The sequence below is a fragment of the Acomys minous genome (assembly GCF_964271855.1).
Source record: "Acomys minous genome assembly, chromosome: 16".
Classification (NCBI taxonomy): domain Eukaryota; kingdom Metazoa; phylum Chordata; class Mammalia; order Rodentia; family Muridae; genus Acomys; species Acomys minous.
In genome coordinates this window covers 15,823,538-15,895,626 of record NC_140498.1, presented here as the reverse complement: position 1 = coordinate 15,895,626, position 72,089 = coordinate 15,823,538, and the positions used below count along the sequence as shown (strand labels likewise).

The 72,089-nt window shown below is 44.7% G+C and overlaps 2 long non-coding RNA genes across 2 annotated transcripts; one reads left to right on the top strand and one right to left on the bottom strand.

Annotated features, from left to right (window-relative positions):
• The first annotated feature begins 29,042 nt into the window (after positions 1 to 29,042).
• Positions 29,043 to 68,008, top strand: LOC311585707. The gene is made up of 3 exons (XR_014775313.1): positions 29,043 to 29,110; positions 50,836 to 51,018; positions 67,922 to 68,008. It is a non-coding gene; the product is annotated as an uncharacterized lncRNA (long non-coding RNA).
• Positions 50,865 to 52,182, bottom strand: LOC311585706. Its single transcript, XR_014775312.1, has 3 exons — positions 52,114 to 52,182; positions 51,337 to 51,384; positions 50,865 to 50,994 (listed from the first exon to the last, which is right to left on the bottom strand). It is a non-coding gene; the product is annotated as an uncharacterized lncRNA (long non-coding RNA).
• Positions 68,009 to 72,089: the final 4,081 nt, after the last annotated feature.

Sequence of the window (72,089 nt, the reverse complement as noted above, 5' to 3'; positions counted from 1 at the left end):
AATGTATGAGCCACCAACACACACTTCCCAGTTCCTTTTGAAGCCACTGCTTTACTCACATCTATTATCCTAATTTTTTCTGTCAGGCAAAATAATTTATTAGATCAACTCTTTCTCATCCCTCTTTTTAGGGTGAATTAACGTCAATATTTTTAGACAAGAAAAACCTTTTCACATTGATCCCACCCGTTCTTGGCTATTCACTATCCTTTCCTCTTTGCTAATGTGATTTGATGCTTAAAATAGATGTTAGAAACCAAAGTTGTTCCTTAGTGAGACACAGTTTCCCACAGACTTGTTTGAGTTCATCACCACCATTGAGGACCCTGTCATTTAATTTGCTACACTGGTTCAGCTTGTAAGGATGTTTGATCACTATTTTTTTCAAGGTGGGTCTGCAAAGGAGTTAAGTAATGTGCTCAGGGCCAAAGAGAAGCCAGTACTCCATCTTTGGATATAATTTTTTTCTTGCTGTTCCTGGGGCCCCTGTGGGGTTTGGTGTGATGGGTTGGCACAGGGGCAAAACCATTGCATTTGGCTACCTGAGGAGCCTGGGAATTCCATTCGCTGTTGGCTGGCATCTTTCGCTATTAGCTTTAGGTTTCCTTTTACTGTTTGAGGAGATCTGAGTTCAGCAAGCCAACCACAGTGCCGTACATTTGCTTTCATTTATTTATTTAGTTTTTAAAAGTATGGACTACGTGCATGAACATACATGAAAATACATAAATACAAAATAAAAATAAACTTTTACAAAATTGTGTGTGTGTGTGTGTGTGTGTGTGTGTGTGTGTGTGATATTGTGTATGTGGGAATCAGAGGATGACTTTGTGCATTAGTCTTCACCTTCTTCTCTGTTTGAGACAGGGTCATATGCTATTTCTAATTCACACACAGGCCTGCTGGGCTGCAAGCTTCAGGGCCTTTTTCTGTCTTCATCTCCCATCTCCCCATAGGAGTGCTAGGATTGCAGTTGTCCATGTTTTTCAGGTGGGTCAAAGCTAGTGCGCCATCTCTGGGTATAATTTTTGCCTCTCTGTTCTCGGGGACCTGTATGGGATTTGGTGTGAGTTTTCCATGATTGAATTGTTATGGGGCAAAACCAGTGCATAGACTCCACATCAGGCTTTTTATCTGTAGATTCAGACTCAGGTCCTCACAGCAAGTGCTTTATCCACTGAACCGTATCTCTAGCCAGTCTTTCCCTTTCAGATAATATCAGCACTGGGGCTCAGCTATTCACAACACACCAATAATTTCTAATTGTGCACTCTGAGTCTCAGCTCTGTGCCTGCATTGGTCCAACTAGCCTTTCTTCTTGGGCACTCGGAATGCACAGAGATCCTATACGTCTAAGGTGGAATGCACTGTTGGTGCCTAGGTCTTCAGGTTTCTCTATCCCAGTGAAACGATCCTCTGATTGGTCACTCTAGGAGGAAAAGCCTGGGGCTGTCCTTCACACAGGCTCTCAGATCACAGTCACACCACTTTTTCCTTGTGACCATCACTAGGGCTTTCCATTTCTTGCTACATCCACCTTCCTGGCCAAACCTCACATCTCTTCCTGCTTAGACTTCTGCAGCTGACTCTAAGCTATCTATATATCTACTCTAGCCCTTTTCCATTCCTCCAGAGTGAATTCTGGGATATTCATGATCCTGTGTTCACACTCCCACTTCAGAGACACCCTTGCTCACCTCTTCATTTTTTTCCCCATTGGCTTTAGGGACAAGTCTATGAGGCCCATCATGATCTGGCCCCTGACTCTCAGGCACATTGTTTACCATGCTTTCTCTGCATGTTTTTTGCTCAAACTTTCTTTTCAGTTAGCAATCTGTGACAAATGATCCAATCCAGCTATATATATATATATATTAAAAAAAAAAAAAGGAATGGCTTATGTTGGTTCATGATTTCAGCGGTTTTAGCCCATGGTTGCTTGGCTGGGCCTGTGTCCCATGGAACACACAATGCTACCTTAACGTGGCTGTGAATCAATGGAAAGAGCAAGAAGCTGAGGTGCAGTGTCTCTCTCAAGGGCATATCCTTAATCATCTAACTCCTCCATAGGCCCCACCTCAAAAACAGGTCCATGAGCTGGTGACCTCATTTACCATATGGGTCTTTAAGGGACTGTAATAATCCTACCTTCTTGCTCTAGGCGTCATTCCACTCTTTTTACTGCAGACATTTTGTCTGTAACAGTTAAGAGTGTCTCTGTCTAGAATTATCTCCTACCCATGCCTAGTATTCCTTTGGGTCTTGAGTAACATGTTCCGTAGAGGGGGGCTGGAGGAGGCACGCCTCAGTGGCTGAGAGCACACATTTCTCTTGCACAGGAAAATTTAATTTCCCCCCTGAGTTCATGAATGACTCAGAGCCCATTAAAAATATATTGTTCAATATCCATCTTTGTATTATTTCTGCATTTCTTATGCCGTTAATTTCTAGTTTTATTCAATCATGATCTGACAAAATGCAAGAGATAATTTCAGTGTGGGTTTTTTTTTTTGCTAATGTATGCTTGGTTTATGGCACAAAATGTGATCTGTTTTAGATAGATTCAGTGAGTTGCTGAAAATAATGTGCATTATGCAGGGGCTGGATGCATTATTCTGTAGATGCCTGTTTACTTCAACTCTGACATTTATTTTCTAGTTTTTGTCTGGATGACTTATATTTCACGACTGTGGTGTATTAAAGTGTTGCACTGATAGTGTCCTGGGGCCTATTTATCTCTTTGTGTCCAGTTGAAAATGAAATTCAGTGTACCGGCCTTTGTTACACATGTGTGTATAACCATTGTATTATCTTGGCAAAGATAACCTTTATCATTGTAGCATTAGGAGATGGAGTGGGGAAGATTGTGGGTTCCAGGTAAGGTTTGGCATATAGCATATAGCAACACTCTGTCTCAACAAAACAAAACAAAACAAAACAGAAGTACAGATCGTGTTTGCCCATCTCATCTCCTCTAATTTTGGCTTTATGCCTATCGGCTTGGGTACCATTACTCCTACTTCCTTTTCTTCCCTTCAGTTACAATTTGTATACATATTTGCTAGCAAAGTGTGTTTCTTGCAGCCAGCAATTATTGGATCTTATTTAATCTAGCAGCCACTTTGTGTCTTTCTATTTATTAGTGCATATCAATTCTACAAAATAAATGGGTTTTATTATACTTTCATGCACGTATATAGAGGACTTACCAGCTTTACTCCCCATATTACCCATACTTATGCCCTCATCCTCTTGCTGATTTTCCCTTCTCATCATCACCTTTCTAATGTCATCTCTTTAAACTTTAAAAAATTCCACAGAGGATAGGAGCTAGGTGCTACTTGCCTCTGCCTGGCTCATTTTGCTTAACAAAATGACCCAAAGTTCTTTCAAATAATGTTTCATTTTATTTCTTCATGGCTGTTAGTATTCTATTGTGCGTACATTTATCCACTGATGGGCACCTATGAGGATTCCATACCTCAACTCTTGGGAATAGTGCTTCAGTAAGCATGCGTATAGAGTGGAGTGCCTTTGATTTTTAGGTTAAATATCCAGAAATGATATAGCTGGATCAGAGGGTATTTCTGTTTTTGTAATGGTAGTACTAATATATGTTTTCAATAATGGTGTGTGAAGTTTCCCTTTCCGGTAGCTGTTAGTTTCTTCTCTCTTGACCTCAGGTTCCTTACTTGAGATCTACTTCTAAAACTCTCTCTCTCTCTCTCTCTCTCTCTCTCTCTCTCTCTCTCTCTCTCTCTCTCTCTCTCCCCTTCCCTCCTCCTCCCTCCCTCCCTCTCTCTCCCCTTCCCTCCCCTCCCTCTCCCCTCTCTCTGTGTGTCTGTCCATGTGTTCATGTGCAGAGAGCCAGAGGTCAGCATCAGGTTTCATTCTGTATCACTGTCCACCTTACTGTTTTAAGAGCATCTCTTCCTAGACCCAGAGCTCTGTTTCAGATAGACTGGCTATCAGCAAGCTCCAGGGAACTGGTTGTCTCTCTCTCTCTCTCTCTCAGTGCTGGGGTTACAAACACATGTGGCCACATCAAACTTTTACATTGTGTTCTGGGGATCTGAATTCAGGATCTGAACTCATGCGTGCGCGGTAAGCACTTTAGCCTTTGAGCAGTCTTCATGTTCTCAGTCTCCGATAACCACTCTTAATAGCTGGAGCGTGTCATGTCCTATGCTGGGGATGATGTGTGCCTCAGGTGGACCGGGGCTCACAGGCTTCTTTGGATGAGTGAAGAGGACACACACACAGGCAAGTCAAACCCATGATGAATACAATGCAGAGAGGTTTCCTATCTGGAGAGAGAGAGAGAGAGGGGCGGGGAATAATGGGACTAATGCACAGGACTGGGTATGGGCGTGAGAGACAGAACAGGATTGCTAAGCGTCAGTCTTCACCCTAACAGCGTACACTGTTGGTTCTTTTGTTCAGAGACTGCATAGCACCTAACTCTTTGGCTTCAGACTCATGCTCAAACTGCTTGTCAGAGCCATTTCCCCCCCCTAAGACAGCAGCATCTCCCTCAACACAACCTAAGGGGACCTGGCTCTTGGGAGAGTCTGCCCCCCTCTTCCCCCTCTCATTCATCCTATTAATTAAGTAATTGTTTATTTGGCATCTCATTCTGCTTGTAGGCCAGAAGGACATGGATTACATTTGTCTTCTTCATTGTCTGATATCTGCCCTGAATATAGTAGCTACTCAATACCTATCTACTGAGTAAATCAATAAAGTCATTAGAGATTGCACTGACTTCTAGTATGCATTTGGAAAAACCATTGAATTCTGAAGATTTGTGAAAAGACTTATTTAGAACTTTAGAGGCCAGAATCGACCTCCTCCTATGAAAGAGGAAGACTCAGCCCAGGGATGGGGGGGAGCTTGGCTAGGCTACTTGAGCAAGACACTGATAGGTCCAGACCAGGGTTCTCTTAGAGCACAGGGTTCCTTTTGTAGTAGCTCTGGCTGTTTGAGCTGAAATGAAGTAAGTTCTTGGAGGCTGTATCTCTTATAGTGTGGTCTTTGCCTCTGTAGTACAACTCCGGGTAAGGGGTAAGCTGGGGAGCGCCCTGGGGTACCACCTCTCCGCTGCCTGCCCTGTGTTCGGTATCCTAGTGATCCTACAAAGTACCCTTGTGTTGTGTTTTAGCCAGTCTGGCTGCTGTTATTGCCAATTTGAAAGAGCCACACGACTGGCAGATCTAGCCAAGACCGTATTTGGCAAAATGATCTAAGAGATCTTCTGCGTGGAATGCAGAAGTGATGTTAATGCGAATGTTTGCTGAGAGACATACAATCTGTGAAGAGAGCAGCAGGCAGAAGCTGTAACTGAGGGGCCTGTGAACTCAGTGGAAATAGAAGATTCCAGATAGACGGTGATGATTTGAATATGGAATGCCTCTTAGAGGCTCATGTGTTTTGGAAGGCTGCGGGTCCTCATTGAGGAAGTGAGGGTAGATCTTGAGATTTATAGCTAGGATTTATTTTCCTGTTCTGTGTCACTTTCTGGGATTAGTGAGGCTTGGGAAAAGCAGGAGGGTCAAAAGAACAGTGCTCTGTAGGTTAGAAGGCAGCAGAGTGGCCCCTCTCCCAAGGAACCTGGGCTTTGAAACGGCATCTTCTCCACTGCCGGACCCCATCTCCTGAGCTGTGAGCAAACAGCCTCATGCTCCTGTCATTCTGCTTCTACTGTCATGACGGACTCTTGTTTTGAAAACATGAAGGTGTTGCCAGAGTACAGAGGATCCTAAATTCCCCTAGAAAGGCAGCTCCTTATTGACTCTATAAGCTCAGGGGGATGGGGGTGGGGGTGGGGGTGGGGGTGGGGTGGGAGGGGCGTTCCCGGGATGGGATTGAAATCAAGTGACGTTTCAGTTTAGCAATGGCCCTTGGCAGGGCTCTAGGCCTCTTTATATCCCTTCATCTGCCTTTCCTAGTGTGGCCAGAACTTCCTGGGGTAGGAGGAGAACAGAGAGCTCAGGAGATGGGGTCCGGCGATGGAGAAGACGGCGCTTCAAAAAAACCCAGGCTCCTTTGGAGTGGAGGCACATTGCTGTCTTCTAACCTACAAAAGCTCTGTTCTTTTGACCCTCCTGTTTTGTTCCAAGCCTCCCTTGGCTGTGTTTAGCAGGGAAAGTTAACAGGAAAAGAGGTAGGCATGGGTGGGTGATAGCCTGAGCAAGGGGGGCCTGGCCTGATTCAACCTCTGGAGGACTCTAGGAGACCTGAATCTCTGCATCTGCCTCTGAGAAGCACAGGTATTTAGGCTCCTGCAGCATCCAAAATAGCTTATTTGTCCACTAACCCCATCTCGGTTGTAAATCAAGTTCCTTTTGGTCATAGTCACCACGTAACAGTTGGGAAACCATTTCAGTACTCTACTGTCCCCGATCCCAGACCATGAAGGCAAAGCAGAGGAGGCTGACAGAACCACAGGGTGTCCCCAGAAGGGAGGGATTGAGCCCCTGGGAGGAGTTGACTTCCCTGCCCACAGTGCATTTCCTCCTACAGGGATTGACAACCATTTTATTGTGCATTATTGTACCATAAGGCAAGCTTTTTATCTAGACAAGGCAAATCTCAGCACACTCGTCACCTGCCTTCTCTCTATAGGTCACATGACACGCCAACCCCACGTTCTATGCAGCTTCTGAGCCTGTCTCAATACGCCACTCCCAGGAGAAACTGTCAATAAACTGTTAATAAAGAGTGTGTGTACTGCAAGGGGGCTCTGTATAGGTTCCTTAGGTGTTCTGTAACAAAATGCCAGGAGCTGAGCAGCCAAAACCAATAGGTTATTTCATATCATAGTGCTGGAAAGAGTCTCAATGCGCCAGCAAGACCATGCTCTTCTTAAAGGCTCCTGGGAAAGCTAATCTTCTTTCTCTGAGTAGTCAGTGATGCTGTGTGGCTTGGTGATACTCTGTCCAGTTTCTGTCCTCACCTTCCCCCAGCCCTCCCTCACATGCATCTGTGCCCATAGTTTCTTCTTTTTAATTAGGATCCCAGTCCCAGGCTACCCTAGTATAGACTCACAGAAACTTGGCTGTAGCCTTTTCCACATAAGGTTACGGCTACAGGTTTCAGGTGGACATACATCTTGGCATGGTATGCCTCGACCCAGCATAAGACCTACTCCTGCTCAGGACCTTTATGCTGGCCTCTATGTGACAGATGAAAAACCTGAGGCCCAGAGGCAAGAAGTGATTTGATGACTGTCAGGATGCAACCAGCAGGCACAAAGCACAGCTCAGAATTCCAGACTGTTTTCTGTGCTGTATCTGAATGAAGCATTCAAATCAAGATTTCTCCTCTTTCCCGATGCACACGATTGAGGTTCCTGGGTTAGTTCTGCAAGTCCGTGCCCTCCAGGGTAGCAAGGCTGAACACACAGAAATGATGTGTCTTAGTTAGGGTTATTGTTGCTGTGATGAAACATCATGAGCAGAAGAAAATTGGGGAGGAAAGGGTTTATTTGCTTTAACTTTTACATCACTGTTCATCACTGGAGGAAGTCAGGACAGGAACTCAAGCAGGACAGGATCCTGGAGGCAGGAGCTGATGCAGAGGCCATGGAAGGATGCTGCTTACTGACTTGCTCCCCGTGGCTTGCTCAGCCTGTTTTCTTATAGAACTCAGGACCACCAGCCCAGGAGTAGCTCTACCCATGGCAGGCCTGCCTCATCAATTACTAATTAAGAAAATGCTCTACAGGCTTGCCTGCAGCCTCATCATATGGGGATATTTTCTCAGTTGAGGCTCCCTTCTCTCACAACTCTAGCTTGTGTCAAGTTGACATAAAACTGTCCAGGCAGATGGTGATTCTTGCTTGTTTTTAATTATTGTTATTGTTATTGTTATTATTATTATTACTACTATTATTGTATGTATGATGTGTATGTGTGGTTGTGTGCATACCACAGAGCACATATGGAAGTCAGAGGAGAGGTCTGCTCTCTCCTTCCACTTTTGCATGAATTCTGGGGCTTGAACTCAAATCATCAATTTTTGTTGCAAGTCCCTTCACCTGTTGAGCCAGAGCACTAACTAGCCCATTACTTTCTAGTTACAATGCCTTCAGCAAAACAAGTATTTGTTGTTGTTTATTTTATTTTGTGTTTTGAGACAGGTACTCATTATGTAGACAAGACTGTCTTTAAACTTGAGATTGTCTTACCTTAGCCTCCTGAGTGCTGGATTTGCAGCTGTGCACTACTACTTCTGTGTGGAACTGGGTTTTAAAAAGTGTCACTGTCTTGCAGAGTCCTGACATGTCATATGATAATTGTCCCTTACTTTGTTCCCACATCACCCTGAACTCATGGGACATTAGATGAATTTGATATGTAATAAGAAATGATAAATGAGAACCCATTGAGTCTTTTTCTGATTTGATAGGAAAGACTTTGGAATACTAACAGCAGCCTGGGAAAGGTGGGAGCAGCTGGAAGTCTCTAAGCAGCCAGTGTTAAAGATACAGATTAGAGCGGGATCAGAAGTGGGGACGCTAGAGGCTGCCTATCCTTGTTTCATTTACTTTGTGTTCATTAAGCTCATTTCCAGGGATAGCAGAGTCTGTGTGTGGTGTTTCTGGGCTCTGCACCAGACATTCTACTGAGTGCTGTGGTTGTCATTGTAAATTGTAAACTTGATGGAATCTAGGATTACCCCAGAGATAGTGGGTTTTTGGGTTAGCCTATGATTGTCTGGATTGTGTTAACTCATGTGGGAAAAGCCTGTTTTTACCATCCCCCTGTGTGTGTGTGTGTGTGTGTGTGTGTGTGTGTGTGTGTGAAAGAGAGAGAGAGAGAGAGAGTGTGTGTGTGTGTGTGTGTGAGAGAGAGAGAGAGAGAGAGAGAGAGAGAGAGAGAGAGAGAGAGAGAGAGGGAGAGAGAGACTGTTTCCTGGGCAGGCATCCTGAACTGTACAACACAGAGAAAGAAAGCTGAGCACTAGGAAGCATCCAGAATTCTTTCTCGAGTGTAAACCCAATGTGACCATCTATTTTGGGCTCCTGTTGCTTTCACCGTGGCAAACTGTACCTTTGAACTGTGAGCCAGAATAAACCCTTCCTCTCTCAATGGTTTGTACACTGAAATACGCATGAGCCGCCCAGAGGGATGGGAAGGGTAGTTTTAGGCATCAGTGGCATGCGTGGAAGTGTAGCTATAGAGGCAGTAGAGATAGTGTGTGGAGGGGTGTTGTATTGGGTATAAAATAAGAAGAGATAAATGATACCAAGGGTTAGATAAGGGAACGAACACATCAGCTCTAGAGGGTAGGTGTGGTGTGGAAACCACCGAGTACCTGTTGCCTAATAGTATGCTGATAGGGATGGAAGTAGAAAGAGGTTAGGATGATTCTCCACTCCGTGTTGCAGAAAGGACCCCATAGGACTTTGAAGTCAGGTGGCCGGGAGCCAGTGTGCTGAACTGGAGGATGCCTTTACTCTCCAAGAGTATTCTGTCTTGGTTAGCTTGTGCTTCATATGTGAGCAAGCGGCTTTCTCCTGGGGGACCCTGTTATTTTTAAATTTAAAAATTTTTGTCACTTATGTCCTATTTTAACTTCCAATTTTTTTGGTCATACATGTCCCCACTATTTTCTGCCCCTCTAGCTATTTCTGCTGCCCTGACTCTGAAGATACTGTGGCAGTGGCCAGTTTGCTTAGGACAGACATTGGTATTTGTCTGACAGTTCTGTATGGATCGGTCCTTTAGTGAATTGATTTTTTTTTTTTGAGACACTGACTTTTGCTCCTAGCGTTTGGGTCCACACAGTCTGTTTCCATAGATCCTTGACTTTTCTCTGATTTCTACACTGACCTCCCAGGCTTCTCTTTTCCTGCACATCACAAAAAAAAAAAAAAAAAAAAAGAGGCTCACAGCCACCCTCAGCAGGGCACAGGCCCCTAGGAGAAGGGTGAATTTTAATAACAATTGTGAGCATTTTAGCCTCCTCAAAGGCAAGGCTGAGGTAATGGAAGACATTGCTACAGTTATTATTTGATACCACATATATTGGTTTTTTTCCCCCTTTAAATCATTGCCTGGGGCTCGATGTGAAATTGGTTTTTACCCTCCTTGCTCTTATTGCAGCCTTCAACGCTCTCATTCCATATTTAACTTTTCTGCAATTCAGCACCTGCTCAGTTAGTGTACTTCTCTTCCAGGCTTTTACTGTGGGACACCTGCATTTTGATCTATCTGAGCTATGGGAGATCAGAGCGTCCTCACTGCCTAGCCTTCTAGAACTTCTCAGCCCGTGTGAGGGCCGAGGAACCTGAACCCAGCTAAGGCTGCTCCTGCACTCTACCAAATATCGGGGTCAAGAGTGGCCTCTGAGTCCACACTCCTGCTTTGAAACAAGGCTCTTGTACTTACCTGCTTTAGGCAACGTTAGGCCTAAAGCTCCCTGCCTCAGGCTCCTCCTCTCTAAAAATGGAATTCTACTCTTCCAGGACTTTAAAACAATGGGGCTAGTCTATGTTACACACCTAGCAGGATGCCTGCACACACTAAATTCTACACAGCCTTAATTAACATTTTTTTTTTTTAGTTATGTAGCCCTGTTCCCCTTTCAGCATATTTGGACAGCAGCAGGAGGCTTGGACTCTGTCCCAAGCTCGGTTGCTCAGTTTCTGTGCGACTTGGGTCTGTCGCTGCTCGGAAATTCAGCTCCCTCCTCAATTAAATGAGACTAATAGTCTCAGAGCAGCCTCGCTCACTGCCTCTGGTTACACAGTGACATGATGGGTGTGAGTGGGCTCTGTAAATGTTAAAGAGCTCCCTGCGGGGAACAGCGGCAGGAATCTCTGTTCTGTGAAGGAATGAATTAGGGAAGATGGTTCTTGGGTGAGGCATCTTGCTTTCAGGGAATGAATAACCTCTGTGGAAATCATCCTCCTGTCCCTCCTGATAGTCTTTCTGGGGTACCACTCATCAGCACCAGGGTTCTTAGTCGCAAGCAGCAAAGAGTAAATGCTGATTACTTACATAGTAAAGACTTTATTGAGTAGACTTGAGCAGCACATAGAGGGTTCTGGAACATCAGAGAATGAGGAGACTATGGATCAGTAAGGAAAGCCACCTAATCAAGAAGGGGTTGGGTGGGACCCACTGATGGCAATCCAACACAGATGAGATGTAGTGTGAGACCAAAATGAGGAAAAGGAAGTGGAGAAAACTTCTAAGGCTCAGGTGGTAAACAAAATGTACAAGTCTCAGAAAGTCCATGAAATTTACGAGACTCACAAACCTCTCTCTTTCTTAAATTGCCTTTGTCAGGTATTTTGTCACAGAAACAAGAAAATAAGTAGCACATTATTGACTTCATATTGTTAACTTGATAAAGCTGAAAGTTTTCTGGGAGGAGAAGTGTTGGTTGAGCAATTGACCAGATCAGATTAGCCTGATGACATGTCTGCGGGTGTTAGTCTTGATTGGCAGTTGCTGTAGGAGGGCCTAGATCACTATGAGCAGCACCATTCTCTGGGAAGGTGGTCCTGAGCTATATAAGAAAGCTAGCTAAGTATGAACCATCAAGCAGCATCCTGCATGGGTCCTGCCTCCAGGTTCTGGCCTGGAGTTCCTTCCAGGCTGGATTGTGACCTGGAAGCCTAAGCCAAAAAAACTGTCTCCTCCCTAAGGAAGTCAGAGTGTTTTATCACAGCAATAGAAAAATCAAACAAGATCGTTGTTATATACTCTGCCTTCTTACTCTGCAGATTGTTTTATTTGCTTTATCCCTTTATGGCTTGTTTTGAATTTTTTCTTAAAAAAACACATTTTAGTGTTGGGGCGATAGCTCAGACAAAAGTACTCACCTTAGAAGCACGAGTTTGATCTCCAGAGTGCATATAAAAAAAGATCCAGGTGTCGGTACCAGGTATGCATTGGGTTTTTTGTTTGTTTGTTTTGCTTTGTTTTCTTTCATTTGAGTTGTGGGCTAGTAAAATCCCTTTAATCTCCAACCATTGCAGGGCGTTGACCATGCTCTTTGTTACACTCCAGAACTTGATTGTAAGACCCTATTGTTAAAGATGCCATATACTTGAGTTATAATGACCTGGAGTATTCAAGATGGTGCTTGCCTGAAAGCTTCATCCCTATTGGCTAACTTTTTTTATAGTGCTGGAAGGTTCTACACATGGTACCAGGAGAGAAAAGTAAGCCATAGCCTTACCCAGCTATGCACCTTGTGGTCTATAATAACGACGGGTCTGGCAAGATAGGGCCCCTGGTAATAATACTAGCATGAATGTGATGGGGTGACCAACGGGTTCCGGGTTGGATTTAATGACCATTCCACAAGAAGGAACTCACACTTGGTACTACTCACGAGGCCAACACTTCATGGCTGACTAGATCATAGGACCTAGGGGAGAACATAATGCGATTATTCAGCTAAATGGACACAGCAGTAAGCTGCATCCTAAGTTCTTATCTTTACACACATATATTAATATACCTACAAACCTTCATCCATAAAGTTTTTTTTATACAGTAGTAAGTAATTAATACAACTGGGCAATGTGCAGAGAATATGAGCCTGTGGAGGAGAGGGCATCTGTAGGAGGCAGAGGTAGTCGGCATCTGTAGTAAGACAGTGTTTGCCAAAATGACAGGGCTGTTGCACACACAAGGCCATAGATGTTGACTGCGTTCACAAAATCTACTCACGATCAAGCCAAACAAAATTACAGCCTGGGTGGGGAAGGGATGAGGAAGTCCTAGCCCTATTTGAGGAGGGTCTTGGCAACTGATGGACACTGAGGAGAAAGAGTTAGTTTTATTCTGGGGTGTGGGCCCTGAGACTTTTCCCATGCCACATTAGATTCCCCCGTCACGTGCTCATCCAGATAGCACTAAGTGGACTCAGTGGGCTTTAAAAAAAAATACACATGAAGCTGGGGGAGGAAATTGGAAGAGAAGAAGTTCGAGATGGATTTGATCAAAACACATTATACGCATGTATGGAATTCTCAAAATAAGAAAGTTAAACATGCGGTGGGTCATGTATATAATCCCAGCTCTGGGGGATAGAGTCAGACAGGAGCCTTCTAGATGCTCCTATCTGGCAATTTGTGCTATTATTTCTGGAGGAAGCTGTTGCCCATGCCCATATCTCAAAGCGTGTCCTCTAGGTTTTCCTGGTTTCACAGACTGAGTTTAAAAACGTTCTTTCCTTTCTTTAAGGATTTGTTTTCACCTCTAATTGTGTGTGTATGTGCACATGAGTGAAGTGCCTGTAGAGGCCAGAAGAGGGCACTGGATCCCCTGGAGCTGGAGTTACAAGAGGTTGTGAGCTGCCTGGTACTGATGCTGGGAACTGAACTTGAGCAGCAAGTGGTCTTAACCACTGAGCATCTCTTCAGTCTCTCTTCCTGCTGTTAGTTTATGAAATAGCTTAAGAAATAGTTTTGTTCTTTAAAGTTCTGGTAAAAATCCATCTGTACATCTATCTTGTCCTGAGGTTTTCTTTGCTGGGTGAAATTTTATTACTGCCTTGATTACTTATTGATCTGTCTAGCATTTAAAAAAAATCCTCTTGGTTCAGTTTTGGTTGTGTGTGTGTGTGTGTGTGTGTGTGTGTGTGTGTGTGTGTGTGTGTGTTTATTTGTGTTATACATAACATACATATGTAAAAAAAATAATCCTAGATAATCCTCTAGATTTCAGAGGTGTTTGTTATGATATCCATAAGTATGTTAATTTGTATTTCCTCTCTCTTTTCTTGGCCAGGGCTTTTGCCAGTCCTGTTAACCTATTAAAAAGACCCAGCTGTGTCTCATTCCTTTGTCTTGTTCTTTTAGATTCTATTTCATTATTTTCTGCTCTAATTTATTCTTTCTTTCTTTCTATTATCTTTGGGTTTGGTTTCACTTTATTTTTACTTTTTTTTTTGAGACAAGGTCTCACTCTTAGGAGCAGGCTGATCTCAAATTCACAGTAATCCTCCTGCCTCAGCCTTTCATGTGCTGATACTCTATAACCTGATCTACCATGCCTGGATTATTTTTGCGTTTTTCATGACTTTAATGTGTTTGTTCTTTAAAAGGTTGGCTCCTTTTCCCACAGCTATAAGAGCCCACAGTTTTGTTTTGGCAGTGGAATGAAATGGCATTTAACCACTGTACTGAGAAGCAGCCTTCTTTACATCACATGTCCTGAGATACTGGATTATTGTGAAATGTTGAATATTTTTCCAGTTGGATTTATAGTTTATTTTCTTGCTACTTCTTTGGTGTGGATAAATGTGTTTTGATCTACTTTATATTGTTTCACTGGGCAGGGACATGTTTTCTCTGTAGAGCATGAGTGAAGTATTTCCATATGGCATGGGGAATGTAGGCTATGCCTCTGGTTTTGTCAGCATTGGGTGGGCTGCTAGGCTTAGGAACTGATCTGTTCTCTGGTCCCATTTGGTATAGTGCCCCACAGTCCTTTTGCTGTTTTTCCATGCTAAAGCTGCTGGGGTGGATGACTGAGAGTGGGTGATCAACGCTCTCTACTTTCTGTAGCCACTTGAATTCTTAGTCATTGGCTAGGATCATTGGGGTGTGGCCTGTCCTCTGGTCTTTGAGTCAAATATTTGTTAAAGCTCATGTATGGTTAGGTTGTGTGTGGAAAAAGATGCAGCTCAATGTTGGAGCATCTATAGACACTGGGTCATTATCATTTGCATTGAACTCACAGAGATCTGTCTTCCTCAATTTCCTGAGTGCTGGGTTTAAAGGTGTATACCACTGCACCCATCTACTCTACCTTGCTTTTTGAGACAAGATCTTTCAGTGGAACCTGGATTTGTAGAGTCTAGGCTGGCCTGCCAGCTCCAGGCATCTGTCTGCTTCTGCTTCCTCAGTTCTGGGATTATAATTGTGTGTTACCACATCTGGCCTTTTACCTGAGTACTGGGGTTGCTACTCAGGTCCCCATGCTTACATGGCAAGCACTGTACCAACAGAGACATCTCCCCAGTCCCTGTCTAACAATGTTTTTATGCTTGAGTTTGCTCACTCCCCAGGAGGAGGCAATAGAAATGCTGAGCCTCTATGTCTTAGCTGTGAAAAATAAGTGCTGTGTTGCACATAGGACAGCAGAAATGCCTGACACACAGGAAATGCTCAGCATGGCAGCCGTTATCACACTCTTTAGAGAGTCTAACTTTTAGTATGTGTATACATATGAGAGTATGGGTGTATATGCCATGAACTCATGTTACAGTTATATGACTTTATTTCTTCCAACTGCACTTACTTTCATCTAGAAGGCAGAATACAGAACATATATTCTAGACATTTCTAGAATGGCTCGCTCAGATCCTTCAGTTTAGTGGACTTAAATTTCAGCATGTTTAAAGTTCTGCTTATCTTTCTTTCCTCTCCTGGAGCTGATGGTTGAAAGTGGTCACAGTTGGGGTATGCTTACTGTGGTGTTTGAATGAGAATGTCCCCCATAGGCTCATATATTTGAATACATGGTTCCCATTTGCAGGAACTGTTGGGGAAGGATTAGGAGGTGTGGCCTCATTGGAGACAGGCTTTGACATTTCAACAGCCTATGCCATTCTTAATTAGCTCTCACTGCCTACCTGCTGATAAGGATGTAAGCTCTTGGCTACTCGTCCAGCACCATGCCTGCCTGTCTGCTGCCATGATTCCTCACCATGACAGTTATGGACTCTAAAACCATAAGCCCCGAAATAAATGCTTCTTTTTAATACTTAGCCTTAGTTGTGGTGTTTTGTCCTGACAATAGAAAAGTAACCAAGATACACACCCAGTCCAGAGTTTCAGTTATCAGTATGTGTTGGATGGTGGTGGTGTCATCTTGAGCTATCCGTGGATGCTCTCTGTCTTTCATCCCATGTAGTCCCCACGTCTTCTGTCTTCAGAATAGTAGAAGGTTAATATTACAGGTCTGCCAGAGAGAAACCAAGAATCTGGGAGAGGGTTAATGATTATGTCCAAGCTTCTCATCTTCCTTTCACCACTTTTTCCCCTTTCAGCATGAGGAATTTTCTAGTAGTGGGAGGGCCTGTGTGTTGATGGGCATTCTTTCCAGTATTTCCTTGTTATACTTGAGATCAGGCTGAATGGAAGAAATATTTTTCTGATTTTCTAGTGAGTTTTTTCCCCCCCATACTTTCTCATTCAGGGGATGGCTTAGACTTTGAATGTCCTGACCTAGTTAATGAGTGGAGGAGGATTTTGATCTTGGGATCAAGGTGAACTAGTGCCTTCATTCTATGCCAAGCCTGTTCAGTAAGTCCTGTTGCTGCATGTCCAATATTCCATATAAGGAAACAAATGCAGAAAACTCGAGTCTCCCACGTAGACAGGCATCAACCTAGATCCAGTTCCCTGCTTTGTGGCCAGTGCATGCAGCAAGCCTTCTGCAGCCTCAGCAGGACCACTCTGCTGGCTATGCACAATGATAACCCCCTGGGCCTTCCTTAGCCACCACCTTCCAGGTGGCCTATTTCTCTCCCCCTCCAGGGACTGGCCAAGCGATCTATGCCCAAAAGTGTATGATGCACCAATCTGTGAATGTTGGATTATCTAACTACCTAGATTGGCATCAACAATGATGAGTTTTCTTGTCTTTGATCCCATTCCTCACCAGATCTTTTCATTTCTGGATGGACCAGGAAGTCTTACCCTGCAGACACACAGACAGATACTGTGGTGATTCATCATCATGAAAATATCTCTTATATTCTAAGAGAATGGAACTTTTGCTGGACCTCACAGCTGAGTTAATACTCTACCCTAAGGTCATTCACCCTGAGGCCACTTAAAATTGAAAACTGCTATCCTACTGTGTACCCTGCCTGTTTGTTTAACCTTCAGAGGGAAAAAATAATAGCCAGTGTCACTTGCTTTGGATTTCCCATGCAATCAGCTTTTACAATCTCAGCTAATGCATGGCTGTAATCTTAGGTTATGCCCTCTTCCATGTTCCTCATCCATGGATGGTGCATGCTTGGTTTGTATGTTATGGTTATAAATTCTGGAAATAGCAGATAGGTTGAGAGCAACTTTATACAATAAATACCCACCATAAACATTGGAGGTGACAAGGGTACAGGTTTACAAGTTTGTGTGCAGTGATGTTTGCAGTCCTGCTTGTCCTTGGGGTGAATAGAGTTTTACCTCTTGTTAAATTATTATTTTTTAACTTCTTGTTAAATTCTATTGAAGACTTCGGTAAAGCATTCCCCATTCCTTCCCCAATGTGATGCTTTCTGTGATGTTCAATAAATATAGAGCAAATGCCCTTTATTGGGGACACAGACACAGGGACAGACAGATACACATGGCAGCATCCAGGAAAGCACAGTTCCAGATTTAAAAGATGTTGGAAGACACAGGAAGTGACAAGCAGAGATTTTAAAATCTATGTCACACTGGTGAAACTACTCCAGAAGGAAGTCTTTTAGCTTCTTTTCTGTAACGTGATGCCAACACATTTTGGGTACCCTGATGTTGTCACTGATGTGTTTACACACTGAGCAAATGGCATATATAACCATATGGAATGATGCAGGCAGCCGGGCCTGGGTTCTGGGATGGGACCCTAAACTCCTTTCATCCCAGCCATCAGCCTTGTGGCAGGGGATGGCTAAGGCCACATCCTGTTGCTCCATTGGCATGACCCAGAACAGAGCTCAGTGGGAGGGGGTATTGATTTCATGAGAAGCCAAGACGGCATTTTCTTTCTCTTTGGAGTTTTTGGCTGCGGCCCCTGAGATGGCTAAAGGCCATCATTTTTTAAGTGGAGGATTAATTAGAATAGATTTCTTTAACTCAGGATGCCAGTAAACCTCATGGCCCTCAGCTATTGATTCGTTGCTGAACAGGAAACTATGGGTCCCAAAAGTTGTGAAGATGGGCTTTCAGTGTGTGTGTGTGTGTGTAGGCCAAAAGTTTACACACAGTGTCTTCTTTAATCTCTACACATTATTATTATTATTATATTATTATTATTATTATTATTATTATTATTATTATTATTATTATTATTATTATTATTACTATATTGAGACTAGGTCTCTCAGTAAACCTGGAGCTAGTCAGTTAGCCTAGAATGACTGGCTAGCAAGCCCTGGGAATCCTCCTGTTACAGAAGACATTTGCCTCCGTACCAGACTTTTACATGGATTCTGAAGAACCAAATTCATGTCTTCACGCTCACACAAGCAAATACTTTACCCAGTGAGCTCAGGGGTTTAATTCTAACAAAGCAGAAAAGCAGAACCCAAGACGGCATCAGGAGGTGTGAGGAGTGTGGTTGGAGGGAGGTGGCCCGAGGGCCTTTGTGAGTCTATGAATGCAGAGACTGTCATTTCCTATGAACACTGTGGCTGAGAAATTGAAATGGACATTTGTGAACCTTGGAGGCTGAGATGATTGCGAGCAAATTACTACTTAGATATCGGAGACATCGGTTCTTATGCAGATAATTGAGTTCTGAGGAGAGAGGTCATGGTTCCTTCAACTTCCCCATCATCTGAGAGTCTACATTATGATAAGTTTCAACTTTTGTCCTCTAGGTAACATCTCCATTTAATTCAATTCAACACACATTTATTAGTACCACTGTGTCGGCTGGGGACAGGCATAAAGAAGCCAATGGTAGAATCCACTCTCTTGAGGATTTGATGGTACCTGATGCTACCATGGTGCATTAATTAATTTTCTTGCTATTGAAACAACATATCTCCTGAAGGTAACTTCAGGAAGAAAGTGCTTATTTTGGTTTACATTTGGTGATGCGGTCTAGCATGGTAGGGCACACAGAGGGAGATGAACGCAGGTGTTCAGCTCTCTTTCCTTTTTATTCAGACTATGATCCTGACCTCTGCAGTGGTGCAGCCCGCACACTGGGTGGGTCTTCCCTTCTCAGTTAGCCCTTTCTTGAAACATCCTTACAGATGTTCCCAGAGGTGCATTTCCAGGATGATTCTTAATCTAGTCAAGTTGACAGTGAAGGTCAAGCATTGTATGGTGTCAGAGCATCCCCTCTGACATGGTACTCCTATGGGATGGGGGTGGCAAATTCTGAGAGTGGAGGCAGGGAAGTTTTCATGATTGGTAACCTTAAAACATGCTTTAATTTCTATTTATGTATGTCTCTCTGTGTGTCTTTCATGTGTATGTGTGGGTACACATAGAGACAAGAGAAGGGCATCAGATCTTCTGGAGGTGTAATTACAGGCAGTCGTGAACTGCCTGATGTGGGTGCTGGGAACCAAACTCCAGTCCTCTGGGTAATAGAATGAGCTCTTAGCAGCTATTTTTTTTTATTACAAATTAAAATTTTTCACTATGCTTTTTTCCCTACACTCAACTCTTCCCACATTACCCCTACCTCCTTACCCACTCAACTTTATGTGCACACACTCTCTCTTTTTCTCCCTCTCAGAAAAAAAAAAAGCAAAACAAAAATACTAGGGGCTGGAGAGATGCCTCAGCAGTTAAGAGCACTGGCTGCTTTTCCAGAGGACCTGGGTTCAATTCCCAGCACCCACACATCAGCTCACATCTGCCTGAAGTTCCAGTTCCGGGGGATCAGACACTCTCACCCAGACATATATGCAGGAAAAAAATGTCAATTCATATAAAATAAAAATAAAAAGAAAACGTAACCAAAAATCAAACAAAACTCATAAACCCACAAAAGATATACTTAGTGATGGACCAGGGAGGAGGAGAGGATCTCCTAGGAAAGATATTGAATATAGTGTTATGGGGAGATAAAGGGGAAATTAGAATAGCAGGAATAAATAGGAGGAGAGATAGGAGACAAGGATAATGGAAGGACTGTGGGGGAGGGATAACTAACTAACTAACTAACTAACTAACTAACTAACTAACTAACTAGCTAGCTAGCTAACTAACTCACACTAAAGCCAATATGGAAACTTACTGTCCTAAAATATATACATAGCCGACAGCAGCCATGTTTGCATGTGGTGATGTTTGGCACAGGGTTTCAGAGAGAGCAGTTATCATGAAGAGGTCACGTGTAGCGTGTCCTTGGCCTCTTTCTCTGGGTTCCTCTGTGACTGAAGCTTGTCGAAAAGAAGACTCAAAGAATAGAGAGTCCCCAAGTTGCAGAGGGACTGGATGGGGAGCTGGACTCAGATTCCGTTAGTAGCTAGGGGCTACAACAAGCTTTGAGGAGGAGGGGGGCTGTGATGAAACAGTGACGTGGCATGGGTAGATGGGGTTTGAGGTATAAAATAAAAATGAAAAAATGACAGTAGTTAGGAGGGAAAAATACATGAGCTGGAGTTGGGGTGACTTGGCCAATGGAAAGACAATGTGTATACACTCTCTGACCTAAAATAGGGTTTACTGTCATTGCCACTTGGGTCTGAGGCTCATAAAATTTGGGGGTGGAAAGAAGGAATACATTAAAAGTGTCTTTTAGGTTTGTGCCCCAAATAGGATTGATATTTTTCTCCAAATTGTCTTTTCCATGTCTCTTGCCCCCCACCACCCAGAGTTGGATGCTGTAAGTAATGAATTTAGGACCTTGGATTATTGTGGCTCAGAGGCCAGCTTGCAAACAGAAGGTTGACCAGATGGACTAGTAGCAGCTTTAATAGAGCTGGGCAGTTGGGTAGTAGGACAGCATGTGGATGTAGTACAAGAGACCCTGCCTCTGACTGAGAGAAGAGGACACACAAGTCACTGTCTCCATGACTTCTCTGCTCCTATCTTGTCCTTTAACGAAAGCTTCCTGGCCTCAGGAGTCTGTGGTGATAAACAAGGAATGTGCCCTCTTTTTAACGTACAACCCCTGGCTTTCAATGCAGGGGACTATTATAAGCTCTGTCAGAGGCATCAGGAAGGGAGTCAGCTCAGAGCTCTGGGGCTGTAGCTCAGTCAGAAGGTTGCTCGCCTAGCATGCATGAATCCTTGACTTCCGAGCTCCAGAGCCACACAAAATGAGGCATGGTGATTCATGTGCCTGCAATCCTCAGGAGACGGAAGCAAGAGGATCATAAGCTGAAGGCTGTTCACTCCTACGCAGTAAATTTGAGGCCAGCTAAGGCTACATGAGACTGTCTAAGAACATGCAAACAAAAGGGAAGAATGGCCAGTCTGCAGTGCAGCAGCCCTCTCTGGAGTCTCATGTCCCCTCCTTATTAGATTTGTAACAGTCAGAATGTCCTGTGTCTCAGTTGACAATGTCCTCCATGCTAGCATGTTCTGAGTGGGCCGATGTGACACATACAGTACCTGGCACATTTTTAGGTGTTGAATACATGCTTGCGTAATGCCTCCACACATTGTTGATGATGGGCTCTTGGCAAACTCCCAGAGGGCCACTGGGTTCCAAGCAAGCCACTTTTTGGTCATCCTATTCATTTTTCAAACTAAGAGTTACTGCAGCACAGCAAGTCATAACAACTCAGCAAGATCCCTCTAGTCTAACATTTGTTCCTTGGTCACAGGCTGACAAGCTCATGCTTATAGAAAGGCTTAATGGCTGAAAGCTAAATGCTTTTTAATAGTCACTGTATTATCATCTATCTACCTATCTATCTGTCTGTCTGTCTGTCTATCTATCTATCTATCATCTGTGTGTCTATCTCCCTCTCTCTGCACGGATGTGTTAAACACACATAAAGAAATCCTTTCCAGTCTTGGTGTTCCTGTGACTATGAAAGTTAGTCCTCAGTAAAACATTGACCGCTGAGGAAGGAATAGAGATGGAAGAAATGAAATTAAGCAAACTCAGGATTTGGATATGAAAAGGAGTAAGTAAATCAGTTGGAAACCAGGGCCACGTCCAGAGTGTGATCATTTTCTCCTATGAACAGAGGGCACTTACAAAATATGGAGAGTCAGGCAGAGTCCTGGGTTATGGCTTCTCCTGATGCCTTGCTTGTTGATTGGTGGCAGCATCCTTTGAGTTGGACTGTTCCCTCTAGGAGGGAGGTAGAGACTCCTAAGCCTCAGGAGGTAAACAAATGTCACATGTTTGGGAAAAAGGAAACTTTCAGGATTCTCCAAGGTCTCTCCCCATCTTACAGACGCAGTTAACAATTCCTTGGGGAGGAGATTCTGAGCAGTCAAGCTGCTGAGAGGAGATTCTTAGGCCTCAGGGGCTGCCTGCAGACTTTTCAGAGAGCTCTGGGGTTGCAGCTTCCATGAGCTGCCACCTGTGTTGGGGTGCACTTTATGATGATGCAGCTCCTTTTGAGTCATCCCTGCTCCCGTTAGTAACCCATGCAAACCCACTGGTTCACTGCGTTGAACTCCGGTGCTAATGTAACTTTGGCCTGTCATTGGTTCCCTTTCTGGGATGAGTGCACATGTGTTGCATCTCCCCAGGGAATGACTCTCAAGCAGCTGTCTTCCCTGTGCACACCTGGAGCTCTCAAGCCTGGAGATAGAGAGACACGAAGGAAATCTGCAAAGTCCTCACATCCTGGGAATTCAAGCATCACAGGAAGGGAAGAAGGACAGGTGAGTCTAGTTTGTCTATTTTAAATCCACTCCACCAAGGAGATCTTCAACAAAGGCCAGCGTCTCCGAGTGACTCAGACCCAGCCTGATGTAACAGGCAGAGGTGTTTTTGTAGCCTGGGTTTCCCCACTCCACAGAGGCACTCACAAGAAGCCTTATAAGGCTTCAAGACTGGACCAATCAGCACCAGCCCCATCCACTGTGTTGCAAGGACTCTGGTAATAAGAACAATAGCATTACAGTAGAAGTCTGGGGCTGTCCAAAATGCCTTTTGAAGTGGAGCATTTTGGATAGTGGAATTTTCCATGAAGCTGAGGATTTTTCCATTTGAATAGAGACTCTAGTCTTTGTGCTTTAGACAGATGGGATCAATATCACATTCCTTATTTGCCTGGAGAGAAGAAGGAGATGATAGTTATTATTCTGTACCATGGATATACTGTTCCCAGAGGGTTAGTGAACCACACTGCCTTGCCCTAGACTAAGTGTGGGAAGCTTCCAGATTAAGTAAGCTCTGCTGCCTGCTCTTTGGTTTTTCTGACTGTTCAGAGGCCAGGTGTCTCTGCCTCTAATTTCTTTCTCTTTCTCTTCCTTTTTGTTCTCTCTTTCTCTCTTTTATCTTTCTCTCTGTGTCTCTGTGTCTCTGTGTCTCTGTGTCTCTGTCTCTTTCTGTGTCTCTGTCTCTCTCTGTCTCTGTCTCTCTCTCTGTTTCTCTCTTTGTGTGTACGTGTGTGTGGGGGTTGGTTTGAATAAGTAAGCCCCCCACCCAATAGATTCGTGTGTTTGAATGCTTGGCTTATAGGGAGTGACATTATTAGGAGGTGTGGCCTTGTTGGAATAGGTGTGGCCTTATTGGAGGAAGTGTGTCAACATAGACATAGGCTTTGAGGTCTCCTATGCTCAGTCTCTGCCCAGTACGAGACAGCCCCTTTCTGCTGCCTTTGGATCCTAATGTAGAACTCTCTGCTCTTTCAGTCCCATGTCTGCCTGCCCACTGCCATGCTTCCTGACATGACAATGGACTAAGCCTCTGAAACTGTAAGCCAGCTGCAACTAAATGTCTTCCTTTAGAAGAGTTGCCACAGTCATGGTGTCTCTTCACAGCAATGACACCCTAATATGGCAGTGTGTTTGTGTACATGTGTGCATTTGTTTATGGAAGTGCGCACACATGTGTGGAGACCAGTGGTTAACAGGAATTTTCCTCAATCCATACCTTTTTCTTTAATTATTATTTTTACGTGCATCTATACATATAAATACATAAATAGAACCCACTGAGCCAATTAGTGCTTCTTGTATCTGTGTATAGTATAGGGATAACTATGTGGTATTGGATAATCAACCAAGGGGCTGATTCCTGGGGAGGACTAGTTCTTCCTCTCTTAGAAGGCATCTTAATTGCCTTTAGCTCTTCATCTAGTGGGAGGCCTTATGAGTTTCCCCCATACTCATTGCCTTGTCACCTGGTATTATCTTCTTTAGGCAGCCATATTGTTGAGATTTCGTGCATGCAGCTTTCCTGTCATATACAGAGCCCCACAGCGGGCTCTGGCTCTTATAATCTTCCCACCCTATCTTCACTAATGTTCCCTGTGTGGTAGTTGCATCCACTGGTCCTGGGCATCCCAAAGTAAGCTGTTCTCTGCATTTTGATCAGTTGTATGTTTCTGTTTTTTTTCTTTTAAGTTGTTTTTCTTTTTGAGATTATAACATAATCACATCATTTCTCATTCCCTCTCTTCCTTCCAGCCACCTCCTGCATCTACTGCTCCTTGTTCTCGTTCAAATTCACGGCCCTTTCACTGATTGTTGTTGGGTAGCCCCAAGATATACGTGTCACAATGCGCCTTTGAGGATATTTTGCTGTGCTGGTCAGCTACAAAGTATTTCAACAATGTTCAGTCTTAGCAATCAGAGAAAGGAAGATTAAAACAGCTTTGAGATTTCATTTCACACCAACCAGAATGGCTAAGATTAAGAAAACAATTTACAACAAATTCTGGTGAGGATGTGGAGAAACATAGATCCTCAATCACTGTCGGTGCGATTGCAAACTGGTACAGCCATTCTGGAAATCAGCATAGAGAACTTTTCAAAAGCTAAAAATAGGTATATTATACGACCCAGCTATACCACTCCTTGGCATATGCCCAAAGGACTTGGCATCCTACTCCACAGATACTTGCTCAGCCATGTGCATTTCTGCTTTATTCACAATAGCTAAGAAATGGAAACAACCTAAATGTCCTTCAGCTGATGAACGGATAATGAAAATGTGCTTTGTATATACTATGTAATACTATTCAGCTGTAAAATGAAATCATGAAAATTTCAGGTGAATGGTAGGAGCCTGAAAAAAAAATTGAATGAGGTAACTGAGAAGGACAAATGTAAGGTATTGTCTTCTTATTTGTGGTTCCTAGTTCCAAATATTTAGATATGAAAGTAAAAAGGTATGAGGTAGGCAAAGGAACTCTAGAGAGGGGGATAGAAGGGCACAGGTAATAAGAAATGGACACTGGAAAAAATGGGGACAGAAGAGTGACCTTAAGTGGGGGAATGAGAGGGATAAATAACACTAAAGAGGCTTGAAACAAACTTCACAGACTCATATTATTTTACAACTAAAACCACATATAAGTGTATATGTATACATACACACATATACGTGTGTATTACATATAAAGTATACATATACTTTAATGAAATTACACCAAGGATGTACTCCCTTTAGGGCCACAGTCTATCCAACACAACCCTAGCACCAAGCAAGGGAAACCTCCTATTGAGTCATTAGTAATGGGGGTCCAAGAGACTCCCCCACAAACAATATAGGCCACTGTTGTTGCTCTTTACTGCCTCTAAGAATTTGAAGGTAAGTCTTTATTGTTGAAGACACCATGTACATTGGACACAGGACTTAGAGGGCTCAAACTGGGACCACCCCAATCCTAATATATTGGAGGTGAGGCCTTCAAAGCTTGAAGTTTGAAGCTCATCAAGGCTGGGAGCTTTCTTTCCTCAGTATTGGGATTACAGACATATACTGCTATGGGTGGCTTTTACATGGGTTCTGGGAGTTGAACTCAAGACCTCATGTCTGTGCAGCAAGCTCTTAACCATCTCTCCAACTACCCCCACCCACCCTTACCCCCTTCCTTGAGAAAGGGCCCTGGCTGTGTGTGTATGAGGCTGGCCTCAAAATAATGGTTTATCTATGTACTAATCCCTAGTTCTGAGACGTCATTTCTTTCTTTCCTTTTAAAATGTTGCTTACCCCTATGAGCATATACAGGGGGAAGAGGTCCCACTCAGTCACAGTCATAGGGTAGGGGAGTAAGGAGGAAAATGGGAGGGAGGGAGGAATGGGAGGATACAAGGGATGGGATAATAATTGAGATGTAATATGAATAAAGTAATAAAATATATTTAAAAACATTGCTTACTTATTATTTGATAATTTCTTATATATAATAATCGTATCCGCCGCCAATTGCCCGCCAGTCTTCTCCAGCCATCACAACTCCTCCTCTTCTCTTCCTTCTCCTCTTCTTTCTTATCATTCTACTCCTTATTGTATTTTAAAAAAAAAAACAGAATAAGTGTAATGAATGCTTCCTTTTTTGCCTGCATGTAGTATCTGCAGTGCCTGAATGCTTGGCGCCTGTAGAGGTCAGAAAAGGGTGTCGGAGCCCCTGGGACTGGAGTTACAGATGATTGGGAGGTGCAATGTGGATGCTGGGAATCAAACCCGGGTCCTCTGCAAGAGTGGCAGGGGCTCTTAATTGCTGAGCCATCTTTCTAGACGGCTCCCCCCGCCCCATAGTCCATTTTTAAAAATTGGGTTGTTTGTTTTCTTGATGTTTAGTTTTTTTGAGTTCTTAATATTCTAGACACTAATTCTTTTTCAGATGTGTAGCTGGAAAACGTATTCTTCTATCATGTGGGCTATATGTTTATTCAACTGACAATTTCCTTGGCTTTACAGAAGCTCTTTAATTGTATGAAACCAAATTTGTCAATTGTTGACCTTATTTCTCAGTAATCAGTGTCCTATTCAGAAATAAATAATTAATGAAATCCCATAAAATTAATATATTTTGTTCCATTGATATATTGTAGCTGTGACATGCTGTTTTCATTACCATGGTTTTGTAGTGTAGGTTAAACTTAGGCGTGGCCATACTTCCTGAAACACTCTTTACTCAGGTATGCTTTGGCTCACCTGTGTCTTTTGTGCTTCATATGAACTTCAAGATGGTCTTTTCAGTTTATGTGAAGAATGCCACTGAGCCTTTTTTTTTAATTGAAATTACACGGAATCTGTGGTTGTTTTGGTAGGATGGTAGGATTTTCATAGACCTGAACCTTCTGATCTATGAGCAGGGGAGACCCTTCCATTTTTAGGCATGCATGCCTCATCACTTGGTCTTATTCTTCTCTTAGACTTTTGTCTCTCTGAAATGATCTCTCTCTTGAGAGTAGGATAGGATACTAACACACCCAGGAGGAAGCCTCACACGTTTATTAATGAATTGAAAAAAATATACACACAGAGAGAAACACACACACAGAGATAGACCAGAGAGAGCAGACAGAGACAGAGACACACTTTTGTGTGTGTGTGTGTGTGTGTGTGTGTGTATGTGTGTGTGTGTATGTGAGAGAGAGAGAGGGAGAGGGAGAGGGAGAGGGAGAGGGAGAGGGAGAGGGAGAGGGAGAGGGAGAGGGAGAGAGAGACAGAGAGGAGAGAGAGAGAGAGAGAGGGAGGGAGGGAGAGAGAGAGAGAGAGAGAGAGAGAGAGAGAGAGAGAGAGAGACCTAGTCCTTGCAGGTATCTCTGTAAAAACAGGACAGAGTGGTAATTTCTTTTCCTTTGGAAGTCACTATTTTGTGACCCCATAGCTGGTTGTGTCAGTGGCTGCAGCCAGGGTCCACTATACCTTTAGAGCATCTCTGACTCCTTGATCCTGGGGCCTTTGTTCTCCCCAGAGTCTTTAGCACAGACCTGTTGGAGTGCCCATAGCTTGGTTCCCTAGGTGTATGGTCCACAGGAAGGGGCTGTATTTCACTTGCCTGAGTTTTTTTCAAATTTTGACATTTTGTGTGTCCTCCTGGCATGTCTTCACTTCATAAGTAGCTCTGTCCCCTTTGGTAGGCAAGCACTGCCAACACAGGGGAGGCAAGTCTCCTTCCCAGTGTCTGTTCAGTTCAGCATGCAGACAGGCCCATCATCAGAGGAAGGGGGCTTTACACAAGCAAGCTCCCTCTTTTGTTCTGCCAGTGGGAACCTACTTCTTGAATATAACATCATGTACTGACTTGCTCGAAAGAAACCCTGTGTAGCTCATTTCAGAGAGTTCCTGGGGCAAGAAAGACCCCAGTGAGCACAGGATGCTTTTTCCCTGTGTGTCACACAGAGTCCTGCATCCTGCTTCTCTCTCTGTCTCTGTCTCTGTCTCTCTGTCTCTGTCTCTCTGTCTCTGTCTCTCTGTCTCTGTCTCTCTCTCTCTCTCTTTGTCTCTGTCTCTCTCTCTCTCTCTTTCCTTTTATTTTCCTGCTCTCATGCTTTTTGGCTTCTGACCCATCCTCAAAAACCCATGATTGACAAAAGCCACTATAAGGTGTTGATGTTAGTTTTTAAGCTCTATTTTATTTGGTGTATTGAAGTCTTTACATCCACCAACCCCTTAACCCTCGGTATGAGGAAGAAGGTTACTGGGGAGAGGTGGCACAGACTCCTTTACTTATCCCAGCTGTTTAGGGTCAATGGATTATTTTGGGGGGCAACACCAATCTCCTTCAACAGCAAAAGCAGCAAGCAGTCTCCTTCAAGCTGCCGCATTGAAACATTTCTCTCCGTGTGCCATACTGTGTCTGGCCTCTCCAAACTGCTATATACCACATGCCACATGCCTCACTTTCTCTCTCAGGGCTCTCTTATTTATCTCTGAGTCCCAGACCACAGCTCTCTCCATGCCACTTGAGGAAGGCCATTACCAGCTGGCAAAGACCAAGCCCTGCACAAGGCAATTATCGGCTCTCAACAAACTAAAGCCTAAATTAAAACCCCACACTTGGGATTAAAACAAAAATATATGTACATAACATAACTAAATAAAGAAACCAAAACTTTCATTGCAATAGGGGGATTAGGAGTGAGTACAGGACCCCAGGCTAGGAGGAGTTTGCAACATAAAGTACAACTTTGCAATTGTGCCTGTCCCCGATACTATATGGATGTGTCAATTCCCCTCCTGTTGTGTTCTCTGTCACAATCACAGAACATTTTGAGGGAAGGCGCACACAGTGCAGGTGAGGATACTGAGTTTTAAGTTGCTCCTCTGTAGCTCTTTCTCTTCACAGAGTGTCTAGCCATACAAGATGCTTTTTGAGGGCAGGGGCCATATATTGTGGGAACACTTGTTGATTCTATTTTCTTCACAAGCTTGTTCATGGGTGGCTTACTGAGTACATTTGAAAATTCTCACAGATGTCAATATTTTTCCCTCTAGTGTCCTGTCCTCCTGTTCGTTGGTGGCCTCAGCCAGAGGAGGTTATGAATGGACTCTGGCTGCTCTTTCTTGCTTTTCTTGATGCAAGTTGACAGGTAAGTGCCTGTCTTTTGATTATTTGTTCACTTATTCAAATGCCTTTACTGAAAATTCAGTTAGCTGGCGGGCTCTGTGCCAGGCTTGGGGAAGATGACAGTGACTGTCTTGGTTGGGATTTCTATTGCTGTGTTGAAACACCACATCCATAAACAACTTGGGGAGGAAAGATTTCATTTCAGCATACAGTTCTCAGGTTGCACTTCAATGCTGAGAGAAAGCAGGATAGGAACTCAAAAAGGGCAGGAGCCTGAAGGCAGGAGGTGATACAGGGGCCATGGAGGGATGCTGCTTGCTGGCTTGCTCCTAACAACTTTCTCAGCCTGCTTTCTTATAGAACCCAGGATCACCAGGCCAGGGTGGCACCATTAACTACTAATTAAGAAACCGTACTACATACCCACCTGCAGTCTGATTTTGTGGAAGCGTATTCTCAACTGAGAGTCCCTCTTTCCAAATGATTCTAGCTTGTGTCAAATTGACATAAACTAGCCATCCTAGTGATTATGGCATTCTCCCATAACAGAAATACCCGAAGGAATGAGGTACATGGATGGTATGGTGGTTAGCTTTCATAGTTAACTTCACACATCCTAGAATCACTTGGGGAAAAAAAATCCTCAATGAGGAATTGTCTACACAGTGTTGGCCTGTGGCAATGTCTGTGGGGGACTCTTCTGATTATGTTAATTGATATGGGACTACACATCCACTGTGAGTGGCACCATTCCCTGGGTTTGGGTCCTGGACTGTGTAAAAGTGGAGAAAGCAAGCTGAGTACTAAGCATGCGTTCATCCTCTCTGCTCTTGACTGCAGCTGAGAGACGACTAGTTAGTTCCTGGTGCCTTGGTTTCCCTTTAAGGATGGACCGTAAACTGAGGTTGTAAGCTAAATCAAACACATTCTCCCCTAAGCTGCTTTGGCCAGGGTGTTTCATCAGAGACAGGAATGAGTCTAGAAAAGATGACTGCTGAGAAAGCAGGGGCTGCTGGGATGAAAGCATCTACGGAGTGACTTGAATTAGGAATAAGGATCATTTCCACAAGAAGAGATGTAGAAAGAGGAGCTTCAGCAGGGGCACTGGGAAGGACTGAGCAGGGCAGGGTCATGTTGTCCTGACTTTGAGCCCGTTTTTCTATTATTGTATCACAGGTAAATCTCCGGGACTCATTTCCTGGTCTGAGGTACTGGGATTCAGTGAAAACATACTTGCAGCAATGCTGGACATGAATCTATAGGGACTGACGACAGCCTCACAAGGCTCCATGGTCATTTTCCCGGTGTCTATTTTTTTTTTCTCTCAAGACAGGGTTTCTCTGTATAACTGTCCTGGAACTATCTCCTCAGACCAGGCTGGCCTTGAACTCACAGAGATCTCCCTGCCTTTGCCTCCTGGCACAGGGACTAATGGTGTGTGCTACCATGCCTGGCTGCCAGTCTTCCTTTTTAACTCAGTTAAAAAATTTTTTTTCAAGATTTATTTACTTATTATGTATACAGCGCTTGCCTGCATGACAGAAAAGGGTATTAGATCACATTATAGATGGTTATGAGCCACCATGCAGTTGCTGGGAATTGAACTCAGGACCTCTGGATGAGCAGTCAGTGTTCTGAACCTCTGAGCCATCTCTCCAGCCCCCTTTAACTCAGTTTTTAAGACAGCATCTCACTATGTAGCCCAGGTAGGCCCTGAACTTGCTATCTTCTTGCCTCAGCCTCTCCCAGTGTTAGCATTACAGGCATGTACCAGCATACCTGGCTATGCCTGGTAATGTTAGTTTTTGATATGCTTGCTAGATAGTCTCCTCTTAACCACAAGATGCAGGAACCAGTGCATGTGCTTAGAAAATCAGGATTCATTTGGAACAATATATTGTTTATCAAATACCTCATAAAGTTGTTCTTTTTGGAAATTTAATTTTAATTATACTAAAAATAAGGGAAAAGCTGGGCATGGTGGTATATATCTGTAATCCCAGCACTTGTGAAGCTGAGACAGGGGGATGGCAAGTTTAAGGCCTCCTTCAGCTACTTAGTGAGGGCCTGTCTTAAATCACCAAGGCTGGAGAGGTGGCTTGGTGGTTAAGGACACTTTCAGAAAACCTGAGCTGGATTCCCAGATGTGGTAGGTGGTTCACAACTGTCTGTAGCTCCAGCTGCAGGGGATCTGATGCTCTTTTCTGGCATCTGAAGGCACCACATTTCATGTGCCTATAACCATATACAGATACACATGCACTTATATGTAAATAAAATAAGACTTTAAAATATTCAACATTATTATAAATGTAGGTTAATTGATGCATGAATTTATTTCCTCAAGTGTTCCTTTATGTCTTAAAGTAGTGGCATTATACTCTCTTCTTCTGTAGTTTGTAGACATTTCATCATTTTTTGTCTTTTCATCTGTGTGTGTGTGTGTGTGTGTGTGTGTGTGTGTGTGTGTGTGTTCTTGCTGTTAATGGGGACACATGCTTTTTATTCTATAAGTTTATCTTAAACCTGACAAATGCTGAATTTGATTTTCTTTTTGGATTAGTTTGTTTCAGGATTCTGCTGGCTTTCTGACATCAATGATTGTGTCTCTGTGGTGATTTGAATGAGAAACATCACCTATAGGCACATGTGCTTGCACACTCCATCCCCAGCAGGTGGCACTGTTTGGGGAGGTTAAGAAACCTGTAAGAGGCAGAGCCTAGTGGTAGGAGTATTCCACTGGGGGTGGGATGTGAGGGTTTATAGCCTGGCTGTACTTCCTATTTTCTCTCTGCTTCTTGTGTGTAGATGAAAGTGATTGTTCACAGTCTTGTTGTCATGCCCTCCTCACTATGACGGACTTTATCCCTCTGGAACTGTGAGCTTAAATAAACTTATTTTTTCTTTTCTTTTCTTTTCTTTCCTTATTTCCTCTCTCTCTCTCTCTCTCTCTCTCTCTCTCTCTCTCTCTCTCTCTCTCTCTCTCTTTCTCTCTCTCTATGTCTGGACATACTCTATCCTATTATGTCAGGTAGTGATTTTTAAAATCGGAGCAACAACATTCTGTGCATATATATTTACAACTGTTGTGTCCTTTCACTGTTTCTTTTATTACTATATCAGGGCATTTTCTTTTTTCTTTTTTGCCAACATTTACGTGGAGTCATCTTTGTCAGGCATAAGTGTGGCCACTCCTGGTTGCACTACATTTATGTGACGTGCCACTCTTTGTCATCTCACATTCTAGCTTTACCAGTGTGGTGCATTTCTTTTTTTTTATTAATTAATTTATTCACTTTACATTTAGGTCATGGCCCCCTCCCTTCTCTTTTCTTAGTCCCACCCTTCCTTCCCCACCCTCCTCTATTCATCAGAAAAGGACAGCCCCCCAACCACCCACCCCAGCTCATTAAGAAGTCATATCAGGACTGAGGTCATCTTATTTCCCTGTGGCCTCACAAGACAGTCCCATCAGGGGGAAGTGATGAAAAAGCAGGCAACAGAGTCCATGTCAGACACAGCCCCTGCTCCCCTTATTACGGGACCCACATGAAGCCTGAGCTGCCAATCAGCTACATCTATGTAGAAGATCTAGGTTCAGCCCATGCATGGTCCTTGGTTGGTGCTTCAGACTCCACAAGCCCCTCTGGGCCCTAGTTAGTTGAATCTGTTTTCTTCTTGTAGATCTCTTGTCATCTCTAGGTCCTTTTATCCTTTCCTCTACTTTTCCATTACATTACATGTCCTATGCTTCACCCAATATTTGTCTATGAGTCTCAGCATTTGTTTTGAACTGCTGCTGGGTAGAGCCTTTCAGAGGACAACTCTGCTAGGTTCACTTCTGCAAGCACAGCACAGTATCATTAGTAATATTAGGAGTTGACTGTCTTCTATGGGGTAGGTTTTGGGTTGGGCCAGGCATTGTTTGAACATTCCCTTCTTCTCTGCTCTATCTGTTCGATCTTTATCCCTTATGTTTTGTAGGCAGGGTAAGTTTTGGATCAAAGTTTTTGTGGGTGGGTTGGTGTTCTGTCTCCGCTAGGAGTCTTGTCTAGTTAGAGGGTATCCTTTTAAGTATTCCATAGCCCTTGCTACTAGGAGTCTCAGCTAGGGTCCCCCTTATGTCCTCCCAGAGGCCTTTTCTGACCCAGGTCTCCAGCTTTTCACAGAGATGCCCTCACCCACAGTTTCTCTTTTCTCTGCAGGCCTTCTGTCCTCCTGACCCTGCTCTCCCCAGGTCTGACCTCCATCCTTATTTCTCCTACCTTGTTCCTTTTCTTCAACAACTATGTATGTCTATTCTGTTTTGCCTTTTGAGTGAGCTTTAAGTATCCTCCCTTGTGCCCTCCTTGTTACTTATCTTCTTTGGGTCTGTGCATTGTAGTATGTTTATCCCGTACTATATGGCTAAAATCCACTTATAAGTGAGTACATATACCATGTGTGTCTTTCTGGGTCTGGATTACCTCACTCAGGATGATCTTTTCCAGTTCCATCCATTTGCCTGCAAATTCTATGATTTCTTTGTTTTTAATGGCTGAGTACTATTCCATTGTGTAAATATACCATGGTTCCTTTATCTATTCTTCAGGTGAAGGACATCTAGGTTGTTTCCAGATTCTGGCTATTACAAATAAAGCTGCTATGAACATAGTTGAACAAATGTTTTTGTTGGATGGTAGATCATCTTTTGGGTGTATGACCTAGAGTAACATAGCTGGGTCTTGAGTTAGAACTAGGAAGGATAGCAGGCTACCAAGAAGAGACTTGATACCATATGAGCATATACGGGGGAGGAGGTCCCCCTCAGTCACAGTCACAGAGGAGGGGAGTAAGGGGAAAGTGGGAGGGAGGGAGGAATGGGAGGATACAAGGGATGGGATAACAATTGAGATGTAATATGAATAAATGAATAGAGTATAAATTAAAAAAGAACCATTCCTAGTTTTCTGAGAAAGTACCAGATTAACTTCCAAAGTAGTTATACAAGCTTTCACTCCTACCAGCAATGGAGGAGTGTTCCTTTTCTCCACATCCTTGCCAGTATGTGCTGTCACTTGAGTTTGTTTTTTTTTTTTAATCTTAACCTTCTGACAGTTGTAAGATGGAATCTCAGAGTCATTTTGATTTGTATTTCCTTGGAGATTAAGGACTGAGCATTTCTTTAAGTGCTTCTTGGCCATTCAAGATTCTTCTGTTGAGAATTCTCTGCTTAGCTCTGTGCCCCAATTTTAATTGGGTTATTTTGTTTTCTGGTATTTAATTTTTTGAGTCTTTATGTATTTTTGTATATTAGTTCTTTGTTGGATGTAGGATTGGTGAAATCCGTTCCCAATCTGTAGACTGCCCTTTTGTTCTGTTGATAGTGTCTTTTGCCTTACAGAAACTTTTCAGTTTCATTAAGTCCTATTTATTAATTGTTGATCTTAGTACTTGAGCTGTTGGTGTTCTGTTCAGAAAGTTGTCTTCTGTGCCAATGAGTTCAAGATTTTGCCTACTTTATCTTCTAATAGATTGAGTGTATCTGGTTTTATGTTGAGGTCTTTGATATACTTGGGCTTGAGTTTTGTGCAGGGTGATAAATATGGATGTATTTGCATTTTGCTGCATGTAGACATCCAGTTAGATCAACACTGTTTGTTGAAGTGGCTGCCTTTTTTTCATTGTATGGTTTTGGCTCCTTTGTCAAAAATCAAGTGTCCATAGGTGTGTGGATTTATCTCTGAGACTTCAATTTGATTCCATTGATCAATCAGTCTATCTCTATGTCAGTACTATGTTATTACTATTGCTGTGTAGTGTAGCTTGAAATCAGGGATGGAGATACCTCCAGAGGTTCCATTATTGCGTAGGATTGTTTTAGCCTATTGTGTTGGTATTCTGATGGAGATTGCACTGAATTTCTAGATTGCGTTTGGTAAGATGGTCATTTTTACTGTGTTAATTCTACCGATCCATGAGCATCAGAGATCTTTCCCTTCTGATATCTCCTTCAATTTCTTTTTTTTTCAGAGATTTGAAGTTCTTGTCATACAGGTTTTCGACTTGCTTTCTTAGAATTATGCCAAGATACTTTATATTATTTGTCGTTATTGTGAAGGGTGTGGTTTCCCTAGTTTTTTCCTCAGACCATTTGTCATTTGTATACAGGAGGGCTATGATTTTTTTAGAATTAGACTTGTATCCAGCCATTTTATTGAAGGTGTTTATCAGTTGTAGGAGTTCTCTGGTAGAATTTTGGGGGTCATATATTTACACTATCATATCATCTGTGAATAGCAATACTTTAACTTCTTCCTTTCTGATTTGTACCCCCTTGATCTCCTTGAGTTGTCTTATTGCTCTAGCTAGAACTTCTAGCATTAGAATTTCCAGTGTTTGTTGGGGGTTCTGGTGGCACCATACCGCCCTGGTTTTTGTTAATTATCTTCTTATATTGGCATTTAGCCATCTGGTTGTCCATGGCACTGACTGCTGCCAGAACCTGCTGGGTTTCTCTGGCCTTTGTGATCCAGTGAGGACCAGCTGCTCTCCTCAAGACCGCTAGTAGAACTGAACAGAAGGCTGGAGCTGCATGTCTCTGGAGTCTGAAATCATCTTAAAGATTCTGGGGGAAGTCTGGAGGAACATGAACTTGCACTGGTGTTTCTGAGTCAGCTGCAGAGCAGCTTGCTTTTTGAGCCGATATTGTGCTCCCAGCACTCAGGTTTGGCTGGCTTCTACTATCTTAGAATTGGCACCCTGTATACTCCTATTGTCCAGATGGTATCCTCAGGGGAACTAGTAGAACCATGGATTGGAGGTTGGGATGCTGTCCCTGGCATCCAGGTGCTATCATTGGGGAAATGGGAGGAATCAGAGGTCAGGTTGCTGGAGCAGAGTGCCCCTGAAAGTGGGGACCCAGGCTCTTGTAGGCAGAAAGTGCCAGGCTTTATGAGCCTAGGACCATGAAGAACTCTTGGACCCTGCAGAAGGTGTGGGGTGGGGGTGGGAGGCTGAAACTGTGCATCCCCAAATCCCATGATGTTCCCTCCCATCCTGGAAAGACAAACATCTGCCACTCAGATACAGTAAGCCCTGGCTGCAGCCATCTTAGAAGTCGTATTTGTTTTGAAACACGGTTTCTCTGTGTAGCCTTGGCTGTCCTGGACTCACTTTGTAGACCAGGCTGGTATCAAACTCACAGAGATCTGCCTGCCTCTGCCTCCCTAAGTGCTGGGATTATATGCTTGAGCCACTGTGTCCAGATAAATCTCTTCTTTTCTAAGTTGCTTTTGTAAGAAGTATTTTATCACAGTAACAGAAAACTAACACAACCTGATAACAATATTAATAAATATTATTTATATTTTGCTTTTACTTTTCTTGCCTTATTGCATTGGGCGGAGTATTCAGATAGTTCTGAATGGCAGTAGAGGTGGGGAAAAGAATTAGCTTATTCATGACTGGAGAAGGGGAGCATCTGAAGGACGTGTACCCAGGGGGTTTTCACTAATAGAATACTGTAGGGTTTATAGGACAAGTTAAAAATCTCACAACCCCCAGCTTTCTGAGAGAGATTTTTATAATTAGATGTTGAAGTTTTAGGAAATGTATTCTTTAATGAGATTAGTGACTTTTCTCCCTTTCTCTTATGATTGCAGGGAATCAACACTGATGTTGTTTCTGATGCTAAGCCGTGCTTCCCTCTTCAGCAATACTTGAATGTAATAAGTGTTGGAAATCACGTTAAACACAAACATTTTCCCTAGGATCCTCATGTGTATGCTTGAGTGAATATGTATGCAGTTGTTCCTAACTTGAAATGTTCTTCCTTAGCCTTCAACAAAATTTGTATAACTTACGTAATCAAAGCTGACTGGTAAACGGTCTTGCTTTTGAATAATTTGTGTGGGAATTATGATGTCTTCCCTAGAAGTTTGAGATTTTGTGTAGCAGTTAGGCTTTCTGCAGAAGGTAAAGGAGAGAGGACAATTATCATCCTAATTTCCTTAATATCTGACTAGAAGATAACTTAAGCTTTACAGTTCTCTATTATATCAGTTTGATATTTACATATACAAATATATTTAGATATTTCACTTAGATTTACCTACTTTTATTTTTTTTATCTTTTTAAAATTTTTTTTAATTTTTAATTTTTTTATTTTTTATTTTTATTTTTTTTGATTTTCCTACTTTTAAGAATGTAATACATTAAATATCTCCATTAACATTTCATTCATTTTAAGCTTTTCATTGTACTTTTAATTGTAGTTTTGAAAGTTTGCATACCTATATTTTATATTTTGTTGTTGTTGTTGTTGTTGTTTTGTTTTGTTTTTTATTTTTCAAGACAGGGTTTATCTGTGTTGCCTTTGCTGTCCTGGCCTTGAACTCACAGTGATCCACCTCCTTCTGCCTCTCAAGTACTGAGATTAAAGGCGTGCACCATCACATTCAGTTTTAGAAACCTACACACATTATTGTTGGTTTCGAGGAAGTCATATTTTAGACTTATTCATTTGTGTTATCGTTTTTTTTTATTTCTTTGTTTTATTGCTAGCTTAGGTCCCTGCAGATCCATATCCCTTTGTGGAACAGGGTTTGAAAAAACACTGGGAAAGCAAAAGTGGAGGCAGGCTACAAGGCAGAAAGCAAAAGTGGAGGCAGGCTACAAGGCAGTCCCACCACCTGTGGGTGTAGTGATTTCCCACCTTCAACCAAAATTTCCTTTCTCTTCATAAGTAAGCAGGTTAAAGCAGTCTTCCCAAAATTTTAGAAACGCAAAGTTCTGTCTTCTAAGTAACTATCGGACACCTACTAATCACTCAGTGGCTTACGGTTTTTGCTTTGTTTTGTTTTGTTTTAGCACCAATAACCTTTACATCATGTCAGTTGCTTTTTTCTATAATTTTATCTCTTAAACCAATGGTCAGAGAGAATATAGCCGAGTTGCAGTGATCTATCCCTCGCTCATTTGAAGTACTGATTAGAACAGAGACTAAAAAACCCTTAAGAGTCAAACTATAGTGTTTGGAGATTGGTCTGAAATTCCACCCTGGCAGCTTAAGAGCTGCATGTCCTAACTCCTCTGAGGACAGGATCCATCTTTTTCTGTAGGATGGTGATGATCCTGATGGGCAGGCCACACAATAGGTGGTCAGCAAGCTGGTCACAAGATGGCTCAAGTATCCATGGAACTGAGAGCCCTGGCTTTGGCTTAAATGTCCCTGCAGTCCTGGGGTCTGCAGAGGACATCTTCAGATTGTGTGTGGTTGTGTGTGTGCGTGTGCGTGTGCGCATGCACATAGCATTGCCATGTCATCTCGTTGCAGTCTCTGGGAGATGTTGGGCAGTGTGCAACCTCCTTATAATTAATGGATAGTTGGGTAATGGGTCTGGGTGACTCATCAGCCAGAGAAGAGGGATCCAGCCCTCCCACATTTAGTTTAATTGAAACTATAAAACATTTATTACTTTGGGCATAGGACAGTAACTTGGGTTTTTAAAAATATCATAGTGATGATTTCAGCCATTTCCAAACGGGAAAATGAGATTGGAAGAGACAAGGCAAGAACAAAGTCGCTGTGTCCATGTCCCTTCACCTCTCCTGGCCCTGTGAGTGTGAGGTGGGAGACACAAAAATGACCCAGTCGCAGCACCTCCCCAGGTGCTGAGGTGATAAGGGGAACAGCTGTAGATGAAGCACTTTTATGTTGCTTGGTCCACATTCATGCGCAGGCTACAGACTGTGCCAGCTGCTGGGTCACTGCTCATTGGAGGTCCCGGAGAACGGAGGGTGGAGCAGGGATGTGATTCTTAGTCCGTCTTACCGCAGGATGCTGACCTTTCTTCCACACATTGCTGTCTCCTTCAATGTTTCTTCCTGCTGTATTGTTGCATGAGATTTAAGGGAAATCTAGGAGCAGGATGAGGAGTTGCCTATAGTGAATGATTGCTTGCTCTATAACCATGAGGTCATGAGTTCGAGTCCCTACCCCCATGTAAAAAGCTGGACCTGTAACTTCAGTCCTATCAGAGATGAAGACAGGAGGGTTCCCTGGGGCTTGATAACTTCCAGACTCGCTCAAATTTTAGTGAGAGACCGTCTCAAGGCAATAAGACAGAGATTGGTAGCACAGGACGCCTGATGTCATCTTCTGGCCTCTGAATGCACACATGAGTTGCATGTACTCACATACTCCTACGCATGGGTGTGCACCAGAGACACAGGAGCTGTATTCTACTTATGTCCTGAAATGTACATGCCTTGTAATTTTCTAAAAAAGCATATTTATTTTATATGCGTAAGTGTACCACATGCATGCAGTACCTGCAGTGGCCAGAAGGTAGTGCCAGATCCCCTGGAACTGGAGTTACAGATGGGCATGAACTGGGTGCTGGGAATCAAACCCAGGGCCTCTGAAAGAGCATCCATCGAATGCTCTTAACTTCTGAGCCATCTCTCCAGACCCCATACCTCATAATTTAGGGAACCGGCTTCAAGTGCATGAGGTTTAGGGGTAGAGGGAAGATACCAGTTATCAGTTGTTTGACTTTCTGTCTCCCTATTCATTCTCCTTTGTGTGTGTGTGTGTGTGGGGGAGGGAGTCTTTGTTTTGTACTCAGTTTAGAGTATGCGTATGTGGTGTTGTGTCTCTTTATTCCTTCCTATTTTAGGACCACCAACAGTTCTGTAACTCATTCAAATTCTCCCAGTTCATCCTTTTTTTTTTTTTTTAAATTTTTTCTCTTTGTTTTTGTTTTGTGTGGAAATAGGGATTTAATATATAGCCCAAGATAGACTCAAGTCTACCACCCTCCTGCCTCAGCCTTCTGACTGCTGTGATTAAAGGCATGTACCACTACGCCTGTCTTGGATCATTATTTATTTGTTTTGAGACAAAGTCTCTAGCAGGCCTCAAAATCAGCATGTAACCCCAAGGATGACCTCGAACTTCTGACCCTCCTGCCTGAGTAAGCCATCACACCTGGTGTATGTGGTGCTGGGATCAATCCAAGGCCCTGCACACCTAGGCAAGCACTCTACCCACTGACCTACACCACCAGCTTCTTACTTTTCTGTTTTATGATATGTAAGTTGACCCCAGAGCCTTGTGCATATTAGCCAAGTGCTTTACCATTGAGCTACATCCCAGGACTTAGCTCCTGGGTTTTTAATATTTGCAGAGTTCTTGATAATACATAGACATTGCCACCTTTATAGCCATCCCTCATGATCATAAACTAAAGTGACCCCTAGTGATATTCCTTAGGTTCCTTGGGAACCTTGTGAATATTTTACTTCCAGGGAAAGAGCTGAGGTCTGCACTGTGCTCTAGCCTTCCTTGGGGCCAGAGAGCTTGCTGGAGTGTCTGTCCTTGGAAGTTCTAAGCAATGCCTTCCCTCTGATAGCAACAGACATGTACAAAAAGTCAAATTCATTTTCTTTAATTAATCCTGTCTTTGGGGGCAATTATTGCAAACTAGGCACAGTGAGCCCAGAAAGGGGAGTTGGAATTGAGGCTGCATCTCCAGGTATCTGATCCTGGTCCACATCTTCCATGCAGTATTAATTAAAAAGCTGCTGCTGGTGCTCAGAGAAAGATCTGCCGCAGAACACTTCTTGGAGATGGACTCTGAACTTGTAGTGAAGCACCAGAGCAAAAATAACCAAGCCAACATCATCCTGGCTTCAAGGAAGAATATGCTAAAACATGAAGGTCCTGGGGATGCTGGGAGGTGCAGGTCACTTCTGTTTGTTTTCCCTGTTGATTTGTGTTTAAAGCAAGGCATCCATTGCTCTGCAGCACCTGCTGCCTTTGTCCCTGTGCTCTTGTTTCGGTGTCCTTAGTTCTAGGGTTATAGGTATGTGCTCCCATGTCTGATCATTGTCTAACTTAAAGTTGCTTTTAACCCCCTTCCTCACTCCCTCCCCCCTGTGTGTGTATGTGTGTGTGTGTGTGTGTGTGTGTGTGTGTATGTGTGTGTGTGTGTGTTCATGCATCAGTGCACATACTTGCATGAGGAGACCAGGAGGCATTTCCCAGGAGTCAGTTCTTATCTTCTACGATGTGGGTCCACATGATCCAAATCCAGGTCATCAGGCTTGGCAGTAAGCATCTGTACCCACCGAGGCATCTCATCGGTCCCCCCAAAAATGTTGTTTTTGCTGAAGCTTTTTATGGAGGCTGCAGTTGATTTTAGATGTAGGTAACTAAGTACTTAATGAGGCTTAATGAAAAGAGGCATTTGAGGGCCGTGGATGCTGCTCAGTTGGAAGAAAGCTTGCCTAGTGCACGGAGTACCTCAGGCTCCATTTCTAGTCACGCGGAAGCCAGGTGTGATGGAACTCTCACGGTAGCAAGCCTCATTTGCAGTCTTGACACAGCTGAGGTTTATCTTCTACTAACCCACACCTAGACCTCGCCCACCTTCCATCGTTGGCGGTCTGTTAAAAAGACCACTGACAACAACAGAGCGAACGATTCTCACACAAAAATGAATGTGTGGTAAGTATTTTTATTTAATTAATTCAACAGGTGAGATCATAGCAGTTCACAGGAGACTCAGACAGCATGATTAACCGTGGGCTCTACTAAGAGGACACATGAGGATGGAACTAGTTGCTTGCACAAGCTAGGGGCCACTGTCTCACTTCAGAGCTCATTAGTATGTCTGTAGATGTTAATTATTTTGCACGGATATTAGAAATGTTCTAGTTAGCTTTAACTGTCAACTTGATACAATCTAGAGTCACCTGAGAAGGGAGTTTCATCAGAGGGCTTTTGCAGATCAAATTGGCCTGTGGGCATGTCTGTGTGGGGGTGCCTTGACTGCTAAGTGCTGTAGGATGGTCCATTCCACTGTGGGTGACACCATTCCCTGGGCAGATGGTGTTGGATGAGCACTTGTAAGCCAGACAGGAGCATTCTTCCATGGTTTCTGGTTCTAGTTCCTCCCTGAGTTCTGCTCTAACTTCCCCCTCCACAGTGAACTATGACCTGGAAGTAAAAGCCATGGAATTTTTTTTTCAAAAAGAAATGTTGTTTAAAAGTTTTTAACCAGATTCATGTGCCTTGAGGCCATTTATAACTATGTTCTAACTCTGTTCACGTACTGTATATTTCACCCATTCAGAATGAACTGGATTTTAAAAGAAACATTGTAACAAATCCCAATCTACCACGTTTCTTATTTTTCCTTTGTGACCCATCCTCGGCCCCCATGCAGAACAATGTATGGATGTATGTGTGTGAGATGACCTACAACCACGCGCTAGGAACAGTCAGGGGCTGAAAGCAAAATTCTTCCCCCAAATATGTTAGAAAAACCATGTGGGGATAGAGAAGTAATATGTTTGTGGTTTTGTGTGCTGTTTCAAGTCAGTAAGGCCAGAAGGAAAAAAAAAAAGACCCAATCTTCTCCTTTATGAGACTCCTGTAAAAGACTGAGACAAACTTCCTCATTCCTTGCTGTTAGCATGCTTGCTGTGCTGTTTACTATATAAAGAGGATGGCACTTGCTCAGGTACGCATTTTAGAACAGACTCTCTTAGCTTAGAACAAGGGAGACGGAAGCTTTTCTGAATACATCAGACCCACTCCTGGATAAACACCAGTAATAATTATCTTTCGTCTCTTGTGCAGCATCATCACAATAAGCCAGATAAACCTTGTCCTCCCCCTCAGCTGAATGTCTTATCAATGCAACAGTATGAGACAGGGACAAGTATCTACCATCTCACAACATTCTGAGATTGCTCCCTAGCACGCTGACTCCATGGACGATGGTGCTGCGTAGAAGGCTAGTGATGGGACCTGTCTCCTTCTGAGGCTCCTGGCCCTGAGTGCCTCTCAAACATGGCCTCCTCTTCTTTATGGTGCCCCATGGCCTTCTTCTTCCTTTGGCTTTGACTTATGGTCTACTGTTTCTAGAAAGTCTCCATTGGTTGCTGCAAATCATTCTGCCTGGGTGTAGAAGGCCCCATGGAGACATCTTGAGTGGAAGTCTTTCTCTTTGCAGTCTGTGTCTATGATTAGGTCTTGTTGACTAAATGGCCTCAGATTCTTGGCTCTGAGTCCATCTGCAAACTGATGGAGCTCCCCACACTGATTGGACCATTCTTGAGAGTGGAGAAAGGTATTTCCTTAATCCCTTTCCTCAGCATCAAGTGGCAAGGCGGGCTCTGTCCCTCATGGCTTCCCTGTTCTGGAGTGATGGGATTGGCTTTCTTGGGCTGGATTCCAGCATCCTAGGCTCCATGTGCCAAATGCAGATTGTGTTGTTCCTGAGAGGACAGACAGCAAGAACAAGGAGCCACTGTGGTGTTGGTCCCATTTCAGGGTGAAGATCCTAGTGTGGCAGATGTCAGAGGGGACTCTCTTGGCTCTGAGGGTCCTATGCAGAAGCTGCAGTGCAGCATGCCAGGCCTGAAGGAACCTCTGAGGGGCGGCCTGCCAATGTCTTTGTGTCCAGAAGTGCAGATGCCAACCTTGCTGGGACAGTTCCAGAAGCAGGTGGAAGGGTTTAGTTTGCCACCCCAGAGTGTGCCCACTCTCCCTTCCCAGCACACACAGTGACCAACCAAAGGGATATGTCAAGATACCCATCCAGCTTTTCTGATAGGGGCTCTTGGAGCTTTCCAGGCTCACATCTTTCTCTTGCTACTCTGCTTTCAGTTCTTGAGCCAAAACACTGTAGTTGCCAGAACAGCCTTTTGACCCCAAGTCGGCTTGTCTATTCCATTTCCCACCTTCAGCATGTTCGCACCTATGTGTTTTGGTAACTTAATTATCCCACCAATCGTCTAGCCTTTAATTCATCAGATAAATGCTTTTGGGGGCAGGGAGCATCTGCTTGAAATCTGGAAGAGACATGCTGCAGACCAGAGAAACTGTAGACTGGCAAGCCACAGAGGGAGAGACAGATGCCAGAGAGACTACTGCGGGCCTATGGTAGATTGTAGGAGCTGGGAGGGGATCTTGGAGGTAATAACTTTTATCTGGAGAGTTGATGGATCCTTCACGCTCTTCTGTTGTGCAATTAGGGTTTGGTCAGAGGAAGGAGAGGTTCAGGAGGATTGAAATAGAAGAGACATCTGACTCTAGAGACACAAAGGAGGGTGTGTGGCTTCTGCAAAAGAGTCTCTCTCTCTCTCTCTCTCTCTCTCTCTCTCTCTCTCTCTCTCTCTGTCTCTCTCTCTGTCTCTGTCTCTTTCTCTCACTCTCTCTTTCTCTCTCTCTCTGTGTGTGTGAGACAGAGAGGCAGAGAGACAGGCCGAGAGACAGAGAGGCAGAGAGGAAGAGACAGAGACAGAGTAGGGCACAGGATCATTGTGTGGGAACTATCTTAGATGTCTTCATTAATAGTGTGGAGGATTCTAGAAGAGCCTTAAGGGGGAACAGTGTGGAGAACAGGCTGGGAGGGGTCAGCTGAGAAAGATAGCAGTGACTTCGGGAGAAACACTCTCATACAGATGGACGTAGCAATGGCCCAGCCTTCTGGAGCCAAAGCTTCCTTTCTTTATGGGGAGTGGTAACTGATGTTCCATCTTTCGGGGTGAACTGGGGGGCATGTATCGTTCTCATCAGGAGGAGTTCATTTAGGGTAATAAAGGGAGGTTTGAGATGATCTTTCCCACCAACTCAGAGCATGAGGGTGACTACCTTGCCTCAGCGTCTTCTGAAAGCAGTGTGTGAAAATGGCACTTTCACCCTGAGATAGGGAGGGTCTCCTGTAGCCCAAACTGACTTTGAACTCACTGGGTAGTAATGGATTACCTCGAACTTCTTGATTCCCTTGCCTGTGCCTCCAGAGTGCTGGGGTTAGGGGTGTGCACTCCTCCCAGCCAGTTCTCTGGGGTGCTTCCTGTACACTAGGCAGGTCTATGACGTGAGCTATATCTTCAGCTATGTGTTGTTTTAGTAATGTCTACGTGTGTGGGTTATAAGGTACATTCGGTAAGCAATGATTTCTGGTATGAAATTTTGGGCTGATGATAGAGGTCAGTTTAGTTAAAGACGTCTGTGCCCTTGACTGTACAGGAATCTGTATCACGTGATTCCATTCAGGAAGCAGTTTCTGAGTTATTTGTGTGAGGGGTTGGCTCAGTAACGTGTCTGAGCATTTGCTCTGGGAAAGGGCCTCAGCTGGGTGCAATTCATGTTCACAGGGTATATGTCAAGGAAGACAGGGCAGATCTACAGGAAGCCATACTGGCATCTAAGTAATGTGTTCTAGGAGATATGCTGAGGGAAGCAGTGCTTTGGTGACATGTGTACTGCCCACCTGGTAGGTGAGGGACTCAGGGATAACTGACCTGGGGGACGGTTATCAATATGATTTATTTATGTTTTGTTAAATTTTATTAGTTTTATGTGTGTGTGTGTGTGTGTGTGTGTGTGTGTGTGTGTGTGTGTGTGTGTTACTTTTTGGCATGCCTATGGAGACCAGAAGACTGCATTGGATCCCCTGGAGTTGGAATCACAGGCAGTTCTGAGCCATCTGCTGTGGTAAGGGCTGAATGTAGGTGCTGGGACCCGAACCCAGGTCCTCTGGAAGAGCAGCAAATGTTCTTAACCAAGCCATTTGAGCCATTTCTCCAGCCTCAATATTTATTTTTTCAGCATGTGTGCATATACCTGTATGAATTTAAACGTACCATGTGAATCAAGTGCTCACAGAGGCCAGAATAGGGAGTGAAATCCCCTGAAACCGAGCTTACAGGTGGCTATGAGCTGCCATGTGGGTGCTGGGAACTGAACCCAAGCCATGTGCTCTGCAAGAGCAGTAGGTGCTCTTAACTGTGGAGCCGTCTCCCAGTGCCAGGTTTTAGTTGTTAAAATATTTTTATGTGTATTTGTATGTGTTTATGGGCACCGTGAGTGTGAAGGTGCCCAGAGAGACCACAAAAAAGCAGTCAGATCCTTAGATCTGGAGTTACAGGTTCTAAGATACCACATGGGTGCTGGGAACTGAACTCTAAACTCTCTGAAAGAGTAGCCAGCATTCTAAAAACCAAGCTATCTCTCCAGCCCCTGACAGTTATTATTCTGAAGATGATGTAATTATCTCATTGCGTATCTCCTTCACACTGCAGAGTTAAATTTGATTGCTGTAGAAAAAAAATCATTAAAATACCAGTAAGCAAATTAAAGAAAGTCAAAACCCCATATGACCTTCTTAGGACGCTAACTACTAACTATTGAATTGATTTATTTAAAACATTTTTTTCTGTGCAATTTATACACATAGAATTATACAAGATAGGTCGCACTATTTTGTCATACTGTTTTTCTTTATTTCAAGCACATGCAATATATTTTATTCCATGCACAGTATGATTTTAGACTTTGTAATGTTTTCATGATGTTTAGCTTTGGGAAATACTGTGGATTCGTGAAGTAAAGTCTCCCTAGGTGGAGTCTACGGTGTTTTCAGTAGGTTTATGTTTAATTTTTTTTATGAAAAATACTGGAAGAAGCATCATTGTAGCTAAGTAATGAAAGCATGTGTACGCTTTTTCCTCAGGATAATTTCTTACCAGTAGAATTTCTTGGTCAAATAGGCAAACATTCCTCTTTTGTGTGTTTGTTTAATTTATTTCTCTAAGTCCTGGAAAGGGACTGTAGATATGCAATTTTAAAAATCCATTTTTATTTATACTGGAATGAGTAGGCTTTTTCTGATTGAAAATTTTTAATAACCACGAAATATTTCAGCAGTAATAGTTTTGTACCCTCAGGAGAAGTGTGCCTTCCCCCAGAGTTTCAAAAGCCTGTTCTTATACTTTGAATCGTGAACTTGACTCTTACAAGGGCAGGCAGAGAGACACTATGATTTCTGTCTTTTTAAGTTGTGTGTATATGTATGTGTACATGTGTACATGTGTGTGTGTACATGTATGTGTATGTGAATGTCAAGGCCAGAGGTTGACACTGAGCATCTTTCTCAACCATTCTCCACTTTTTTTTTTTTTTTTTTGGGCAGACGCTCCCACTGAATCTGGAGCCTACTGATTCGCTATCCTGGCTGCCCATCAAGCACCAGGGATCCTCCCATTGTGTCTTCCCAGCACTGCCCAGCTTTTGTGTGTTGGTGCTGAGAATAGAACTTAGGTCTCTATGACGTGCGGAAAGCATGTCACAGGCATAGCCATCTTCTTAGATCGGAAGGAGAAGAAGAGGCTCAGAGCGATCGAGATTCAGAGTGATGAGCTCGGAGTCACTCAGTTTGTCAGTGATGGAGTGGGGCCCACTGCCCTTTCACGTTGTCCCCTGCAGCCTGCCCGCCTCCGCTCAGCATGGCGGGGACCATTCATCTCTTCATCATGTTCCTGTGACAACACCATTAGACCCGTGTGTTCACCACACCGGGCTTTCTGAGTTTTACACCATGTCCCCTACTGCACCACTGTTAGTTTTGAGACCTGCCACTCTAGATTTTTTGTTTCTTGCACTGTATTGCTTTTTCATGTTCCAGATGGGTAGGTTTCTGGTGGGCAGTGGGCAGTGGACATGGGGAAACAGTATACCCAGGAGAGAGAATAAAGCTATGTGGGCAGAAATCAGAGTAAAGGTTAAAAAAAAAAGAATAAAGGTTTTATCTTGGCTACTGTTGGGCTACTCTTTGACCCCAGAGACACATTGTGACCTCTAGCATCAAAGCCACTTTTCTGCTTCTGAGGGTCGAGCTGTTTCATATGCAATGTGTTACCATTAGAAATAAGCCTGGCATAATGTTTTCCTTCCACCTTGCTGACGTTGTTCCATTGCTTTGCTGTATGGGCGTTTATGTCTGGGTGTGAAAACTCTAGTCTTAGCATATACGTAGGGAGGAGGTGTCTCCTGGGTATCAGAACCTAGAGAACACACTAGAAGCATGGCAAAGAAAACTGGAGCAGAAACTGGGGGAAAGGCTTGTTACGTAAACGTGAAAGTTGGAATTCAGCTCCCTAGAACCAACATGAAAGATAAGCAGACATGGCAGCCACCTATAACCCCAGTGCAGCTGAGGCAGCCGATCCCTGGAGCAAGCCGCCCAACTAGATGAGAGCCTAATTGGTCAATTCTGGCTTGTTTCAGCAAAAGATCTTGGCTCAGTAAATAAAGTGGAGAGCACTTGAGGAGGACAGTCAGTGTCATCTTTGGGTCTTCATATACATGCATGTGGACCCATATACACACACACACACACAAACACACACACACAAACACACACACATACACACATGACATATACTCATGTACCCCTCCACCCCCACACAAACAAAGTAAAAAATCTGGAAGACTCGGCTGGGGTTACACGGAGAGCCTTGAAGGCATTTGTATAGTGTCAGACAGGCGCACAGAAGTCAGAGGGACTCGCAGTGTGTGGCTGACGTCCTGGTGCCCTGTCTTGGAGCAGCTGGCTGCTCTCTCCATCAGCTTCTTTCCTTCAATTTCCTCTTTGCTGTCTCTGCTCCCAGTGGGGAGTGTTACTGAAAGGTGAGGCAGCTGTTCACATCTTTATAATGGAGGCAGTGTGGTTCTTTTTCTTTCCTCAGAGGTTATCACACAGTGGCGTTCTGGTAGAGAGACAAGCAGCCTTGCTTCCTCTCTGCGGAGAACAGGCTGGGGACACAGCCTAGGACAACTACATCATGCTGGTGTCTGATTGGCCAAGTGGGACAGGCAGGACAAGGAAGGGTTTCATTAGCTGTTGCCAAGGGGTGCACAGTTGGTTGCTTTACAGTGATTGGTCTGTGGGAAGTCTGTTCATTCTTAGGTAAGCTCCTCAGATATAACCTGGATACGTACAGAAGAGTGGCAAGAAAGAATTATCAAAATCTAGGTCCTCACCTTTCTGTGCTGCCCATGGGCTTCTTGCCTGACCAGGCTTTACCCCGATGAGGCAGTCCTGCCCAAATTTGTGAGAGTTGCCCACCCGCTGCTCTCTCCACATCAAAGGGCCAATCTGAGGATAGCACAAGAAGAAATACAAGCATTGTGTCAAGTAGTCCATGAAATTCTTAGCGCTCTCAGCAAAGGGCAGAAGTGTTTGCCTGAGGAAGACTGCGTCTCAGCCAGTGACCACCATAGGAAGATACACAAGATTGGCTTAAGATTGGCTTATGAAAGAAATGGTGAATCCAGCGGCTGTGGTTATGGAAGCAGGCCATTTGAGGGCAGAGCAAAAACTTTCAGGGCAATATATTGCTGTGTTTAAAAGTTTTACTCTCTGGGAAGTTCTTAGAACTTATCAGAGACATTTCTTTGTGCAGTGGACGAGGGTTAGTACAAAAGCTCATACTGGTCAGAGTGCATAGGGTGAGCATCTGTGGAGTGTTCAGTTACAAATGGACCATCTAGAGCACATCCTCTACCCATAAGGCTTAGAGGCCATTGAGAAAGAAAGGTAAGAGCCAGAGAGTCAGAGAGAGCAGGAGTGAAACTGTCTGTGGACATGAGGGGACACTGCACACACAAAGATATGGCAGCTGTGGCTGCTTTTACATGCTCTGCACAGGATCAAGCCAGTTGGCATTCCAATATGGAGTAGGAGTGTGGGGCCCTTACAAGCCTCCACACCTAGCTTCTGGAGAAGAAATGGGGGAACAGGGGAGGAGGTCAGATTTCTTTAGTAGTTAGTGACTAATAGGTTCACCACACTTCCATGGATGGCTCCTGTAGGGGTTTAAATAAGAATGTCCCCCATAGGCTTATATATTCGAATACTTAATCATCAGAGAGTCACTATTTGGGAAGGATTAGGAGGTGTGGCTTGTCAGAGAAGGCGTGGCCTTGTTGGAGGGAGTGTCACTGGGGGGGGGGGCGAGCTTTGAAATTTCAAAAGCCCATACTAGCCCATTTCTCTCAGAAGCAGGATGTAGCTCTCAGCTACTGCTCCAGGACCATGTCTGCCTGCGTGATGCCATGCTCTCACCATGGTGATAACCGACTAAACTGAAACTGCAAGCATCTTCCCAATCAAATGCTTTCTCTTATAAGAGTTGCCTTGGTCTTGTTGCCTCTCCGTACCAATCGAACACTGACTAAGATAGCCTCTTACCCTTGAGCATATGGGCGGCACAAATTGGATTTGGTAGACTAAAAAAAAAAAAAAAAAAAAAGTGGGGGACTTAGAAGAGACATTTCAAATGTTAAGAGCACTGGCTGCTTTCCCAGAGGACACAGGTTTGATTCCTAGTACCCACATGGCAGCTCACAAGTGTCTATAACTTCATACCTAGGGAAACGGATGCCTTCTTCTTGCCTCTGCAGGCAGCGCATACATGTGGTGCACAGACAGGCATTCAGAGAAAACATTCACACAAATAAAATGTAAAAACAAAGAAACTTTGGAGCAGATGGGGAGGTAGGGGGTGGATCTGGGAGAGGCTGGGGGAGTAGTGGGGAAAGAAATATACTTATAATACATTGTATGCAAGTATGAAATTCTCAAATAATTAATTTTTTAAAAAAGGGAAGCTCATTGTAGGACCTTTACTAATGTGGCTCTTGGCCTTGTTAGAATATAAACCGTGGCTAGAACGCTTAAAAGCATTGGTGGTGGCCACAGGCTACATGCTTAGATGACAGTCTTATGATCTAGTTGTGACACCCAGGTCTTGATTTTCTGCCTGGCAAAGCAGGTGTCTTGTCAATAACACTGCCGCCATCAGTCTCTGATGAGGACTGAACAATTCAGTGCATGTGGTGTCCTCAGCTCTGCACCACCTATCACAGGTGTGTTAAGTAAGCCCGATATTCTGCATGCTTCTAGGCTGCCGTGGCTGACTGAGGCAGGGGCTGCCAGAGCATCGGAATGCAGAGCCTCTGCTGGGAGAAGGCACGCAAAGAGGAGGCCCTGGTCGCGAGAGAGGCTGCCGCACTTGAGAGAGATGGATGGTCGGGGATTCCATTATTCTTGTCTGTCTCCATGCTGTTGTCCGGGAAACCCATAAAGGTGACTGATTGTTTCAGTTTTATGCCCGTCCCTCCAGTCCAATCTCTGTAGGTGGGACCCACCCTGGGTGGGGGGGGGAGGTGGTGGTGGTGGGGTAAGGGACTCATTGGGTCTGGGTGGTTGGATCACCCTGTTTCCAGGGGAGCCTGTGACGCACTCTGCTGCAGAGCGGTGCAGAGCTTGCTTAGGCGGTGCGGGCTGGGAGAGTCGTGCAGAGCCGGATTCGGGTTATGGCAGGCGTGGGTGTTTTATGGCTGTGGCGGTGAGGCTTGCTGGTGGCTGTTTATGGGAAAACATCATTGCCAGCCTTTTTATTACCTGCATTCTAGGCGTTTTCTCTGCAGAGCGTGTCTCTTCCTTCCTGGTCTATCAGAAATATGCAGAGGTCAGGCAGAAGCACCAAAGGACCCAAATCAACCCACACCCACCACACACCTATACACGTGTAACCACGAGGGCCACCTCCCCTGTGCCCTGAGGATGCCCACACAGAGGACCAGGATTCAGCCCTGGTGGGGCATGAAGGCAGCTTCTTCCTGCCTTGTGATCTTACCCACTTCCCTCCAAAGATGTATTAAAAGGATGGAAAATAAAAGTGACAGTTATGTCTGATGTCCAGGTCCTCAGGCCACATATATGTGGCCTGCTTCTGCAGTCACAGGGCTCAGTGAATTTTCCCCAACAGGGACACTGCCAGAGTACATTGAGTGGGTTCATAGTGTCCGCACAGGGACAGGAGAACAGGACGTGCTAGATGATAACCACACGCCTCCTTTGCTGCTTCCTCAGCCCCGCCCCCCCTGGCTGCACTGTGACTTTGTCTGGATCTCCTGCTAGTCTTGAGTCATGCCCATTTAAGCCATGAAAAATGCCATGCTAGGAGATCCCCGTGTTCTCATCACACACTGCCTGTCATCTGTGTCTGCCAATACAGTGGCCTCGACTCCCGCAAAAGCCATGAAGCTGTTTCAGAGGGCCCTGGGGGGAGCCGCATATGCTCAAGCAAATAAATCTGGGTCAGATATTGCCCGGCAGCTGCCGTTTCTCCTTCTAGGAGACCTGTGACACTCAGAGCTTGTGCCTTGTGCATGATACCTAGTAGATCTTGCTTCTCCACGTTCTCCAGTGCCCAATAGGTGTGCCAACTTCCTGCTAGGCCTTGGAACTTGCCCCTAAGTCCTCCAAAGGAAGGAGCTCCCAGGTGTCACTGGCCAAGTATGTCCCACCAGAACCCAAGGGCCACTGCAGAGTATCGGTTCCTATTTCTGTTGGTCACAGAGTCTTCTGTTGCTGGTGCAGTGAGACACTGGGTCCAGGAAACTGTCCTTCACTCAGGGGCTCTGGAATGAGGCGGAGAGGTTGCAGCCATTTTCGTTTAGGTCTCTGTGGAGGGTGCACAGCTTTGCCTCTCGTGGCTTGTGGGATTGGCAGGGATGGTTCTTGGCGTATTTGATCCACTAGTCTGAGGAAAACCAAGTGCGAGTCAGTGTTTGATGCGAAATTACTGATGTCCAATAATAAAAGGCTCGGTAAAGGGAGGAGGGCAAACTTGGAAAGCTGTGGTGAAGAGTTTGCTAGGCACACAGGGGTATGCACCGTGTATTCGGAACCACATTCTTTAGTCCTCCTGGATCTGGAGGGGAGAGAGGGATGCTAAACAGAGAGTGGGGTGAATGTTCTTTCTATTGCCAAACAGCAGTAGGCAGTGGGAGTGCACTGTGTGAGCCTGGCTCCCCAGCAGCCTCCTCTTTCTTGTAAATCTCCATCTTAAGACAGGGCTTCCTCCAAGAAGAGACTTGATACCCTATGAACATATACAGGGGGAGGTAATCCCCCTCAGGAACAGTCATAGGGGAGGGGAATAAGGGGAAAAGGGGAGGGAGGGAAGAATGGAAGGATACAAGGGATGGGATAACCATTGAGATGTAACGAGAATAAATTAATAAAGAGGAAAAAAATTCTAAAAAAAAAAAAAGACAGGGCTTCCAGCATGGCCCCAGGCAAGGGGCCACACTGAGTACCTGGCATGGAGACGTGGATAGTTAGTTCGTGCTGAATAAGAGACCAAGTGTAGGGAGTTACAGAGAGACGGAGGTGGGGCCAGACCTAGGACAGACCAGCATTGCTGTGTGTAGCACTAGATCAGCGAGAATCTCTAGTTCTTTTACTTTACAATTTCCATATCATCCCAGAGTGTTAAAAACTGTAGATGAGCTGGGTGGGGGGGGGGAGATAGAGTGGTAATACCAGCAGTTAAGAGTCGTACTGCTCTTGCTGAGGACCTGAGTTCGGTTCCCAGCACCAATGTCAGGTAACTCACAGCTGCCTGTAACTCCAGCTCCAGGGGATATGACGCTCTCTTCTGGCCTCTGTGGTCACTACACGCATGTAAAAATCCACACACATGTACGCATGAACAACATGATAAAAATAACCAATAAGCTTTCTTACTCAGGCTGTGCAAGACTAACAGCCTGTAGGATGCAGGGGTTTCAGGAGTGCAAGCCCGATTCTGCTTCCTAAGTGTTATCACTGGGTGATGCTTTTGGCCTACGCCAAGAGTTATCAACTACACTCTGGTGATTCTGAGAGCACACACTAGTGAGACCTCTGGGCTGGAGGGAATATAGTCTTGAGCGTGACCTTCTAGACAGTTCCCTACACTGCCCCCATCCAGCCCTCATGCAAGAGCTTGTGGATAATCATCATCTGCCCCTAGGACTCCTGGTCCTAGGTGGTCTTATCCTTTACTCAGATGCTCAAGCCAGTTATACAGCTCATTTAAGATTCTTCCGTGCCATGTTTTATTCTGAATATAAATTAACCGCTATCTCTTTGCTATTCGTTTCCTTGATGTCTTGTCATTTCACATTGTATTCCTAATTTAATTCATACCCTTACTCCCTAGATTCCAATATGATGGAAGATTTCTGAGGGCCTCCTTATTTTGAAATGTGCTCCCTCCCCCCGCACCTCCACCCCAGACTGAACCACAGCATGGTTTGGATCTTGTAGCCACGTGCATCTGTCTTCACACAGATGTTAAGCTTGTGCTTACAATACAGTTTGAGCTCTGGTTTCTTTGTTTCTTGACACAACATGGGGGAATACTATGAAGCCCAGGCTAAACCCAAAGTCAGTGACACCACCAAGCCTGGCAGTTTGGCTCTTTGTTTGATGAGCAGGGCGCTTTATGATTGGACTATGGTCATCTGTGTCTTCAAAATCATCCCACTTTGCCTCCATTCCCTATGCCCACCTGCTGTCTGGCCTCCCCTACAATCATCACTCATTCTTCAGTGTTCCACATCTGGATGACATCGTTCCCTTTCAGGTATGGATTCCGCTCAGGGACCCACAAGCACAGTCCACTGCACACTGCACCTGTTGGTTTCCACAGCCAGACTGTGATGATTAGTTCAAATATCTCATTGACCTGAATTAGGAAGCACCTAGGGCATCGGTGGGACAAGCCTTTGGGTGTATTGATGAGGGTGTTTCCAGAAGAGGTTTAACAGGAAGGCCAGGCCTCACTATGATTGACATCATCCCATGGGCTGGGGTTCCAGCGAATAAGAATGAGAGAAAACAAGCTAAACCCCAGCACCACACATCTCTCTTTGCTTCCTGATTGTGGATGTCGCGTGACCTGCTGCCCCAGGCTCCTGCAACCACACCTTCTCCACCATGATGGAGCCTCTCAAGTCACATGCCTAAAAAAAAACTTCCTGACATAGCTTGCATACAGTATTTTGTCACAACAATGAGAGAAGTAGCTAACATAGGCTTGATCTCCTAAGTGCTATAAATTACAGGGAGGCTAGGGGAGGCTACAAAGGGTATCAGCTCTAGTGTGGAATTTCAACAGCGGGTCAGGTCCACCCTTCTGAGGGTGCTGAGCAGTGGGTCCAGAGAGGCAAAGCAAGCTCAGGCTACAACAAGATGGGAGCAACGCAAGCCATGGTGTTAGAAGCTCCTGGTTGCTGGAAGCTTCTTAGTGAGTTAGAGGTTAGGGAGCAATCAACCTTTGCTAGTGTCTTCTGCACCCTCCGCATCTGAACTGGCATTAAGTTTCATAACTTTCACTGCAGAACACTGGGCTGAATTTGCTAGCATCTGCATTGCCTCTCGGGGTGTCACATGGAAGAAATGAAGATGTTCCAGGTAGAGCATTTTAATTGGCCTCCTCAGGTAAAGGTGCTCAATAAGTGGAAATGCTGAGCCATTCCAAGTCTCCTCCCTCCTTCTCTGTATCCTGGGAAGTGGAAACAGTGTTCACACAGTGTTCACACGAAAAACCATCTTCCTCAGCAGTCGAGCCTTATGGGAAGATTAAAATATGCACACTGTAAGAGGTCTGATGCACCAAGAGGGAGGGCCACCTCCCTGAATGGTTCCCTGGGCTGGGTAGCTTGTAAGCCTGTGTTTAATCTTCATCAACAAAAGAAATGATCGCCTAATAAAATGCTCACTGAAGGTGGACCCATTTCTGCTCCCACACACTGGCAACATCATAGACCAGCCCATGCTGCCCACTGCTTGCTTTTTGTTGGTTCACAATCAAGCAAAGGATAAAAAGACTATTTTGTTTTTGGTACTTTGCAACTGTGTGGCTTGCTAAATCCTGCCACACAGGCCATTATCAGATGGACACTGTCCAGCCATGAGAACTGGAAGCATCCATATCCATCCTGGAAGACTTTCAGGATGGTTCTCATGCACTCTTATACACACACACACACGCACATCTCTCAAGCAAAAGACATGGCAGCTTCATCTTGGACTATTGCGTTGGTTTCTTTTCTCATCGCTTTGACAAAATATCTAATAAAAGCAACTCAAGGAAGGAAAGATTTATTTTGGCACGTACTCTGAGGGTACAGTCTGTCATGGCGAAGAAGGCATTGCATAGGTGTGGTGGCAAAGCATGAGGCAGCTGATCACTTTCTATCAATTGTCAGGAATCGGAGAGGAATATGGTGATTGGATTGCTTTCTCCTTTTAGTTAAGTCCAGGATCCCAGGCCATGGGAGAGTGCCAATCACATTCAGAGTGGGCCTTCCTTTCTCAGTTAAACATCTCTGGAAGTTCTTTCATGGATACACCCGGAGGCGTGTCTCCTAAGTGATTCAAACCCAATCAAGTTGATGATGAAGTTTGATCATCCTAAGTCCATGCCTCTTTAACACCCATGTGTGTCACTTTAATCCACATCCATATGCAACAATTTAGACCACACCTTCTACCTTCTGTCCCCCAATTACCTGTCTCATAATGTAAAATGAGCTGAGCTTTGAGTTTCCTAAGTTTTCACAGCTAACATTCCTCGAACAAAACCAATGTCTCTTCTGACAGTCAACACAGTGCCTTAGCTGTGAGGACCTCTTAAGTAATAAGTAAAAAGCAAACCACGCACCTTTAATATATGGTAGAAGGATGATAACAAAGGAAAGAGTGAGCCAAAGCATGACTGACGTCTAGCTTCTGAAACTTGAGATAGCATTTGTCAACATGCAACAGAGGGGTTGCATAGCGTCACCTCATCAGTGTTGGTGCCTGAGGCACACATAGCTTTTCTCTAGAGCCATATCCATTCTGTGCCTTCATCTTTCCTCAGAAGACATCACGTAGGCCTGGCATCTCCATCATCACAGATTCCACTTCCATTTGGGCTTCATCTTTAAAGCTTCATGCCAAGCCCTCGCAGGGGTTCTTTGCAGGCAGCCAGACCCCAGACTTCGCCACAGTTGGCTTGGTTTCAGCAGCTTTCTAGAACCTTGGTGCATGCCTCCATGACCCCTTCCTTCCATTTTTCAAGCCTGAAAAACCAACACACACACACACACACACACACACACACACACACACACACCAATGTATATTGGGGTACAGTCTGTCTCCTTTCTACCACAGCTTTAGTAGGTCCTGTGCTCATTGGTAACCAAACTTGGGAAAAGGTTTCCCTAGACAGTTTTTTTTCTAAATTCAGGAGATCCTTTTATAGGCACCCTCAACCTGATTCTCTTCTTTCAAGTAAATTTGTATTTATTTATGCAGACATCTCTCTTGACTATGTTGGTGAAGGGAACATCTCACGTCAGGTGAAAAAGGGGGTACATGTATTAGTATCTTCATGATTAAAATGGAGGGGGCGGTGGTCTCTAAGGCTTAGGGGATTTTTGATGACATCACAGCCACCTTAATGTTTGCCTTTGTTGCCCCATGTGAGTCTCAGGGTCAAGGGAAACTGAGGCCCACACAAATCAGCTGCCTGCTATGTGTGAGAATGAAGCCTTTACCTATTCTTTCCGCATCTGGGGTGCTGTGGTGGGGTTAGTTGTTTACTTCCCATCTCTCAGACCTTTCCTAGTTCTTGACATTGGCTTTTAACCATTTTTCCCCTGGGAAGAAAAATTTTTGAAGTGTTCTCGCACCTAGAGCCTGTCTTTGCTCCCCACTACAGAAATATTGCACAGCCTTAAATCAGTGGCTTGTTAGGACTCCCTGGGAGAGACAGTAAGGTAGCCTCCTGCCTGCATTCTCGCCTCCAGCCTCTGCTCACAAATCTGTGCCGTTGCCAGATTCTCGTCCCCAAAGCACAGCCTTGATTGTGCTGTTCCCTCACTCCTGAGTACTTAATGGATCTCTATTGCCAGAATGAATTATAAACTTGAAATGAAATACATGCCGTCTACAGTCAGGCCTCGATGGATATCCAGTTCCCAATTAAAAAAATATCAAAGTTTCTCTCTCTGTCTTTCTCTCTGTCTGTCTCTGTCTCTGTCTCTGTCTCTGTCTCTGTCTCTGTCTCTCTCCCTCTCTCTCCCTGCCACAGTGCACATTTGGGAGTGAGGATAACTTCAAGTGTCATTCTTAGCCCTCTATCTTGTTTAAGATAGTGTCTTTCACTCTCATGCACATTTATTTTATTATTATTATTATTATTATTATTATTATTATTATTATTATTATTATTTGAGAATTACAGACACACACACACACACACACACACACACACACACACACACACACACATCCTATTTTACATCATTTCTACTCCATTACTCTTTCCCTCCTGCTTCTTCCATCCTCCCGCCTCCCTCTCAACTTCATGATCTCTACTTCTTTATTGTTGTTATGCACACACAACACACACACACCAAACACAACACACATAACTTGTTCATTCTGTTTAATGTGGCTTGTACATATATGATCTTAGGGCTGAACTCTTGGTATTAGATAACCTATGAAGGGGCCCATCACAGAGGAGGACTATTTCTCCTTCTCCTAGGATTCCTTAGATGTCTGCAGTTCTTTACCTAGTGGTGGGGCCTTATGAGATTTCCCCCTTTCGTGTCCGCAGTTCTATTGGTGTTGTACTTGTTCAAGTCTTATTTAGGCAGCCATATTGCTGAGGCATCATGGGTAAAGGGTTGCTATCATTTCTAGGACACACAATCTCACAACAGATCTTCTGGTCCTCTAGTACTTAATATCTTTCCACCCTGTCTCTCCTGAGGTATTGCCTGAGCCTCGTTTATATGTGTGCATGTGTGCCTGTAGGGTAAGTGTGCATGTGTGCATGTGTGCCTGTAGGGTATGTGTGCATGTGTGCATGTGTGCATGTGTGCATGTAGGGTATGTGTACATGAATGCAGATGCGCTCAGAAGCTGGAAGGTGTCAGATTCTCTGGAGCTGGAGTTACAGGTACTTGTGAGCTGTTTGACACGTGTGTTCTTAACCACAAAACCATCTTTTTACTCCCATTTGGTTGAAGACTTTGAGGCAAGGTCTCACTATGTAGTACTGTCTTATCAAGATGTTCCATGTAGCCCAGGCTGGCCTTGAACTCACAGTGGTCCTCTTGCCTCTCAGCTTTCAAGAGCAGGGATTATGGGTATGCATCATCATGCTTGGCCAGTTTCCTCTGTCACCTTCCATCTATCCCTTAATTACTAGCTTCCTCAAGCCATGCCTCCCCTTTTCACCTCGCCTCAAACAGTGCCCCATGTCACTGTTGTGTTTAAGCTTTGTGTTGCTTCAGAAAGCTCACTAAGTAGGTGTTCAACAAATGTTTGCTGCACTTAGTCTGCGTTGGGTAGATGACTACTGGAGTTCAGAGAGATGGAGCTGTTTGTTGAAGGTTTCCGAGCCAGTTAGGATCAGCATTTCAGCCTTCTAATAGTCTACTGTGGGTAGACTATTGCATGTTCAGGAGGCCTGTCTTTAGATTAAATGTCTTAAGAGTTAGTGACTATGTTGCAGAGAGATCATGTTGGTTACAAAGATGGGGGACTAAAAGCTAATCAAACATGTTTCTTCATAGGTAAAAACCTCCAGGTTGTCAGTCAACTTGCTCACTATTATTCTGAGCTCTAAACTGACTTGTCACTGGTGTGACATTGGGTATGGAGGTATGCAGCCACTCAATGGCTTTCCAGGGCTCTTGCAGCCCATCTATGGCCAGTAGCCAGCCTTTGGGGGAAGACAAGCCCTCTCCTGTGGCGATCTGTGGGCTCCCTGGCTGCTTTGGAGCAGGGCAAAGAGAGTGCTGCCATCATGCCTCTCCGTGAGGGCATGGGGGTAGGAGAGTGTGGCCAGCCCTCAGACCACATGTCCCTGAGGGATGGAAACTGCCTGGCTTGTGGCCAGTCCTTCCCAGTGGGGAAGAGAGGTGAACAGATGTGTCTCCCAGGTGGGAGGTTCCTAAGCATAAGCCTTGCTGGGAGCAATACGTTGGGATCTCTGAGGGTGCTATCCACAGCACTGTAGTCATGTGGACCTTGGACTACTGTAACCCAGTCTCTGCCCTCTCTACTCATTGGGAAACTGAGGTCTTGAGACTCTTATCATTTTTCCTTTCCCATGCCAGGCTTTGCTGTTGAAGGTGATCTTGAAGAGTAAAGGACATGCTGACCTAGGCATTTATGGGTGGAGAACGCTACAAAAACCTCCAGGAAGCCCAGGAGAGCAGGCCTTTATTTCCCTTCATCTTTCTAAGAGATGTGATGATTTTCCTGGAGGAAAAGAGACAGGGCAACAAAGGGAATTCATAGAACCTCTAACCAAGGAGGGCGGAACTTTACCAATTAAGAAGCACCTTATAACCTTCACAGGAAAAGCTCAAAAGGGGCGAGAGGTGAATTTACAAAATGTTAAGTGCTGCTCTGTGCAGCAGTGAGTTTAATAGGGCGCGTCTAGAGGGCTTTGGCCCGTGCCTTGAATTCCAACGGGTAACCGTGCTGCCTCCGTCATTAAAATTTGAAGGTAGATAAACAGCAAATATGTCCAAGGATAATTACTTAGTGCCGGGCGGAGCTCAAAGACTGGGAAGTTTGAGCTTTGGCTGGGTCAGTGCCATGGAGCCAGGGGTATTTATCTACAGCTTATCTGAGCTGCAGAGGAGGGCGCAGGCTGGCAGGCGCTCTCTGCATGGTTGTGCTTGAAAGGTTTAATAATATCAGTTGGACAAAAGAGCAGCCTTCCCTAAGGAGATGCTTAATATTCGGGCTGTGTTGCCACCGGCAGACCAGCTCCTCCCCAGCTCTGAGCTCTGCCCCTTCTTCCACATCCCCCCTCATTTGCAGAGTTGGATGCAACTAGCCCTGGGCAACAACTTGTTGGTCAGATGAGTACCTTCACAGGAACTAATTTTCTAGAAGATTCCATCTCCAGTGGGATTTTTCAGCAGCTGAACCAGCCACATGGCTATTTGTTGCCCAAGTATGTATTTTCCTTTGTGTGTTTGTGTGTGTATGTGTATGTGTGTGTTCATGCCCTGTCATACATAGGTAGAGTTCAGAGAACATGTTACATGTCTTCTTTAGTTGCTCACCACTGTATTTTTTGAGACAGGGTCTCTCATTGAACCTGGAGCTCACTGAGCCTAGCTTCCTATCCAGTGAGCCCCCAGGATCTCCTGCCTCTGCCTCTTAGTGTTTGGATTGCAGGTGTGTACCACCCAGTTTCTTATGTGGGTTCTAGGGATCCAAACTTATACCCTCATGCTAGCATGCCAAGCACATTACCCACTGAACTACCCTCCCCTATCTCTTGAAGACATCAATTTTGGGTTTTGTATGTACTCACAACCTATCTCAGAGAAAAATATAGGAAAAGAAAGAAAGCTCTCTTCTCACCCAGAGGACCTGGTTCTGTTTCCATATTTTGGAGATTCAACCTCGAATGGATGGATCCCCATAAAGCCATCACCTTCCACTGATGCAAAGTTTCCTTTGCTAATAGTTTAAATGAAGATTTGTAACTTCAGTGAGTTAAAATTAAGGCACTAAGTAAACTGTAAGTGAGATAGTAGGACATAGAAAAGCTCAGAAAAGCAGAGAACAGGAGGAGAAGTCTCCAGGGCCTTATCAGAAGTCTGGGCTCTGGAGCCAAACAGGAGTGAATGGGATGCCTGCCACTGCGGTTTAGTGCTTTTGGGACTCCAGGGCCGCTTTTTAGGGTTGAGCAAAAGATGGAGAAAGGAATGAAGGCTTTCAGAGAGGATCCTGAGGATTATCAACCAGGAAAAGGTGGTTTCTGACCCTCCTTTTTCTCTGAAGCCTGGCCCTCCTGAAATAGGTGCCTGTCATGAGGTGTCTACCCATGTTCAGGTCTGGGGTGATTTTATTTGAAACTCTTTGCATGCCACTTAGACATTAATGAGACTCCTGCAGGCTGAGGGTGTGGCTTGCTGTAGAGCATTCACTACACACACACACACACACACACACACACAAACCACCACTACCACCACCACACATGAATAATCCTGCACGTGCGTGTGCGTGTGCACACAGACACACAGACACACACACACACACACAGATATATACATATATATGTATATGGAAACTCTACTTTGTGGAGAGACTAGTGGAGTGATTGGTAGAAGGAACATTGGATTTGAGCTCAGATGAGACTCTATCATCTATCTATCTATCTATCTATCTATCTATCTATCTATCTGTCTATCTATCATCTGTGTCTGTCTGTCCATCTGTCCATCCATCCATCCTTCTGTCCATCCATCCATCTGCCCATCTGCCCATCCATCTACACACACAGACACACACACACACAGACACACACACACACACACACACACACACATCTATGTATCTATGTATCTATGTATCTATCTACCTATCTATCTGCAGGTGGAGTGTACACATGTACGGTGGTCTGTGGAAATTGGCGGATAGCTTTGGGTGTTGTTCTTCTGCTGCCATCCATGTGTTTGCTTGAGGCGGAGCTTGTCATGGCCTGGCCCAGGAGCTTCCAGGGACCCTCCCATCTCCATCCCCATCCCACCACCATCTCTGAGATTGCAGGCATGTGCTGCTGTGCCTTGCTTTTGAATTGGTTTCTGAGACTCCAAACTCTGGTCCTCAGTGCTTACAAAGGAAACACTTTATAAACTGGGACAGCTTGTTGGCCCCTAGTGACCAATTGTGACTGAGGGAACTTGCTCTCTAACCATGAGCAAGAATGTTTGGGTGGGGGTGATTGTGATATTAGACAGCAGGATGTTTCTGGCAGATAGCTGAGTCTTCAGTAAATTGCTCTCTGCGGCAGTTTGAATAAAAATGGCCCCCGTAAGCTCATAGGAAGTGCCACTATTAGGAGGTGTGGCCTTGTTGGTGGAAGTGTATCACTACAGGGTAGGCTTATGGTGTCAGAAGCTTAAGCCAGGCCTAGTGCCTCACTGTCTCTTCCTGCTGCCTTGGATCCAGACGTAGAACTCTCAGCTCCTTCTCCAGTACTCCATCTGCCCACATGCTGCCATGCTTCCCACCATGATGACAATGGACTGATCCTTTAAGTTGTAAGCCATCTCCAAATAAATACTTGTCTCTATAAAAAGTTGCTGTGGTCACGGTATCCCTTCACAGCACTAGAAACCTTAACTAAGACACCATTATCCCATTGCCTTGCTTAAGTACTGTTCGAAGCGTGCCACAGGAAGAAGAGACTTCTGTTTGGGCTGTTCAGTTTCCAAGGAGCAAACTAAATACTGCTTAGAATGCTCAGCACGCCCCAGCACAGCTCTGCAGCTCTGGCTGGCAGCTCTTGACATCAGCATCATCTTGGCTTTTCACTTTCTCCTTCTTGACCTATGGAAAAGAAATCGTATAGAGATGTCTAAATCTACTTTTGTTAAATACTATGCACGTCAATCTTGTAGTCCACACTGATTGCATGTTCTCAGGACGCTTTCGGTTACAAATGACAGACATGGAACATTATAGGGTTAGTCAAAAGCAGAAGCTTTGAGGTCCAGGAAAGTTTAAAGCAGGAAGCAACTGAGTGACATAACGGGAAAACCCTTAGCATCTTAGCTTTCAAAGGCATGGGTTGATCAAGGTGCTTAATAATATTTTCAGACATGATGAGCAATGCAAGCCATCGTACCTTTTAAATCCAAGGTAAAAATCAAAATTGTTGCAGTCAGCATATGAGATTATTAGGATGGCGCGGTGGTTTCTATAAAAATGTTCCCCATAGGCCTATAAAGAATGGCACTTCTAGAAGGAGTGGCCTTGTTGGAGTAGGTGTGGCTTTGTTGGAAGAAATGTGCCGCAGGGGGTGGGCTTTGAGGTTTCAGATGCTCAAGCCAGGCCTAGTGGCTCACTGTCTCTTCCCGCTGTCTGAGAATCTAGATGCAGAGCTCTCAGCTACCTCCATGGCTGCCTGCATGCCAAAATGCTTCCCATTATGAGGATAATGGACTAAACCTCTGAAGCTGTGAGCCAGCCCCAATGAAATGTTTTCCTTTTTAAGAGTTGTTGTGGTCATGGTGTCTCTTCACAGCAATAAAACCCCAAGGCAGATGGTGAGACTCTTTTGTGATGACCAACTGTGGTGTTGTTGGTCCTAAAGCATAGCGCTGACAGGTCACTCGCTGGGTCTAGATCTAGTATAGTGGATGTAGCAAGAGCTTTTAGGAGGCTCTCATTTTGAGGAGAAGCTGAAAATCCAGAACCTCTCGGAAGCCTCAGAGCCCTCAGGAACAGAGGGTACAGTCAGCAAGAACCACAAAATACTCTACACGAGGGATGAAGGCAGCAGTCCCAAGCTTCCCCTTGGTTTTATTGGGGATTAAATGGAGGGTCTTGGCCATATTGTAGTGTTAATCCCAGATTCTGCATCCTGGCTGAATGTTTCTCTCTGTCTCTGTCTCTGTCTCTGTCTCTCTCTCTCTGTCTCTCTCTCTGTCTCTCTCTCTCTCTCTCTCTCTCTCTCTCTCTCTCTCTCTCTCTCTCTCTCTCTCTCTCTCCCCCTACCGAAAGAGGATTTACTGGACCTTGAACTAGGGCCTTACACATGCTAGAAAAGCATTCTGCCACTAAGTCACATCCTCAATCCATGAATATGCTTTTTTTTTTCCTTCCACACTTTGAGGCAACATTGTGGCTTAGCCTTGGCTGCTGAATCCAACCACCTTACATCTCCTAAGGATAGAGACCCTTCTGGAAATGCCTTGCTGCCTTTAACTAGACCTTGACCCTGGGAAAGAAGCCAAGGCAAGGCCAGAGGAGTTGACTGAGGAGGCCCAGCTGTGAGGAAGGAACAGAGAGATGGAGAGCTACAGGGCACTGAGCACTGATGGAGGGCCCGACTCCCCCATCTCCTGTGAGCCAGGGGCTGGCCAGCTCCAGCTCATAGTACTCTCTGAGCTGAAGTATCACTGGCTCCTGCTCACATTCTCACACTAATCCTTCACTGTATGATAACATTTTTATTATCCTGTCTGCTTTGACTGCACATCCTGGTCCTGGCTCACACTTCCAGGAGTTTGCTTATCCCTTACACTGGACCCCCAGGCATCAGGTCTTGGAGGCTGAATGTTTAAAGAATGCCTTGTCCCTTCCAGTAGTAACTGAGGCAATAACCAAGGCTCAGGGACACACGTGGCTTGCCCAAGTTCACCAGCACCAGGAAGGAGCTTTGATCACTCACCGAGAGATCTACTTTCTAGATTCTGGAGTCCAGGGACTCGGCAGTTTGTCCAGCTAGAGCATTTAATTTATGGTTCCAATGTTGGTTATTTGTCTCTTTACTGGAATTTGATCTTAGGGCTTGGTATGTACCAGGTATGCCAGTTAGTTTTTGTCAACTTTACACAAACCTAGACACATCTGGGAAGAGGAAGTCTTACTTGAGGAATCGCCTCTATCACACTGGCCTATAGGCAACCATGGAAAGCATTTTCTTTTTTTTTTTTTTCTTTTTTGGTTTTTTGAGACAGGGTTTCTCTGTGTAGCCTTGGCTGTCCTGGACTCGCTCTGTAGACCAGGCTGGCCTCAAACTCACAGCGATCCGCCTGCCTCTGCCTCCCGAGTGCTGGGATTAAAGGCGTGCGCCACCATGCCCAGCTTGATTGATGATTGGTGTAGGAGGGACTAGGCCCACTGTGGGCAGTGATGTCACTGGGCAGGTGTTCATGGTTCATTTTGTTTGTTTGTTTTGTTTTTTTTGAGACAGGGTTTCTCTTGTAGTCCTGGCTGTCCTGGACTCACTCTGTAGACCAGGCTGACCTTGAACTCATAGAACTCTGCCTACTTCTACCTCCTGAGTGCTGGGATTTAAGACGGTCATGAGTTGTATAAGAAAACAGGCTGAGCAAGCCAGGAAGAGACAGCCTGTAAACAGCATTCTTCCTTGGCCACTGCTGTGGTTCCTGCCTCTAGGGTTCCTGCCCTGGTTTCCTGCTTTGACTTCTCTTGATTGATGGACCTATAAGCTAAAACAAACCCCCTCTTTTCCTCTTGTGGTGGTGTTAAGTAAGAATGGTGCCTGTAGGTTCATATATTTGGATACATAGTCCCCAATTGGTGAAACAGTTTGGGAAAGGTTAGGAGATGTGGCCTTGTTAGAGGAAATGTATCATACTAGGGTGAACATCGAGGTTTTAAAATCCCTTTCTATTCCCAGTTATCTCTCTTTGCCTTGTGCCTGTGGACCAAGGTGTTAGCTCTCAGCTGTTTCTCCAGTGGCACACCTCCCTGCCTAGCGCCATGCTCACTGCTGTGATGGTCATGGACTTTAACTCTCTGAAACTGAAATCCCTCAATAAACCCTTTCTTTTGTAGGTTCCCTTTGCCATAGTGTCTTAGCACAGCAACTGGAAAGTAACTAAGATACCTCCCTAAGTTGCTTTGTGTCATGGTGTGCATTAAAGCAACAGAAAACAATCACTCCACAACTGAATACATTTTTAGCCCAAATGGTGTTTGGTGGTGGTGGTGGTGGTGGTGGTGGTGGTGGTGGTGTGTGTGTGTGTGTGTGTGTGTGTGTTATTGTTTTTTTTCTGGGTTTTTTTTTGAGAAGATCTAATGTAGCACAAGTCACTGACAGCTCCAGTTTTGAACTCACAGTTCTTCTTCCGTGTCTTGAATGCTGGTATTATGGATCACACTTAGCTTCCATTTGCTGGGTTCTGCTTCTGTTTTGCAACTTCCTGAGGAGACACAAACATCTCTTCACCTCAGACAGGACACTGGTAGCAGACCTAAGCAAATATCTCACCCAGGTCTAGCTTGATGAGCCAGACAGTTTATTGGGGTTACTGAGCATAACATCTGCATCACCCCAAATCCTGCCCTCAGCATGGGTAATAACTCAGAAAAATCTATATCCCCAGAGCCCTGTGCATGACTGTAGACAGCTCAACTGAACGGTCTCTCCTGCCCACAGTTGTTACTGATTTTATGACCTTGGAGAGAAGCCTGTGAGTCATGTGAGTGTCAGGAGTCCCCGAACCTTGCAGTGTTCAGTGACTCCCCAAGTCTTATGAACATCTCTCCTCCCTGCTGGAGGAAGAGGTTCAGGTGACAGGAAATAAGTGAGCTGTAGTGACCTCCGTTTGCACCTGGCTGGTGTCTTTGCTTCCATCTTCCGTGTTTCCTCGTGGTCTAGTCTGCTCTCTTGGCAGTGCCTTGCAGTGGTCCTCTGGACACTTGTTCTCCTCCATCCTTGGACATTGCTGAGCTGCTGCAGCTCGGGGTGTTTAGCTTCTTGCGAGGGAGGAAGCCCAGCTGAGTGTGCAGCAAGCTCTAAACTATTACATCAAATATACTCATGTAAGAGGCAATTGTGCCTTTATTTATAGAAACATTGACGATTGTGAAGCGCCAGGGACCTCAGCAACATCATCCAGCAAAGGGAAGGGACTTCACAAAGCTCACAGAGCTGTTTGTTTCAGAGAGGAGAGAGGGAGCCAGCAGGGCTCTTGCTTTGACTCCCTTGCATCTCTCTGGGTCGAGGGTGATGTTTTCATTTCGTTCTGTTTTTGTTTTCTGAGGAGTCAGCAGTGGATCTAATTAATGCCATCAAAAGCATGACATTTAATTAACTAAATAACATGTTGAGCTTAATGATAACACATTTCAGCACCCGGCGGGCGGCCATGGTCTCGGGGGCCATCTCTCCAAGGAGGCCTGTGATTCGATAAAGAGGAGAGAACTTTTCTCAACAGCTTCACCAGATCCTTAGGGAAGGGGTCAGGAGAGGTACAGCCCCATAGCCACCAAGAAGTATGCTCTTTTCTTCCAGACTCTGAGTGGGGAGATCAAGAACACAAGAACAACTGGCAAGGAGGTGTGTGTGTGTGTGTGTGTGTGTGTGTGTGTGTGTGTGTGTGTGTGTGTGTGTGTGTGTGTGTGTGTGTGTGTAGAGTCTGACCATGGGTATTGTTTCCTAATGTACCTTGTTTTTCTGAGAAAAAAAGTCTCTCACAGAACCTGGAGATCACCTATCCAGTTAGACTGGCAAGGAAATAAGTTTTCCAGTACTGGGATTACAAGTGAGTGCCATAAGGCTCAGGTTTTTTTTGTGTGTGTGTGTGTGTGTGGGGGGTACTGGACATTTGAACTCAGGTCTTTGATGCTTGTACAGGAAGTGCATTACCATCTGAAGCTCCTCCTCAGCCAGAATGCACCTTTCAAACATGTTTGGACATCTGGAGGTGTAAACAAAGGTGACTATTTTCTCCATCGCTATTCTAATATCTTGATTCTTTCCAGTTCTGCTTGTAGACCATGCAGGCATGACAGATAGGACCTGGTGGGAGGCTGTCTGAAGCCAGCCTGCCAGGATCCCAGGCTCTTTGAGCATCAGAGGAGTGGATGTGGGTGCCCTCTTGTGGACGCTAGAGAATCCACAGTGATACTCTTGGGACCCTCACTCAAGGCTCAGAGCCTTGAGGCTGGAGATGAAGTTTCCCAGTGCAGTTCCTTGGGTCATTAGAATAAATATCCATGGATTGGTAATTATAATGGAAAGTATTAGGTCCTACAAATCCACAGAGTCTCAAAAGAGCTTTGGGACCCTTGAAGGTGGTCCCAAAGACACACACATGCATTCTGTCAGCTCCATTGCATTTTCTCTGCTTCTCTCAGCTCCCCTGAGAGCAAGCTGGATGCACTGGCTTGTTTTGGCTTCACAGGCTACATGCCATGGGTCCTATTATTTGGATTTTAGAGAAGACATAAGTAGAGGCTTGGAGAGGTGAAATAATTTATTAGGAGTGACAAGGTTCAGAAGGGACAAAGCCTTAGACCATTGGACTTTTCCCTGCTTTGTCATATCCCCATGGTAGATCACTTTTCCTCATGATGAAGGTGTAGGTTCTTGGGTCAGTGCCCTGGACATGTTTTGTGGCCAGTGTCCTGATCTTACATGGGGTGTAAAAGGGTTCAATAACTTGAAAGGGAAGCATTCAGTGTAGGACTGATGAGCTGGCTCAGTAGAGTGGTTGGGGTACATCGGCAAGGACCTGAGTCCCATCACCCCATGAGCCCCAGCACCCATATGAAGAGCCAGGTGTGGAAGTGTATGTGTCTGTAATCCCAGCACTATGGAGTTAGAGTGAGATCTCTGGAGCTTGCTGGATGGTGAGTCTAACCAAATTGGTGAATTCCAGGTTCAGTGAGAAACCCTGTCTCAAAAAATAAGATAGAGAGGGGGCTGGAAAGATGACTCAGCTGTTAAGAGCACCTGCTGCTTTTTCAGAGGGTCCTGAGTTCAGTTCCCAGTACCCACATCAGGCAGCTCATAAACATTAGTGACTCCAGCTGCAGAGGCTCTGTTACCCTCTTGTGGCTTCTATGTGCATTCTCACAGATGAGACATACACTCACACAGATATACACATACACACACAAATAATAGTGAGTCTTTAAAAATAAGATGGAGAGCAGATGAGCAAGACACTTTGTCAACTTTGTGTATGCACACACACGTACACACACACACGTACACATACACAGACACAGACACACACACGAACACATATATGCACATAGACACAGAACACTGAGTGCAGGGTCTGGCAGTGGCTCCCAGTGCTATTTGCTATGCTATTTCCATGACTGCACAGTATTATTTTCTGATAGCTGGAATACAGTAGGTGCTCAGTCCTATTCACAGCCCTTTATTAGTAGAAAGGTGTTACCCATGATCCTGCAATATGTCTACTCCAACAAGACTATGGAATTGCCCAAATCATTTTTGTTCAATTAGAACATGTGCTTCTTCCCAAAATGAGGCATCACTGGGGTAAAATTTGCACGGCCGATGTATCCGCTTTGGGAAACAGTGTAGCTGTCAGATAGATGGGAAAGCAGTTGTTTCTGTCCAGAAGGCACTTTGAATGAAGGATTTGGCTCTTCTCAGCATGTAGTGGGACATCCTGGCTGGGTAAGATGGAGATGAGTTTCTGTCACTTGCTGCATGGCTTTTTTTCCCCTCTGCTCCAAGCATGCAAAGGCTATTGAGGATGCAGATGAGTCCTCAGATTGCCTCCATCACACTTGCACATGCATGTATGCACATGTGCACAGTTGTCTCAGGGCTTTCAGTATTCCAGTCACTATCAGATCGTTGTCACCAGGGAGCCTGGTGTTGCTTGCAGCCATGTCAGGATGAAGAATGAGCCTGACTGTCATGGTTGGCTGCTGGTGGCGGTGGAGGGCGGGGCAGCTGTCGCTTCTAGATTGAATGCCTGTATCCTTGCACGGAAACTGCTGGTGTGAGTGAAAAGAAGCAGAGAATGCTGGAGAGGGGGAGACAGAGTGGGGAAAGAGACAAATCCCTCCAACTTCCCTTGGAATGGTCCTCAGGAAAGGGCAGTCGGTCCTGTGCATGGAGGGAGCACCTCCTTCCCCAGGGAGCACTCCTTATCCTCCTTGCTTGGGAATATCATTTTCTGGATTTTTTTTTTGCCAGTTGTCTTTTGTTACAGAGGAGGAGAAGGAGACATGGCTAGGAGACGTGATGGGAGAATTCTGTTAGATGACAAAAAGATGAAGGATCTGTGGTACTGGAGCTTCGGAGGGTTTCTGTTATTTGACCTCATCTGTCTCTTGGTGATTTTGGCTAGAGGTGGTCAATGGGTCCGCCTGCCTCTTGTGGGTTGAACTGTCTTGTCCCCCAGAGTGTTGTTTGCCATCAGTCCCAAGTGTGAATTCCTGGCTCCTCTTGGGTGGCACCGATCTGCCTCTACTCTTGGCAGCCATCTGTGGGTCACAGAGGGCTCTGACCTGCTTTAAATAGGTCAAGAATCATCTTGTTCCACATAGCCTCCATCTTGACCCCCCCAACAAGCCCAGACCCTGTGACACTCGGTGAATCAATAGTTGGTGACTCCTGATCCAGGTTAGCCTCTTCATTCTGGAGGTTAGAGCACTGAGGTTCAGAGACAGCGTATGGCTTACCAAGGTCACACAGCTTTCCCTGGAGACTGTGTAGGCTCTGTTTATATAATGTGAGCTGAAAGAGTGGGTCGATAACACTTTCAACTCCCCAGTGAAAAATATAATTTCCAGTCCCCTTATCCTATCTGTTCATTAATGGTCTCTTGAGGCCCAAGAAGGAGAAATGTCTGGCTGTGCTCCATTGCTGGTTTCTTTTCTTCTTTACTGCTTCTGTTTACTCTTGGAGTTAAGCCTCACTCTAACTCAATATGAGCTTTGCATTTAGGGCTGGAGGGGTTGTGTCACCACTAGGAGGAGAATTGGAATCCCCAGTACCATAAGAGGTGCTCAGTCAAGGGCAGAGAAAAGTGAATGCGTGCATTTCCCTTTGCTTGGTTTCTTGTGCTCAGCTCATTTCCTCTACACTGTAATATCTCTTGCCTAGGGAATGGTGCTGCCTATAGTGGGTGAAATCTTCCACATTGGTTAACTTACTTAAGACAATCCCTCACAGACACACCCCGAGGCTGGTACACTGCAGACAATCCCTCACTGAGACTCTCTTCCCAGGTGATTGTAGGATGTGTCAAGCTGACAGTTGCAGCTAACCATCACAATGTTGAACTAGGACAATAATGGTTCTGTGTTGGGAGTTATTCTAGACAGACTCAGACCTGAGAACATCCCATGATAGGTCCCTGACCAACTGGCTACCCTGCATGCTCAAGGTAAAAAACTTAAGAGGATGGAATTAAGTAAAATGTAAGTGGCTTCTCCTGCATTAACACCTCTGTTGGGTTGCACCTCTGCAGAGTCCATGCCCAGCAATTTATGTGTGTAGTGGAGACCTTGCATCCTGTATTTTGCCAGGGATATTATCAGACCACTTGTGCTGGCCAGTGCAGTTTCACTGAACACAGGAACTTGCTTTCCAAGTTGTTATTGCTGCTCATGGCTCAGCAAACATGTTTTGCACAAAGAGCATGTGACATGTGTTTAAGGTTTTGTGGGTCATGAGACTGTTTGCTCCTCTTCCCTTCTCTTTCACACGCTGCTTTACAAAGGTTAGGACCATCCATAGCTCACATGCCACATGAAATCAGGCAGTGGGCTGAATGTAGCTTATGTGTGCAGCTCATTAGCTCAGGTTTTTTGCCAGCCAGGTCTCCCCCTGCAAAGAAAGACCTACGAGGGAGGTTGAGATAGATCTACACGGGACAGTTTTAATGTGAATTGGAGTTTGTCTACAGGATAGGCATAGGGGTGAAATCACTAAGACCCCTTTTAATTTCTGGACAGGTATTGCCTCAACTTCCTCATCTGTGAGTGTGATAAATATCTGTGGAAGGGACTGGGGCCATAGAGCAATA